The following is a 72,089-nucleotide window of genomic DNA, read 5'->3' as shown; positions in this document are numbered from 1 at the left end:
ATGCTTGTTGAATTAATTGGACAGAGTTGAACAGAGAATGGAAGGTGGGAAGACTCCCTCGTCACACAACTCTGGTGGCACCCTTCACATAGTAGTTCATGTGATGGCATCTCCTGGAATTGTGTAACTGCACAGGCTTCACAGCTGTGTGGCAACCCCAACAGCAACTATGGAAGTACTTTGTCAAAGAGTATGAATTATTAAATAAAAATATTTTTTCTAGTAATGAAAAATATATAAAAAAAGGAAAACAATCATCTCAAATTCTCCAACCTAGTAATAATACCTTCATCAATATTTGCTGAACATCCTTTTAGACACTTCTGTACTGATATGTACACATACCAATCTTCATTTTTCATGTGACATCATACCATAAATGCCATATTAATATCTGCTTTTGTTTTTACCCAATAGTATATTACAATTGGCTCTCTGTGTCAGTAAATACAAATCTGTATCATCTCTGTATAACAGGGGTCTGCAAATTAAGGCTCATATGCTAAATTCACCTGGGTTTGTATTTTTTTGTAAATAAAAAATTTTGTAAACAATAAGATTTTTTTGTAAATAAAATTTTATTGGAAGACTACCATGCTGATTCCTTTATGTACTATGTATGGCCATTTCTGTGCTACAATAGCAGAATTGATTATTTCTTACAGAAACCATATGGCCCACGAATCTACAATACTTACTATTCTTTTCCAGAAAAGTCTGTCAGCCCTGCTTCATAGCTGAGTATTAAATGGTATCAAAATACTCTATTTGAATTATTCCTCTATTAGAAAATATTTAGCTTGTTCCAATTTTTGTAGATGAATGCGTGGTATACACATCTTTCTACTCATGTCCAGTATATCACCTTAAGATAACTTCCTAGGAGTGGACTGGCAGGGCCAGACATGAACTCTATAAAGATTATTGATACACGTGATTAAAACGCCCACAACATGGAACCTTCATCTATCTCTGTGCTTTTGTATTTTCTTTGTGTATTTCAGTTTTGTTTAGTTGGCTCGAGTAAAATTACTTCCTTTTGGAAAAGTTCAGCTTGTATGAACTCAACTAAGGGTATCAGGAATTTCCACCCACAATCCAGCTAGGAGTTTGCTAGAGGCCAGGAGAGCTCCTGTCCGGGCAGCTCCAAAGAGGCCAGGGGTCTGGTGAGGAATGGAGAAGAGCAAGGTTGAAAACTTACAAGAGAGCAGCCAGGGACTGATGCAGGATCCTTTGACCCTGCCAAAATAACTGAACTCTGGCCCACTTCTGTCCTTTTGACCCCCATCAAGTTACTGAGAGTTTAGCCATCCATGCTCCACACAACTGTAGTTTTTCTTCTTCTGTGCACCTGCAGCTCTGTCTCATTAGATTGCTCTGAATTTTGTTATTTATTATCTAGGAAAGAAACACAACCAACTTTTTGCCTATTTCCCAATTGTTATAGCTGGTAGAAATAATCAGCATAAAATAAAACTGACAACAGATGCATACCACATATGGCAACATTGCTATTAATTAAAAATGGAAAGAAGACTTGCATCCTTTTAATAAAATTTGTTCAAATTTTATTTTTTGTTTTTATTTTTTATTTCAATAGCTTTAGGGGTATACGTGGTTTTCTGTTATATGGATGAATTGTATAGTGGTGAAGTCTGAAGTTTTAGTGCACCCATCACCTGAGTGGTGTATATTGTGCACAATATGTAGATTTTTAGCTCTCATGCCTCATGCACCTTCTCCTCGTCTTGATTCTCTGATGTCCATTGTATAACTCTGAATGCCTTTGTGTTCTTATAGGTTAGCTCTCACTTATAACTGAGAACACATGGTTTTTGGATCTCCATTCTTAAGTTACTTCATTTAGAATAATGGCATCCAGTTCTATCCAAGTTGCTGCAAAAGACATTTTCTTGGCAACATTTAGACTTGCAAAATTTGATGTCAGGGAGTTTTGGATTTGGAAAACAAAAGTAAAAATTGCAGTGGCTGAAACTAAATAGAGAAAATTTAATGTGACACAAAAAACTGATCTATGAATATAATTTGTGTAAAAATAATGAAAATAAGGACAGAATGGCAGTGAAAAGAAATTTCAATGAAATAAAAATAATAATAGTAAACATGGAAACTGGCTTTGCTGCATGGCACAGAATACAATCAAGGGATTAAATCGGCTTGATACTGTGCTGGAAAATATTTTCTTGACGAAAAGTTACCTATGTTGGGGATGAAAGGTCTTTAAACCAAGAGCTAGACAAATAACTTTCTACTCATTATTAGACTTTTCTTATTAGTCAATTTTTCACAAGAATGTTGGGGTCTCTGAAATCACTAAAGCCCCAGTAGAAAGGAAAATGGAATCTCCTATCAGTTGCTGTATGCAGAACCTTTTTTGTAAGCAAGTGGTAGCCAATATTAACACTTCTCACACTGACCTTACCAATTCTTAGGATATTAAAAAAATTCTGCACAGAAATTAAGTATTATGTACTTATTTCTAACAATTCCAAGGAGGTAAACATTATTGTACAATTTCAAAGTCTTTTTATAGTGTATGTTTAATAGCAAATAAGAGAATATTTTACAATTTGATTACATAATTTTACATATGAGTTTTGTTGGATTTGTAGGCAATATTATTTTTTACTCATCTACTATATTTCTTTAATAGGCTTCTGGTGAGGATTTTATAATGTTACACTGGTTTGTCTTATTTTTATTAGAATATGCTTTTTATTGAAGATTTCCTATATCAAAGAAACAAACAAAGGAGAAAAATAAAATACAAAAATTAGAAATCAGCCTCAGCCTCTATCGAGTGCAGTCACCAATGTGCCAATTCCAGAGGCAAAGTTTTTTTATTTTTATTTTTATGACTCATGTGGTGACTTCATTTAAAGACACTGTTCCCAAAGCTGAATTATGTATGAAAGCAAATACAGGAGACAGGAAGCAGGGAAGGAAAAGAGTAAAATCAAGCAAGCAACATCTCAAATACCATGAATGATCCTGTTATTTTTTCCCCCTCATCAGGACTGACTCAAGGCCAGGTCTGCAAAATACAGAGAAAGACCAATTAAAAACTAAACTATCTGAAATGACTGTGGTCACACAGGTGAAACTTTGTTTTCTTAAGAGCAAAAAGAAACTTGTCAGCTTCTTGAGGGCAGAAATATTGTTATAGCATCTCTATATTGCCAATACTTATTCCCACTCATATATGGGAGCCAAAATAGTTGACCTCATGGAGGTAAAGTGTAGAACAGTAGTTAACAGAGGCTATAGAGAGTGAATGTTGGGGTTGGGGAATGGGAATTAAGGGAGGTTGTTTACTGGATACAAAAATATAGTTAGAAGGCATAAGTTCTAGTGTTTGACAGCACAGAAGGGTGACTATAGTTAACAATAATTTATTGTGTCATTCCAAATAGGTAGAAAATTAGGAATGCTCCTGCCACAAACAAATGGTAAGTGTTTGAGGTAATGGATGTCCCAATTACCCTGTTTTGATCACTACACATTGTATGGAAGTATCAAATTGTCACACATATCCCATAAATATGTATAATTATTATGTATTAGTAAAAATAATTCTGTATTTTGATTTGGAAAGTCTGCTATCTATGAGATAATATAAAAAGCAATAGCCCAGATGTAAAGTCTCAGTTTCTTATTTATCTGAATCCCAGGGTGTGTAAATTTAACAAAACCACACCTAAAACCTAGACATGTCTAGCACTTCAAAGGAGTTGATGAAGACCAAATGAAATTATCTATGTGAAGTAGCTCTGAAAACCCTAAAATCCTATACAAATATTAGGGAGTATGCATGTGATGAGAAGAATGGGATGTGAAATCCTGCCTTGCCACTTCCAGCATTTTACGAATGAAAAACAGATATTGTGCTTAGGGAATGCTGGCCTATGTACAATTATTTCACTCATTTATTGTTCTACTCATTCAAAGTTCAAAAAAAGGGAACTATTCTAGAAAATATCCCAAAGAGCCTAGCATAATGGGCTGCTTCCTACTACCAAAGAAGGCATGTAAAAGACTGCATTTCAGGATGTAGTCATTCACCAAACCATGGCTGCTCTGTAAACAGACAACATATGAAGTTCTATTTACTGAAATGTAAAGGCTAGAGAAAACTTTGGTGGGTTTGAGTGGGAGGCAGGTGGGTAGATTGGTGGATGGGAAGCTAACTGTATTGATGTGATGCCCAATTTAATGTCATACTAACATTGTAAAGTAGATATTAGTATCATTGTTTTACAAAGGAGGAAACTGAGGCTCAGTGAGAAGCTCATCTAGGCTTACTCAGGAAGAATTTGGGACTGGAATTTAAGGTTCACTCTTTTTTATGACATTCTAGTACCAAAGTGTTCGGAGGCATTTAAGAATGTTCATAGTAGCATAGTTTGTAACAGCAATTAACCAACCAACACAATTTAAACAATTAAAATTAAAAAAAAAATCCAATTGTCCCCCAGCAAGGGAAATAATAAACCACAAAATATTCAACTGATACAACTAAAAAGTAGTGAAAATAAACGCAATCTCCCAGTCAACACAGATGAGTCTAGCAATGTGCCAAAAAAAAAAAAAAAAGTTTCAGTGTCATGTTCTCTTAAAGTTCAAAATCATGTGAAAAGAAATCTTTTAAACAGCAGATAATTAAACCAAAATTCAATTTAGTGGTTTCTTCTTGGGGAGGAAGAGGTTGTGATCAGGGAGCGAACATTTTTTAATTAATGAAATGTCCTATTTCTCAAGCTAACTTGGGTATTTATTATTCTTTAAATAATTATTTTTATACTTTTGAGTGAATTAAATGTGAAATTTTAAAACGCAAACACACATACAAAAAATAATATGGATATCAAATGCCTAAGGCTGTCTCTGTAACTTGATCTCAACATGTTTTTTGATATTGATTTATTATCATTCTTGCTTAACGATGTAAGAGGTATTAGTTAATTCCACAGCAGGGAAAGGAACAATGACAGACCAAACTTTTCTAAAAACCATGGATAATACCATTTGTAAAGTTGGTCAAGTGGGTCAAAGACATAGTTCTTCACTCCAGGAGGCAAGCACAACGTCTCTGTCTCCACCATATCCACTCTGCCCCTTCCCGCTCGAGCCTAGTCCCTCACCCTTGGCTTCCCTGCTCTTGGCCCTGGAATCCAGCTTTACCTCTGTAGTCACTCCCTCCTGTCACTGATTTCTGGCCACAAGTCTTGGTTTTCAAACCTTTTATGCAACCTATTTCAGCCCATTCATGAGTCACCCTTGCCCGTGGAAAGCTGACATTCCCAGGCACAGGCTTGACAGGGAAAGATGAATTTGGTGAATTAAGCCAATGAAATCCTTTATGAAAGTCGTAATGGACCTGACAGGGCTGTTTCTACCCTAAATCCAGGGGTATTTTGAGATGATATAATGAGAGCTCCCCAACTGAGGCCATATTTCTCAGAGTATGTGTTACAATCATCAGAATCACCTGGGGCACATGTTAAAAATACAGATTACTGGATCCATCCAGGGCATTAGAATAGGAGCATCTGCGAATGGGGCCTAGGATTTGGTCTCTCTGTAACACACTCCTGATGATAGTTCTGATGCTCTTTGATTTCCCTGTAAAATTGGTATCAGTGAAGTAACCTGCCCTATCAAGTATTGGGTTGATCTAATCATGGACACAACATTGGATGGTGAGCATATGGGTTTGTCAATGGAAGACGTATCACCAACAAGAATGATGAGCAGCAACCCAGTCATGTTTGGGGGGGTCGGGGGGTGGGAAGTGCAGGTCACGCTTTTCTCGTATAGCAGGTTTACTGCTTAAACCCTGTTGAGATTTTACTCACACAGTGATGCTGTTCCAACAGTAGGTAGGGTATCAGCATAGAGAGGCCAAAACAAAGAGAAAATGTCCTCTGCCTTTTAAATTACCTCTCTCCATTCTTATTGGCCCAGTCAGATTTATGGAGTGTGTGGAGGTGGTGGGAAGACTCAACAAAATTATTAAACAAATGTAGAAGGGCAGAGGGGACATGTCCACTTCAACACCGGGCCTGGCTGTATCAGTATCAACTACCTTTCTTCTATAGTAAAGTTTCATTTAAGATTGAGCCAGAATGGAGTGTCTCTATCCATTTTATTTTGGGCAAAGATAACAGATGTGATTAGAACCTTATTTTTGCTAGCTCTCTGTATAGAAAGCTAATTAAGGATTATAAAACCTCCAACTTTCCAAAGTGCTTAAAATGTTACTATTGCTTCAAATTTATAAAGAGCATTCATGACCTCAATATCCCAGTCATGCACGCATTTGTTCTATTGTTAAAGACCCAGTGAACTGGTATCTGGAAATTTTATGTGGATAAATGCACATTCCTGGCGTGCAGCATTAACAAGGGTGCACATAAGATAAAAAGCCTTGTCTTGGGAAAATGAACTGCAGACTTAACTAGAAAACTGTTTCAGACCAGTTAAAAATGTAAAATATAGCTACCGTAGAGTTTAATTGTACAGCGGTAGTTTCAATTTCTGTATCGAGACAATTTTTTTTTTTTTTTTTTGCATTTTCTTGGGATTGGACCACAGCTACAGCCATATTGGACAGATGTTTTTAACTATAAATGCAATGTTGAATTACCTATTATTTCTTTGCTATGCAGATTGGATATTTTGCATGAGCATTTAAAAACACCTGTTTATAGTTTCAACTACTTATGTCTATTGTTTTCTACTACAAAATGTACTGCCTACAGATGGAAAATTCTGTCTTTGATGACTGGTAAGGAACTGCTCACAACAATCAGTTACATACAGAGACATACTACACATATTGGGAAGGAACAGATTAGTTATCAAAACAAGTACAGGAACAATCCTCATCTAGGGATTCCAAATGATCATACTCAATAGCTGGCCCATTCGCAAGACTTGGTCAATGGAAAATACTGCTCCTTTTCTCTCCCGTATGTTTCCCCACATTCTGTATTGCCATCTTTGTGAAAGCAGAATGGTATGCTGCCTTATTGTTGCTGCTCCTTTTTAACCTCAACTGACAGCAATGAAAGCAGGCAAGGCGATTAAGCAATGTGGCAGCCCATTTTTATCAGTTTACTTTTAAAGCCAAGAACATTGTAGTGAAGGATTAGAGGTGCTTTATAACGAGAGGGAAGTGCTGTGGAGTATTTAAGAGTCAATTACTTCCTTACAAGACAGGTACTATCAATTTTGAAGTTGTTTCCAATTAAAGGTAATCTGATTTTAGAAAAACAAAAAAACAATATGCAGAATACACTTACGGAGGTGACCAACATTTTTAGAGTTCTTTGATTTTGCCATAACTTGAGCTTTTTACAAAAAAGTGCAGAACTGTGTATTTCAATTCCAAAGATTTGATTTTGTGTTGATAATACAAAACTACAAACATGCTTGAAGTAACAAGCTGGTATACAAAGCAACTATCTATATGTAGTTTAGTTTTGGGATCTGAAAATGCTATATGCAGCTTGATCAGCTAGAACCAAATATTCTGGATAATGGTTAGTGTACATGTACCCACAGATATATGCATATGCAGACACACATATGTATACACATATTCACATAAAAGAATTACTAATTTTTAGCCTACTATTGGACACTAAACATCACAATTTAATCTTTGGTGATGCCGAAAGCACTGTTTGGTATCCTGTAGATCCTTGGAGTCAACTTTATAGTTATGAATCAGTAAGCTTACTAACTAATGAAATACAAGAGTGTCAGGAATTTCCTCTCCACTGGACTCAAGCTTATACAACTGAGTACTAGAGCTAGTACTAGAGCTGAGTACTAGAGCTAGAAGAGGTGGTATTGATTTTTTTTATTGTATCCACAGGAAGTACATGCAATATAAAAAATTTAAGCTCTATTAGGCAACTACAATACCCCAAAATAAATGATCTAGAGACTAGGCCCAAAGTGTACAATAGACAAAATGTTTCATAGCGTCCAAAATGTGAGGGACCTTAGCCGTGAGATAGCAGAGTCAGATGTGTTCACCAGCATTGACTCCACACTGCTGTTGATGCTCCTCTTAAATTTCTTTGTACCTACATTTTCTTGTATGGGTTAGCTCTTGCCACATTAGTAAAATGAACTTTATACTTCTGCATTTTAAGAATCTAAACCTTGTTACACGAATCTAAACCCTGTTACACAGTTCCCACCCAACTCCCAACCATTTTAGATTACATCAGAAAGCCAAACACACTTTTGAAGAAAAAAAGTTTTTATTCATTTATGTAAAAATAATATCAGCAAAAGGTAGTAGAAACAGATTTCTAAGTTTAGAATTAATTTTCCATTTTGAAAGGTTCAGGACTGTATCTCTTTTACGTTACTATTTTAAATACTTCAACAAAGACAAAAATTTATTCTCTTACTTCTTAAGGACATATCGGAATAATTAGAATTAGTTCTTTAGAATACAGGTATCGTTTATAGAAATCTGGAGATTTAATCACAGAATGATGTGTCAGAATCTTAAAGCACTAAAATAACTACAGATAATTTTTTAACAGACAAATTCCTGGTGCTTTCAGTTTCTGAGGTGTAATAAAGCCCTCTTGGGAATTCTAAAGTTAAAAGACTTTTTCCTTCGGATTCAGAACAAAAATTCTGAGAAATCATAGACCCCAGTGGACATTAGTAATGTCGCCCATAGTAATTACATTAAGTTAAGAGTCTCCACATTTTAGGGAAGAAGCCACTGAAAGAAGGGCCAGAAAGCCACTTTAAATTCATGTTCATGGCAGATCAAATTATACTGATTCAAATGTTTTCCTTAGAAAGGCATTATATATAACATTGCTACCATTCCAGGGCTTGGCCCTTGAACTGCTCTTATACCTAATTCCATTCTTTACATCATCAATTCTAAGAGCAAACCTCCTGAAAGACTAGTAAAAGAGGCTAGGAAAGACTGTGCATATAGCAAAAGAACTCTGGTGCTCTAGTTGTGTGTCACAATGTACAATGAGGACACCAGCTAATCTAGAAACAACGTTAACTTTAACTCTAGCAGATTCTTAAGATAAACTTACTAAACAACTTTAGTGGATTAGAAATATCAGAACTACCTATTTTGACTCTTCTGGACGTGTTTTATTTTACAAAAGGAAATATAACCGGCTAAAAAACAAAAATAAAGATCTACTTATAGTAAGTTAACTAATACTTCAATGTTTTTATATAAACAATTCCTTTCAGACACTCTGATTAACCTTTGAGTGACATAAAAAACGCTGCAGCATTAATACCAGTATTTTGCACAATTTGACACACAGCCATTAAGTTTGGCATTTTAAGAAAAATGAATAGTATTACAAAAAAGAATGGTAACTCATTGAGAAGGTTATATACCTAGTAAATAGTAAAGTTTAGTCTGTCTTCTATTCTTTAAAAAATTAGGCCCAGAATTTTAGTTACCCTAATTACCATCCCAATCAAATTTGATATGTATGTGTGGACTCTAGATAAAAGATACAATATTTTGAATAAACGTATGACTCACTGATTGGACTGTTTGCTTAAAATCTGCTTTACTGGGTTTAGATAAGAAGACTGTAATAAAGCTAACTATATATTGAGTTCCACTGATTAAAAATGTAGTTTTAAAAATTCTGCTTTTGTGGTAAATTTCTAGATAAATTATAAATGCAAAGCTCAATATTATAAACACTGTACTGTTCACAGGTACTTTTGGAGAAGTGAAATGCTTGTGTTCAGACTACCAAAATTCTTACCCTTCAAATTAGGTTTTAAAAACTTTTTTTGAAAATCAGTACTTGCTTTTAAAAACTCTTAAAATGCAAGTTTCAATTTTTAAAAAATACTTGCAGATACATCTTAATGTTCTTTCAATCTCAATTATTTTTTACTTTCAATCATATTAAACACAGAACCAGGTTCTGAATAAACATCTAATGAAGAATAGTCTCAATGTAAAATAAAACTAGAGAGTCTACAACTTATGCAGAAAGTTTCAGTGTGATTTACCAAAATTCCGAATTTCGGTAACTGTGGAAAACTTTTAGCTTAATATTCAAAACCAGCAACTTCGCATGAAACTAGATAGCTGGGAGGATCAAAAAGATTTAAATACTGCCCAACTTCTTCTGAAGTGATGCACTCTTTTATCCTGGAAAAGACGGAAATAGTCCTTTTATTTTACCGAAAATTTCTGATGACTACTATGGATCTGAAAGTTGTCAAAATTTAAACTACTTGTTTAAGATTTGTTTAGGATTTAAACGTTATAAATAATCAGAAAAAAGATGATTCTTTTCAAGGAGCATATTTGAACACTAGGATAACAAATGTACCAAGATGGCTAGTTTTATTACATAGTTTAGTTGAAAAAGAAATCGATAATAAAAAAATAATCCCAGTAAACTCATAAATAACAGGACTTAAAACTCAGTATCATTTCATGTACTTCTTAGTTAATAATTTTGCAGGAATGTCCCAAAGACAGCTGGTAGAAAATGTAATTGTAAAAAATACTGTTTACACTAACTGAACTGCACTTAATAGGAACCACAGCTTGAGAACAGCTCTCCAAACTGAAATGTCATGCTTTTAGGTTAAAATATGTAAGGTTTGGCATTTAAAGACATACCATTAACCTGTGAAGATATATCATTCTTGAGAAAGGAAGGTAAAAATGTAAAATACATGCAAAACTTTCTTTTCACTCTTATCTTGCCTACAGATGTGCAGAGAGAAGTGAGAGGCCTTAGAAGGAGGAATGGGAAAGAGTGAATGAGTAATAACATAATAGTATTTCCTTTCCTACAAAGCTAACTATGCCCTTTTTTAAGAACTTCCGTTTCATTTTCATATAAATAAAAGTGGCTTCTGAAAGTTATCTGTCAAAAGAGTGATATCCTATTTAGGTTAAAATCTAGAAAACTGGTCACTGACATGTATCTTCACAGGTCATGTAGGAAACAAGATTGTGAAGGGGCTAGAGAATTAAGACAATGAAGAATGAAATTAGCTATGGAAATTGTAAATACATTCAAAAATACCTCAGGCATTCTAATTCAGTGTAACAACATACAGTCAACCAGAATAGGTCTAGATGTCAGATAACTGCAGGATGCCAACTTTTGATTCCTCTCCCAAATGAGCAGAAAACTCTCTAAGTTTTAAAGGGAGTTTTTTGTCTAACACCAGGTTAGAATTCAAGTTTAAAAAAATATTTTCTGGGCTGCACACGGTGGCTCACGACTGTAATCCTAGCACTTAGGGAGGTTGAGGCAGGGAGATCACTTGAGTCCAGGAGTTCAAGACAAGCCAGAATAATATAGTAAGATTCTTTAAAAAAACAAAAATTCTTTTGACTGGGCACAGTGGCTCATGCCTGTAATCCCAGCACTTTGGGAGGCCAAGGAGGGCAGATCACAAGGTCAGAAGATCGAGACCATCTGGCTAACACGATGAAATCCTGTCTTTACTAAAAATACAAAAAGTTAACCAAAAAGCATGGTGGCGGGTGCCTGTAGTCCCAGCTACTTGGGAGGATGAGGCAGAGGAATGGCATGAACCTGAGAAGTGGAGCTGGCACTAAGCGGAGATCACCTCACCACACTCCAGCCTGGGTGACAGAGCAAGACTGTCTCAAAAAAAAAAAAAAAAAAAAAAAAATCTTTTTAACTAGTCAAGTGTGGTAGTGCATGTCTGTAGTCCTAACTATTTGGGAGGCTGAGGTAGAAGGATCCCTTGAATGCAGGAGTTTTAGGTTGTAGTAAGCTGTGATTGTGACACTGCACTTCAGGCTAGATGACCAAATGAGGTCACCTCAAAAAAAAAACAAAAAACAAAAAAACACACACACACGACTATCTTCTGCTTTGCAAATCATTTAAGTACTACTGCAGACACCAATGTAATCATCAGGACTTTGGGTAAGATAAGCTGATGTACAATTCCAGTTCTTTCTTTTCTAAATTACACTATGTAGAACGAATCAACAAGAGAACAAATGTCAATTTTAAATATGTTTACTCTCTGTTGCAAAGATGTTAAGAACTTAATTCTGCTATTTGGCTCTATTCTTCTATATTATACAGGAGATCCATAATATAACCCTGTAAAAAGGCTTAGGCTTCATCTTATATACATTCACAGATGAAAAAACAAAGCTAGTTCTAAGACACAAAGTGATGGTTAAACATTTCCTTTTGAATGTAAAGTGTGTAGCCAGTTTTTACAAATCTGGCAGTTCCACTAAAAGTTAAATATGACTTAGCAATTCCATTCCCAAGTATATACACTAGAGAAATAAGAACATGCCCACACAATAACTTGTACATGAACGTTCACAGCATTATTTAAACAGCTAAAAAAAGGAAATAATCCAAATGTCTTTAGCAGATGAATGGATAAACAGAATGAGGTAATATCTATAAATAAAAAGAAATGAAGTTCTGATACGTGCTAGAAAATTGATGAACCTTAAAAGCATTATGCTGAGTGAAAAAATCCAGTCACTAAAGGCCACATTGTATGATTCCATATACATGAAATGTCCAGGACAGGAAAATCCTTAGAAAAAGAAAGTAAATTACTGGTTGCCTAGGGATACACAAGTTCTAAGAAAAAAGCAGGTGACTGCTAAGGTAGGGGAGTGATTTAAATATTCTAAAATTGTGGACATGGTTGCAAAACTGAATATATGAAAAGTTGCAAAACTGAATATATGAAAAAACAGTGAAGTGCACACTTTAAATACATAAATTGTATTACTAGTATTATTTCAATAAAACTATCATTTAAAAAAAGCCTTCCCTTTATTAACCATACTATTTCTCTCCCATTGGACTGTTAGTTCTTTTTCATATTTATAGACAAGTTCTTTTTCATATTTATAGACTTAGAACCACAGGGACCCAGAAACCTTTAGTCCTGTACCTTCTCATTTTACACTTGTAAAAACTGAAGCCTTAAGATTTATCTATCCAACATGGATAGAAAGTGGGATAAGAAATCAGATCTTTCTGGAATTCAACTAGTCACATTCTCTTCCACTTGACCAACTCTGAATCAACCTTTCTTTCTACTCAACTTTTTACTGCTTCACTTTACCCCTTTTCTCCCTTCACACTGTTCAGGTGTATCATCTGAATAAACCATTTCTTTTCTTCTCTTTAGTCCAATATGCATGTATTAAGTTCTACTTTTTTTTCTCTTTTTTTTCAGACAAGGTCTCCCACTGTTGCCCAGGCTGGCGTACAATAGCACGATCGTGGCTCAGTGCAGTCTAACTTCCCAGGCTCAAGTGATCCTCCTACTTTAGCCTCCTCTGGAGTAGCTGGGACTACAAACAGAAATGATCACAACTGGCTGATTTTTGTAGAGATATGGCTTTGCCACGTTACCCAGGGTGGTCTTGAACTCCTGAGCTGAAGCAATCCACCCACCTCAGCCCCCAAGTGTTGGAATTACAGGCATGAGCCACAACACCTGGCCAAGATCTGCTTTCTGTATCTAAAATTTTCTTTTACTATTTGGTCAAGGTAGTCAACTAACTCTCTTCTCTGGTAAACCCTTTCACAAATTTCTGCTGCAGGATCCTTCCCTAAATGTAACTACATTATATATCAAGGTTCGGCAGCAGAAAATATACTGCCAGGTAAAACCTATTCTGGTTTACTGGGTTACAATCATATGCCAACCATTCAATTAAATGCTCTAGACTGGGCGCAGTGGCTCACGCCTGTAATCCCAGCACTTTGGGAGGCAGAGGCGGGTGGATCACGAGGTCACGAGATCGAGACCATCCTGGCTAACACAGTGAAACCCCATCTCTACTAAAAATACAAAAAAATTAGCTGGGCATGGTGTCAGGCACCTGTAGTCCTAGCTACTCAGGTGGCTGAGGTAGGAGAATGGCATTAAGTAAACATAGGAGGTGGAGCTTGCAGTAAGCCTAGATGGCACCACTGCACTCCAGCCTGGGCAACAGAGCGAGACTCTGTGTCTCAAAAAAATAAAAAATGCTCTAAGAAATCTCAAAATACATATACCACAAGGAAAACACCTAACTTGAAAACTAAGAACTGTGCTTTTTAATTATGATAGTGTTCCTTTCATACCTTGAAGTAGTCATGTTGAGTAACAACAGAATTTCTCAGTCTGTTTTCTGGGTTAAACAGACAAGATACCACTGTTTGCATGCTTCGGTCCACAGATTTCTGAAACATAGAAGTGTTCAGTAATGTAAAGAGAATTCTTTCACTCACTTTTAATATGGGTGTTTTTTTTTTTATTGTTTAGTGAACATATTAGTTTACTTCTAAAGAAATGCAAAAGAGCCTGGGAGCGGTGGCTCACACCTGTAATCCCAGCACTTTGGGAGGCCGAGGTGGGCGGATCACCTGAGATCAGCAGTTCAAGACCATCCTGGCCAACATGATGAAATTCCTTCTCTACTAAAAAATACAAAAATTAGCTGGGTGTGGTGGCGGGAGCCTGTAATCCCACCTACTCAGGAGGCTGAGGCAGGGAGAACTGCCTGAACCTAGGAGACGGAAGCTGTAGTGAGCCGAGATCACACCACTGCACTTCCAACCTAGGTGACACCGTTAAGACCCCGACTCAAAAAAAAAAAAAATCATAAAAATGCGATTCGTAATTCTTAACCACGTATCACTCAGTAAGTTTTCTGACAAATCAAATTATTTTAGAACCTTAGTGACAGAATACTGGTTTAAAAAGCTGAATTTGTTAAATCGTTAAGTGAACTCCAATATTTCAAGAAAAAATACTCAGACAAAACCTGACAGTTATATTGTAAGATTATGTTTTAATATTTGCATTTTAAAATCGGGTATCAAATCAAGGAATTTACACTCCAACGGGACCTCTTTGGTATTATACATATTACCAGCACATCAACTACTTCCACACACCCACCTATTTAACAGAACATATGTGACATAAAAATGACAATATTATTTGCATTAACGATAAAAAGAAACAACCCTGTTTCAGTATCTGAAAAATTACTACTGACTTCACCACTGTTGGGAACTTCTGCCACATACAATGTTATGGAGAAGGCCATAAACAATATTTTTCACTGCTTAAGACTGATGCTGTTGTAAAAGAAAAGAGACATATAATTCATACTAATTCTTCTTTTGAGGAGGATTCTAGAGGAAACCCTCCCATAGCATTCTGCCAAATCATATTAATACAGTATTTATTAAAGAATGTTTTTTTAAAATTAGTGGAACAGAAATATAGAAAAGGATGGCTGAATTAGAAACTTTATGTATATATTGAAAATTGGGAGTATCTGAAATTTCAACAACGGTTACATTGAGTATCAGTTCATTATTTAAGCTCTGTGATTTATGGCTAACATTTAAATTTGGGCAAAAATATTTGCTTCTCAAAAAATCATTATTAAAACTAGAAAAAAATATGAAATACATATTAAGAAAAAAGGAAAAAAAACTAGATGTTTGCCTTTTGTGGGCAATTTCCAGAGGGTGGGGCAACTCCATGAACTGAGCATTCATTTGGCACATCACCTCCTGTATCAACTTCACTACAGTGGTAGTTAAGAGCTGAATAAGCCTATGTTTAAAATAATGAAAGTGTAATTAAACAGATACACACATATGTTTAAAAGCCACTTATTTATTCCTCAAAAAAGGTGGTATTGAAAGTTTCAACATAGGTTGTACTGAAATTCAATTGTATTACTTCAGAAAGTTTGTTTTAAACGAAAAGTTGAAATACATTAAGGCAGTCTTTTGTTTTAAAACGTCTTCCAGGCATCAATATAACCAGAAGTAGAAGGACTTTAAGAAACGAACGTAGTAAGGGAGTGTTTGAGAATTTTAACACTTACATCTTTCAAAAATCCAGTGTGATGCAAGACAGCAGCTCTGGTGTATCAGACGCAATACTCTTGTTTTATTCCTATTCTTATTTAAGAGTAACAGTAAAACATTTCTGTTTCTCTTCAATAAATGTTTTTATGGCTGGTAAAGCCAGAGGTATTCTAGGAAGATACATTCTAATTCTAAAATCACGTTAATACTACCCCATTCCTGGATTAGATCATTTATCAACAAGTAACTGAACACTTATCATTATGTGGACCAGCCACTGTTTCAGCACACAAAAACCTGAGAGACAAAAAGGCACTGCGGCTTCCATGGGAGTTTGTAACTGAGTTAAAAATAAAGTAACAAAATGTAAAACATTAATATAAAGACCATTTAAAAATATCTACAGACATATATGGCATAGAAAAAAGTCAAGAAAAATGAAAGTATATGTAAAGCTAATTCACTTTATCCCATAACCCCTTTTGCTCCCCAACAGGCCACTGTGGTGGCATCTTAAAAAAAAAAAAAAAGAAAACCAAAACTATTAAAATATTCCCACACATTTTCAAAAACACATGAGATATACAATATTGAAGCACTTATCATGCTGGCTCCTTTGTTATTAAAATGAAAGCAGAAGAGTAGAAAAAAGAAGCACTTTATGTTTCTAACCCCTGACATTCTTGTTACTTCTATATATAAAAACCTCATCGTTTTCCCAATTTTCTGGAGTTGGAATTGCGGAAATCTCAAAGATACTAGTGACGTTTTTGTTACTTCTATATATAAAACCTCACCATTTTCCCAATTTTCTAGAGTTGGCATTGTGGAAATCTCAAAGATAATAGTACTTACAATTTATTATTTATTATCAAAGATAAGATTATGGGTTATAGATACAGTCATATTTATGAAAAGAGGCTGAGAAAACTACTATCATGAAGCAGCAAACTAAAATAAAAATATAATTGGAATTCTGTGTTCTAAGAATGGGATACTTTTATTTCACTCTATCTCCCTTAAAAAAAGATGAAAGTCAGTCTGGATGTTTCAGCTATTTGACAGCAAAGATGAAAAAAATACATGCTGAAATATAAAAGGGGACAACAAACCTCAGAAAATGGTTCTACAGAAAAGTTATTGCTAAGTATATTCCTGTCAAAATGTTAATCCATTACTTCTAAATAATACAGAGGGCTTCATTCTAGACCAACTGTGTTTTCTTAAATTTCAGGTACATTTCATTAGTTTAAAATGACTATTCAGGCTATTTGTATAAACAAGTTAAAGGCCTCAATAATATCTGAAAATAAATCATTTTACTCCCCCTTCAATTACCTGGTAATTATATACAGGCAACTGATACCCAGTGGTGACCTGACCTGGTGAATTTGGATAAGTAGGATATGTCTGAAAGTAAGTTTACAGAAAGAATGAATGAATACGGTAAAACATTTTCTTAAATTAGAAAGAAACATTATTCCCAATATAAAAATATGAAAATCTTTAAAATATTTATTACTTTTCTATATACAATAAATGCAGAGTTCTAAATGAATGAAGGAAGGAAGAAAGAAATATTATCTGCCAAGTGCTAAGCCCCTTTGGGGAGGGCGGGGAAATAGACGAATGACAAAGTAGTGACTATTTCACCAAAGTTTCCCTTACTTAAACTGTGTACTTATTCCCACCCAGAAGTTATTTCTTACACTGCTGATAAGGCTCCATTAAGACTGATTTCAATGTAAGTTAATACATTTTCTATTTCTTTGTCGATATATTTCCAGACAGTTTTGTGTTTGAAAATAATAGGGCAATATGTAGTTCTTCTACAGATGTTAAGATTTTTTCTGTATTTTATTTCAATAAACTAAGGGCAGTATATAATCCAATACTGGAAGACAGTACATGTCTTGTATGTTTCAATAAATCCTTCTGTTTGAAACATATAGGAAGCAGCATACATGAATACACCCAGATTCAGTAACAGCTTACAGCAAATGTTAGAAACACGTAGGGCTTTTTTTCTAGCCATTGTCCAGAGGAGGAAAAATAAGAAGAGGTATACTCTACACATTTCAAGTACATGGAAAATATCAATAAATGAGAGACACTGAAAAACGATTTCACTACTATTTTGTTACTTTATTTTCCATCGAATAAAATGTCTTTTAAACTAAGACATTAAATAAAATGGACTATCACCAGTAAGTGACACAGTATGTCAAATCCTGCTTTAAATACCAAAGTAACCAAGATCAGAGAAATTAGATGCCAGAAATTCATAGGATTTTTAGGTATAGTAAAACACATCAGAAATCTACCCATTCCAGAAACAGAATATATCCAGAAGTCAGCAGTTTATATGAGGAGTCATCTGGAAATCATTGCAAGTAAAGAAGAGCAAGATTAATTGCTAACCTTAGAGAAGAAAAAACTAGGCAGAAACATAAGAACAGTTGTTTTCAAATATTTTCAGAACTAGTTGTAAGGGAGGGAAAGAAGCTCAGGTGTTTTAGAGGTAATACACCTTTTTATTCTTATTTTTATTTAAGAGTTATTAACAGCAATACATTTGTGTTTCTCTTCAAAAAAAATTTTGTGGCTGGTAAAGCCAGCAGCAGACTCTAGGCAGATACATGCTAATTCTAAATTAACATTAATACTACCTTTCTTAGATTACACAGTCTATCAACAAGGAACTGAACACTTATTATGTGGACCAGCCACTAAGAGAGAAAAGGGCACTGTTGTGCCCATGGGAGATTATAATTGGGTTAAAAATAAAGTAACAAAATGTAACACATTAATATAAAAAACCATTTAAAAATATTTACAGGCATATATGATATGGAAAATAACCCAGAAAGAACAGAGAGGACATGGTAGGTTAATTCACTTTACCCGAGGTACAACCTACCTCCTTTGCTCCCCAACAGGCCACTGCAGTGGCATCTTAAAAAAAAAAAAAAAAAAAAGGAAACCAAAATTATTCAAATATTTCTAAACATTTTTAAAAACACATAAGATATATAATATTGAAGTACTTATGCTGACTCCTTTGTTATAATAATAAAACAATGGATAAAACTACTTCATAGTTCCAATCCCTGACATTCTTATGGTTACTTCCACAGATAAAACCTCACGTTTTCCCCAGTTTTTTGGATTTGGCATTGTGGAAATCTCAAAGATGTTACTTCTTTGAATTTATTATGATAGATATGATTATTGGTCACAGATACAGTCATATCTATGAAGAGAGAACCAGAGAACAACTCTTGTGAAGCAGCTTGCTATAATGAAAATTTAAATTCTGTGCTCTAAGAATTGGGTAATTATTTTACTCACACTATATCCCTAAACAATTCATGAAAGTCACTCTGGATGTTTCATTTAGCTATTTGACAGCAAAGATGAAAACTACATCCTGAAATATAGAAGGGCCAAATCTCAGAAAACTGTTCTACAGAAAAGTTATTGCCAAGTATATTCCAATCAAATTATTATTCCATTACTTCTAAGTAATACAGACGTCTTCATTCTAGACTAATCCTAGTGTTTTCTTAAATTGTAGGTAGAATTCACTAGTTTAAAATGACCAACTATTCACACAATTTGTATACAAAACTTAAAGGCCTCGATAATATGTGAAAGCAAATCATTTTACTCCTTTTTACGTTACCAGATAATTACATACAGGCAACTGATATCCAGTAGTGACCTGAACTGGTGAATTTGGATAAACAGGAAATGCCTGAAAATAAAGGATACAGAAAAAAAGAAAATGGTAAACCATTTTTTAAAATTAGAAAGAAATATCATTCCCAACTAACAAAAATATAAAAAACTTTTAAATACTGTTTTTCTATATAAAACAATGCAGAATTCTAAATGAATGACTATGAAGAAAGAAATATTCTCTGTCAAGTGCTACATTTTGGGTATGAGGGGGGAACAAATGACAAAATAATTGACTATTTCACCAAAGTTTACCTTCCTTATACTGTGTACTTATTCACACTCAGAAGTTATTTCTTACATAACTTTCTTACATAAGGTTCCATTAACACAGATTTCACTGTAAGTTAAATTAATACATTTGCTATCTCTCTGTGAAAATACTTCTAGACTGTTTTTTATTAGACAATATTATAGGGTAATATGTAGTTGTACAGATGTTATGGCTTCTTCTGTGATGTTATGGCTTTTTCTGTACTTCATTCTGAAAAACTAAGTGCAGTATATAATCCAATATTGGAGAAGAGAAAGTATAATGTCTTATATGTTTCAATAAATACCTACTGTCTGAAAACATACAGGTAGCAGCATACACGAATACCTCCAGATTCAGTAATGGCTCACATTCCTGAATCAGTAAATGACTCACAGTAATGTCAGAAACAAGTGGGGTTTTTTTCCTAGCCATTGTACAGAGAAGGAAAAAGAAGAGGTATACCCTTCATGTTTCAAGTACATAGAAAACGTCAACAAATGAGACACACTGAAGAACTATATCATTACTATTTGGTTACTTTATTTTCCATCAAAGAAAATGTCTTTTAAACTGAGACATAAATAAAATGAACTAAGAAGAATATAGACGTTTTTTATCACCAATAAGTGATAGAGTATGTCAAATCCTAATTTAAATATCAATGTAACCGGGATCAGAGATGTTAGATGCAAGTTAAATGAGGCGGCATCTGGAAATCACTGCAAATAAAGAATAGCTAGATGAACTGCTAAACTTAGAGAATAATAAAGTAGACAGATACATAGAGCTGCTTTCATTCTCTTTAGCAAGTTGCTATATGGTGAGGGGGGCGGAAAGCAGCTTGGGTGTTTTAGAGGCAATACCCTTTCTTCTTCCTGTTCTTATTTAAGAGTAATTAACAGCAAAACATTTCTGTTTCTCTTCAACAAATTTTCTATTGCTGGTAAAGCCAGATGCAGATTCTAGGCAGATACATGCTAATTCTAAAGCCACACTAACTACCTTTCTTTAATTATATAGTCTATCATTATGTGGACCGGCCACTGCTTAAGCACACAAATACCTGAGAAAAAAAGGCACTGTCGCTCCCATTGGAGTTTATTATTGGGTTAACAAGAAAGTAAAAAAAAAAAAAAAAAAAACTATAAAGAACCATTTAAAAACATTTATAGGCATAATAACTTGGGGGAAAAAAAAAACGAACAGGAAGTATATGTTAGGCTAATTTACTTAACCTCAAGTATGGTATAACCCCTTTGTTCCCCAATGGTCCACTATGGTGGCATCTTCAAAAAAAAAAAAAAACAAAACAAAAAGAAAAAACGGAACCAAAACTATTAAAATATTCCTCCACATTTTCAAAAACACACGAGAAACACAATATTGAGGTACTTATCCTGCTGTGTCCTTTTTTACTATATTAAAAGTAACAGAATCGAAAACGTAACTACTTTATGTTTCTAGTTTCAGATGTTATCATAACTTTTATATATAAAACTTCACCTTTTTCCACATTTTCTGGATTTGGCATTGTGCAAATCTCAAAGTTACTATCTCTTTCAGTTTATTACCATAGATATAATTATGGGTCACAGATGTCACATATATGAAAAGGGATCCAGAGAACTACTATCATGAAACAGCCAGCTAAAATAAAAATATAATTGGAATTCTGTGCTCTAAAAAGTGGGTAATAATTTGATTTCACTCTACCTCCCTAAAAAAATTATGAAAATCAGTGTGGATGTTTCTTTCAGCTATTTGACAGCAAAGATAAAAACTACATCCTGAAATACAGAAGGGAACACTAAATCTCAGAAAACTGTTCTACAGAAATGTTATTGCCAAGTATATTGCCGTCAAAATATTACTCCATTACTTCTAAATAATACAGAGGTCTTCATTCTAGACTAATTCTAAATGTTTTCCTAAATTTTAGGTACACTTCACTAGTTTAAAATGATCAACTATTTGGGCAATTTGTATAAACACGTTAAAGGTCTCGATAATATGTGAAAGCAAAAGTAAATCATTTTACTCCTTCTTACATTACCTGATAATTACATACAGGCAACTGATATCCAGTAGTGACCTGAACTGGTGAATTTGGATAAACAGGAAATGCCTGAAAATAAAGCGTACAGAGAAAAAGAAAATGGTAAACCATTTTTTTTTAAATTAGAAAGAAATATCATTCCCAATATAACAAAAATGTAAAAACCTTTTAAATATTGTTTTTCTATATAAAATAATGCAGAATTCTAAATGAATGACTTTAAGAAGAAAGAAATATTCTCTGTCAAGTGCTACATTTTGGGTGTGAATGGGGAACAAATGACAAAAGAATTGACTATTTCACCAGGAAAAGCTTACCTTACTTTCACTGTGTACTTACTCACACCCAAAAGTTATTTCCTACACTGCTGATAAGGCTCCATTAACACAGATTTCACTGTAAGTTAAATTAACACATTTGCTATTTCTTCGTAAAAATCCTTCTAGACCGTTTTGTATTAGACAATATTATAGGGTAATATGTAGTTGTACAGATGTTATGGCTTCTTCTGTACTTCATTCTGAAAATCTAAGTGCAGTATATAATCCAATACTGGAGAAGAGAAAATACAATGTCTTATATGTTTCAATAACTACTTATTGTTTGAAAACATATAGGTAGCAGCATTCATGAATACACCCAGATTCAGTAATGGCTCACAGTAATTGTTAGAACCAAGTAGGACTTTTTTCTAGCCATTGTTCAGAAAGGAAAAAGAAGAGGTATACCTACACGTTTCAAGTACATGGAAAAATGTCAACAAAGGAGAGCCAGTGAAGAAATATTTCATCACTATTTTGTTACTTTATTTTCCATCAAAGAAAATATCTTTTAAACTAAGACATAAATTGAACTAAGAAGAATATAGACGTTATTTATCACCAATAAGTGATAGAGTGTGTCAAATCCTACTTTAAATATCAAAGTAACCGGGATGAGACATTAGATGTCAGAAACTCACAGGATTTATATATATATAGTGAAACACACCAGAAATCTACCCATTCCAGAACCAGAATACATCCAGAAGTCAGCAAGTTATATGAGGAGGCATCTGGAAATCATTGCAAATAAAGAATAGCTAGATGAATTGCTAAACTTAGAGAAGAATAAAGTAGACAGACACATAAGGAGAGCTGCTTTCATTCTTTTAGCAACTGGTTATATGGGGAAGGGGGTAGAAAGCAGCTTGGGTTTTTTACAGGCAATACTCTTTCTTCTTCCTATTCTTATTTAAGAGTAATTAACAGCAAAACATTTCTGTTTCTCTTCAACAAATTTTCTATTGCTGGTAAAGCCAGATGCAGATTGTAGGCAGATACACGCTAATTCTAAAGCCACACTAACACTATCTTTCTTTGATTATATAGTCTATCATTAGGTGGACCAGCCATTGCTTAACTACACAAAAAACTGAGAGAGAAAAAGGTACTATTGCTCCCACTGGAGTTTATAATTGGGTTAACAAGAAAGTAAAAAAAAATTAAATAAAATATTAAGAACCGTTTAAAAATATATAGGGATATATGACTTGGAAAAATATCAAGAATGAACAGGAAGTATATGTGTGGCTATTTCACTTAACCTGAAGGACAACATAATCCCTTTGTTCCCCAACAGGCCACTATGGTGGCATCTTCGGAAAAAAAAAAAAAAAAAAACACACACGATTATTCCTACACATTTTCAAAAACACATGAGAAACACAAAATTACTTACTCTGCTGTGTCCTTTTTTATTATAATAAAAGTAACAGAATCAAAAATGTAACTACTTTCTGTTTCTAGTCTCAGATGTTGTCGTAACTTTTATATACAAAACATCTTTTACCAAATTTTCTGGAGTTGGCATTGTGCAAATCTCAAAGTTACTCTCTCTTTCAGTTTATTACCATAGATATAATTATGGGTCACAGATATAGTCATATATATGAAAAGGGATCCAGAGAACTACTATCGTGAAACAGCCAGCTAAAATAAAAATATAATTGGAATTCTGTGCTCTAAAAAGTGGGTAATAATTTGATTTCACTCTACCTCCCTAAATAAATTTATGAAAATCAGGGTGGATGTTTCTTTCAGCTATTTGACAGCAAAGATGAAAAGTACATTCTGAAATACAGAAGGTGACACCAAATCTCAGAAAACTGTTCTACAGAAATGTTATTGCCAAGTATATTGCTGTCAAAATATTACTCCATTACTTCTAAAACAGAGGTCTTCATTCTAGACTGATTCTAAGTGTTTTCTTAAATTTTAGGTACACTTCACTAGTTTAAAATGACCAACTATTCGGGCAATTTGTATAAACAAGTTAAAGGTCTCCATAATATGTGAAAGCAAAGGCAAATTATTTCATTCTTTCTTACTAGGGATGTAAAGGACCTCTTCAAGGAGAACTACAAACCACTGCTCAGTGAATTAAAAGAGGACACAAACAAATGGAAGAACACACCATGCTCATGGATAGGAAGAATCAATATCGTGAAAATGGCCATACTGCCCAAGGTAATTTGTAGATTCAATGCCATCCCCATCAACCTACCAATGAGTTTCTTCACAGAATTTGAAAAAACTGCTTTAAAGTTCTTATGGAACCAAAAAAGAGCCCGCATTGCCAAGACAATACTAAGTCAAAAGACAAAGCTGGAGGCATCGCACTACCTGACTTTAAACTATACTACAAGGCTACAGAAACCAAAACAGCATGGTACAGGTACCAAAACAGAGATATAGACCAACGGAACAGAACAGAGTCCTCAGAAATAATACCACACATCTACAGCCATCTGATCTTTGACAAACCTGAGAGAAACAAGAAATGGGGAAAGGATTCCCTATTTAATAAATGGTGCTGGGAAAATTGGCTAGCCATAAGTAGAAAGCTGAAACTGGATCCTTATTCCTTGTACGAAAATTAATTCAAGATGGATCAGAGACTTAAATGTTAGACCTAATACCATAAAAACCCTAGAAGAATATCTAGGTAATACCATTCAGAACATAGGCATGGGCAAGGACTTCATGTCTAAATCACCAAAAGCAACAGCAACAAAAGCCAAAATTGACAAATGGGATCTAATTAAACTAAAGAGCTTCTGCACAGCAAAAGAAACTACCATCAGAGTGAACAGGCAACCTACTGAATGGGAGAAAATTTTTGCAATCTACTCATCTGACAAAGGGCTAATATCCAGAACCTACAAAGAACTCAAACAAATTTACAAGGAAAAAACAAACAACCCCATCGAAAAGTGGGCAAATTGTATAAACAAGTTAAAGGTCTCTATAATATGTGAAAGCAAAGGCAAATTATTTCATTCCTTCTTACTAGGGATGTAAAGGACCTCTTCAAGGAGAACTACAAACCACTGCTCAGTGAATTAAAAGAGGACACAAACAAATGGAAGAACACGCCATGCTCATAAGAACACAGACAGTTCTCAAAAGAAGACATTCATACAGCCAACAGACACATGAAAAAATGCTCATCATCACTGGCCATCAGAGAAATGCAAATCAAAACCACAATGAGATACTATCTCACACCAATTAGAATGGCAATCATTAAAAACTCAGGAAACAACAGGTGCTGGAGAGGTTGTGGAGAAATAGGAACACTTTTACACTGTTGGTGGGATTGTAAACTAGTTCAACCATTATAGAAAACAGTATGGCGATTCCTCAAGGATCTAGAACTAGAAGTACCATTTGACCCAGCCATCCCATTACTGGGGATATACCCAAAGGATTATAAATCATGCTGCTATAAAGACACATGCACACGTATGTTTATTGCGGCACTATTCACAATAGCAAAGACTTGGAATCAACCCAAATGTCCATCAGTGACAGACTGGATTAAGAAAATGTGGCACATATATACCACGGAATACTATGCAGCCATAAAAAAGGATGAGTTTGTGTCCTTGGTAGGGACATGGATGCAGCTGGAAACCATCATTCTCAGCAAACTATCGCAAGAACAGAAAACCAAACACTGCATGTTCTCACTCATAGGTGGGAACTGAAAAATGAGATCACTTGGACTCGGGAAGGGGAACATCATACACGGGGGCCTATTATGGGGAGCGGGAAGGGGGGAGGGATTGCATTGGGAGTTATAACTGATGTAAATGATGAGATGATGGGTGCAGCACGCCAACACGGCACAAGTATACATATGTAACAAACCTGCACGTTATCCACACGTACCCTAGAATTTAAAGTATAATAAATAAATAAATAAAATAAATAAATAAATGAATACATTACCTGATAATTATATATCGGCAACTGAACTGGTAAATTTGGATAAACAGGAAATGTCTGAAAATAAAGAGCACAGAAAAAAAGAAAATGTTAAACTATTTTTTAAAATTAGAAAGAAATATCATTCCCAATATAACAAAAATGTAAAAACCTTTTAAATATTGTTTTTCTATATAAAACAATGCAGAATTCTAAATGAATGACTGACTTTATGAAGAAAGAAATATTCTGTCAAGTGCTACATTTTGGGTGTGAAGGGTGAACAAATGACAAAAGAATTGACTATTTCACCAGGCAAAGCTTACCTTTCTTACACCGTGTGCTTATTCACACTCGGAAGTTATTTCCTAAGCTGCTGATTTCACTGTAAGTTAAATTAACACATTTGCTATTTCCTCATAAAAATACTTCTAGACTGTTTTGTATTAGACAGTATTATAGTGTAATATGTAGTTGTACAGATGTTATGGCTTCTTCTATGACGTAATGGCTTTTTCTGTACTTCATTCTGAAAATCTAAGTGCAGTATATAATCCAATACTGGAGAAGAGAAAATACAATGTCTTATATGTTTCAATAACTACTTACTGTTTGAAAACATATAGGTAGCAGCATACATGAATACACCCAGATTCAGTAATGGCTCACAGTAAATGTTAGAACCAAGTAGGGCTTTTTTTCTAGCATTGTTCAGAGAAGGAAAAACAAGAAGAGGTATACCCTACACGACGTTTCAAGTACATGGAAATATGTCAACAAAGGAGAGCCACTGAAGAAATATTTCATTGCTATTTTGTTACTTTATTTTCCATCAAAGAAAGTATCTTTTAAACTAAGACATCAATAAAATGAACTAAGAAGAATATAGACGTTATTCATCACCAATAAGTGATACAGTATTCAAATCCTACTTTAAATTTCAATGTAAACGGGATGAGAGACATTAGATGTCAGAAACTCGTGGGATTTATATACATATAGTAAAACACATCAGGTATCCACCCATTCCAGAACCAGAATACTTCCAGAAGTCAGCAAGTTATATGGGGAGGAATCTGGAAATCATTGCAAATAAAGAATAGCTAGACGAAATGATAAACTTAGAAAAAAATAAAGTAGACAGACACATAAGGAGAGCTGCTTTCATTCTCTTTAGCAACTTGTTATATGAGGATGGGGGCGGAAAGCAGCTTGGGTGTTTCAGAGGCAATACTCTTTCTTCTTCCTGTTCTTATTTAAGAGAAATTAACAGCAAAACATTTCTGTATCTCTTCAACAAATTTTCTATTGCTGGTAAATCCAGAAGCAGATTCTAGAAAGATATATGCTAATTCTAAAGCCTCACTAACATTACCTTTCTTTGACTATATAGTCTATCATTAGGTGGACCAGCCATTACTTAAGAACACAAAAAAATGAGAGAGAAAAAGGCACTGTTGTTCTCATTGGAGTTTACAATTGGGTTAAAGAGAAAGTAAAAAAAAAAATAAATAAAATATTAATATAAAGAACCACTTAAAAATATTTATGGGCATATATGACTTGGAAAAAAAATCAAGAATGAACAGCAAGTATATGTGTGGCTATTTCACTTAACCTGAAGGACAACATAACCCCTTTGTTCCTCAACAGGACACTATGGTGGCATCTTAAAAAAAAGAAACAAGAAACCAAAACTATTCAAATATTCCTACACACTTTCAAAAACACATGAGAAACAAAATATTAAAGTACTTATCCTGCTATGTCCTTTTGTATTATAATAAAAGTAACAGAATGGAAAACGTAAGTACTTTATGTTTCTAGTCTCAGATGTTGTCATAATTTTTATGTATAAACCTTCGCCTTTTTCCAAATTTTCTGGAGTTGGCATCGTGGAAATCTCAAAGATACTATCTCTTTCAGTTTATTACCATAGATACAATTATGGGTCACAGATATAGTCATATATATGAAAAGGGATCCAGAGAACTACTATCATGAAACAGCCAGCTAAAATAAAAATATAATTGGAATTCTGTGCTCTAAAAAGTGAATAATTTGATTTCACTCTACCTCCCTAAATAAATTTATGAAAATCAATGTGGATGTTTCTTTCAGCTATTTGACAGCAAAGATAAAAACTACATTCTGAAATACAGAAGGGGACACCAAATCTCAGAAAACCGTTCTACAGAAATATTATTGCCAAGTATATTGCCGTCAAAATATTACTCCATTACTTCTAAATAATACAGAGGTCTTCATTCTAGACTAATTCTAAGTGTTTTCTTAAATTTTAGGTACACTTCACTAGTTTAAAATGATCAACTATTTGGGCAATTTGTATAAACAAGTTAAAGGTCTCGATAATATGTGAAAGCAAAGGCAAAGCATTTCATTCCTTCTTACATTACCTGATAATTACATACAGGCAACTGATATCCAGTAGTGACCTGAACTGGTGAATTTGGATAAACAGGAAATGCCTGAAAATAAAGGGTACAGAAAAAAAGAAAATGGTAAACCATTTTTTAAAATTAGAAACAAACATCATTCTCAATATAACAAAAATGTAAAAACCTTTTAAATACTGTTTTTCTATATAAAAAATGCAGAATTCTAATTGAATGACTGACTTTATGAAGAAAGAAATATTCTCTGTCAAATGCTACATTTTGGGTGTGAATGGGGAACAAATGACAAAAGAATTGACTATTTCACCAGGCAAAGCTTACCTTACTTACACTGTGTGCTTATTCACACCCGGAAGTTATTTCCTACACTGCTGATAAGGCTCCATTAACACAGATTTCACTGTAAGTTAAATTAACACATTTGCTATTTGACTGTAAAAATACTTCTAGACTGTTTTGTATTAGACAATATTATAGGGTAATATGTAGCCGTACAGATGTATGGCTTCTTCTGTGATGTTATGTCTTTTCCTTTACTTCCTTCTGAAAAACTAAGTGCAGTATATAATCCAATAGTGGAAAAGAGAAAATACAATGTCTTACATGTTTCAATAACTACTTATTGTTTGAAAACATATAGGTAGCAGCATTCATGAATACACCCAGATTCAGAAACGGCTCACAATAAATGTTAGAACCAAGTAGGGCTTTTTTTTAAGCCATTGTTCAGAGAAAGTAAAAGAAGTAAAGGTATATCTACATGTTTCAAGTACATGGAAAAATGTAAACAAAGCAGAGCCACTGAAGAAACATTTCATGACTATTTTGTTACTTTATTTTCCATCAAAGAAAATATCTTTTAAACTAATATATAAATAAAATGAACTAAGAAGAATGCAGATGTTATTTATCACCAGTAAGTGACAGAGTGTGTCCAATCCTACTTTAAATATCAATGTAACCGAGATGAGAGACATTAGACGTCAGAAATTCACAGGATTTATATACATATAGTAAAATACATCAGAAATCTACCAATTCCAGAACCAGAATACATCCAGAAGTCACCATGTTATATGAGAAGGCATCTGGAAATCAATGCAAATAAAGAATAGCTAGATGAACTCCTAAACTTAGAGAAGAATAAAGTAGATAGACACATAAGGAAAGCTGCTTTCATTCTCTTTAGCAACTGGTTATATGGGGAGGGGGGCGGAAAGTAGCTTGGGTGTTTTACAGGCAATACTCTTTCTTCTTCCTATTCTTATTTAAGAGTAATTAACAGCAAAACATGTCTGTTACTCTTCAACAAATTTTCTGTTGCTGGTAAATCCAGATGCAGATTGTAGTCAGATACATGCTAATTCTAAAGCCACACTAACATTACCTTTCTTTGATTATATAGTCTATCATCATGTGAATCAGCCATTACTTAAGAACACAAAAAAATGAGAGAGAAAAAGGTACTGTTGCTCCCATTAGAGTTTACAACTGGGTTAACAACAAAGTAAAAAAAAAAAGAAAAGAAAATACTAATATAAAGAACCATTTGGAAATATTTATGTGCATATATGACTGTGAAAAAAATTCAAGAATGAACAGCAAGTATATGTGTGGCTATTTCACTTAACCTGAAAGACAACATAACCCCTTTGTTCCCCAACAGGCCACTATGGTGGCATCTTAAAAAAAAAAACAGGAAACCAAAACTAATAAAATATTCCCACACATTTTCAAAAACACATGAGAAACACAATATTAAAGTACTTATCCTGCTATGTCCTTTTGTATTATAATAAAGGTAACAGAATAGAAAACGTAAGTACTTTATGTTTCTAGTCTCAGACGTTGTCGTAACTTTTATGTATAAACCTTCACCTTTTTCCAAATTTTCTGGAGTTAGCATCGTGGAAATCTCAAAGATACTATCTCCTTCAGTTTATTACCATAGATATAACTATGGGTCACAGATATAGTCATATATATGAAAAGGGATCCAGAGAACTACTATCGTGAAACAGCCAGCTAAAATAAAAATATAATTGGAATTGTGTGCTCTAAAAAGTAGGTAATAATTTGATTTCACTCTACCTCCCTAAATAAATTTATGAAAATCAGTGTGGATGTTTCTTTCAGCTATTTGACAACAAAGATAAAAACTACATTCTGAAATACAGAAGGAGACACCAAATCTCAGAAAACCATTCTACAGAAATGTTATTGCCAAGTATATTGCTGTCAAAATATTACTCCATTACTTCTAAATAATACAGAGGTCTTCATTCTAGACTGATTCTAAGTGTTTTCTTAAATTTTAGGTACACTTCACTAGTTTAAAATGACCAACTATTCGGGCAATTAATGTAAACAAGTTTAAAGGTCTCGATAATATGTGAAAGCAAATCATTTTACTCCTTCTTACATTACCTGACAATTATATACAGGCAACTGATATCCAGTAGTGACCTGAACTGGTGAATTTGGATAAACAGGAAATGCCTGAAAATAAAGAGCACAGAAAAAAGGAAAATGGTAAACCATTTTTTAAAATTAAAAGAAATATCATTCCCAATATAACAAAAATATAAAAACATTTTAAATATTTTTTCTATATAAAGCAATGCAGAATTTTAAATGAATGGCTGACTTTATGAAGAAAGAAATATTCTCTGTCAAATGCTACATTTGGGGTGTGAAGGGGGAACAAAAGACAAAAGAATTGACTATATCACCAGGCAAAGTTTACTTTACTTATACTGTGCACTTATTCACACCCGGAAGTTATTTCCTACACTGCTGATAAGGCTCCACTAACACAGATTTCACTCTAAGTTAAATGAATACATTTGCTATTTCCTCGTAAAAATCATTCTAGCCTGTTTTGTATTAGACAATATTATAGGATAATATGTAGCTGTACAGATGTTATGGCTTCTTCTGTGATGTTATGGCTTTTCCTGTACTTCCTTCTGAAAAACTAAGTGCAGTATATAATCAAATACTGGAGAAGAGAAAATACAAGGTCTTATATGTTTCAATAACTACTTATTGTTTGAAAACATATAGATAGCAGCATATCTGAATACACCCAGATTCAGAAATGGCTCACAGTAAATGTCACCAAGTAGGGCTTTTTTTACAGCCATTGTTCAGAGAAGGAAAAAGAAGAAGAGGTATACCCTACATATTTCAAGTACAGGGAAATATGTCAACAAAGGAGAGCCACTGAAGAAATATTTCATCGCTATTTTGTTACTTTATTTTCCATCAAAGAAAGTATCTTTTAAACTAAGACATCAATAAAATGAACTAAGAAGAATATAGACGTTATTCATCACCAATAAGTGATACAGTATTCAAATCTTACTTTAAATTTCAATGTAACCATGATCAGAGAGGATAGATGTCAGAAACTCATGGGATTTATGTACATACAGTAAAACACCTCAGAAATCTACCTATTCCAGAACGAGAATACATCCAGAAGTCAGCATGTTATAAGAGAAGGCATGTGGAAATCACTGCAAATAAAGAATAGCTAGATAAACTGCTAAACTGAAAGAATAAAGTAGACACATAAAGAGAGCTGCTTTCTTTCTCTTTAGCAATTGGTTATATGGGGAGGAGTGTGGAAAGCAGCTTGGGTGTGTTAGAGGCAACACTCTTTCTTCTTCCTATTCTTATTTAAGAGTAATTAACAGCAAAACATTTCTGTTTCTCTTCAACAAATTTTCTATTGCTGGTAAAGCCAGATGCAGATTGTAGTCAGATACACGCTAATTCTAAAGCCACACTAACATTACCTTTCTTTGATTATACAGTCTATCATTATATGGACCAGCCATTATTTAAGAACACAAAAAAACTGAGAGAGAAAAAGGCATTATTGCTCCCATTGCAGTTTATAATTGGGTTAACAAGAAAGTAAAAAAAAGTAAATAAAATATTAATATAAAGAACTATTTAAAAATATTTAAAGGCATATATGACTTGGAAAAATATCAAGAATGAACAGGAAGTATATGTGTGGCTATTTCACTTAACCTGAAGGACAACATACCCCTTTGTTCCCCAACAGGACACTATAGTGGCATCTTAAAAAAAAACCAGGAAACTAAAACTAATAAAATATTCCTACACATTTTCAAAAACACATGAGAAACACAATATTAAAATATATATCCTGCTGTGTCCTTTTGTATTATAATAAAATAGAATGGAAAACGTAAGTACTTTATGTTTCTAGTCTCAGATGTTGTCGTAACTTTTATGTATAAACCTTCACCTTTTTCCAAATTTTCTGGAGTTGGCATCGTGGAAATCTCAAAGATACTATCTCTTTCAGTTTATTACCATAGATATAACTATAGGTCACAGATATAGTCATATATATGAAAAGGGATCCAGAGAACTACTATCGTGAAACAGCCAGCTAAAATAAAAATATAATTGGAATTCTGTGCTCTAAAATGTGGGTAATAATTTGATTTCACTCTACCTCCCTAAATAAATTTAAGAAAATCAATGTGGTGTTTCTTTCAGCTATTTGACAGCAAAGATGAAAACTACATCCTGAAATACAGAAGGGGACACCAAATCTCAGAAAACTGTTCTACAGAAATGTTACTGCCAAGTATATTGCTGTAAAAATATTACTCCATTACTTCTAAATAATACAGAGGTCTTCATTCTAGATTGATTCTAAGTGTTTTCTTAAATTTTAGGTACACTTCACTAGTTTAAAATGACCAACTATTCGGGCAATTAGTGTAAACAAGTTAAAGGCCTCGATAATATGTGAAAGCAAATCATTTTACACCTTCTTACATTACCTGATAATTACATACAGGCAACTGATATCCAGTAGTGACCTGAACTGGTGAATTTGGATAAACAGGAAATGCCTGAGAAGAAAGGGTACAGAAAAAAAGATAATGGTAAACCATTTTTTAAAATTAGAAAGAAATATCATTCCCAATATAACAAAAATATAAAAACATTTTAAATATTGTTTTTCTATATAAAACAATGCAGAATTCTAAATGAATGACTGACTTTATGAAGAGAGAAATATTCTCTGTCAAATGCTACATTCGAGGTGTGAAGGGGGAACAAATGACAAAAGAATTGACTATTTCACTAGGCAAAGTTTACCTTACTTATACTGTGCACTTATTCACACCCAGAAGTTATTTCTTACACTGCTGATAAGGCTCCACTAACACAGATTTCACTGTAAGTTAAATGAATACATTTGCTATTTCCTCGTAAAAATCCTTTAGACCGTTTTGTATTAGACAATATTATAGGGTAATATATAGTTGTACAGATGTTATGGCTTCTTCTTTGATGTTATGGCTTTTTCTGTACTTCATTCTGAAAAACTAAGTGCAGTATATAATCCAATACTAGAGAAGAGAAAGTATAATGTCTTTTATGTTTCAATAAGTAGCTATTGTTTGAAAACGTATAGGTAGCAGCATACACGAATATACCCAGATTCAGTAATGGCGCACAGTAAATATTAGAACCAAGTAGGGCATTTTTTTCTAGCCATTGTTCAGAAAGGAAAAACAAGAAGTATACCCTACACATTTCAAGTACATGGAAATATGTCAATAAAGGAGAAATACTGAAGAACTATTTCACTACTATTTTGTTACTTTATTTTCCATCAAAGAAAATATCTTTTAAACTAAGACATAAATAAAATGAACTAAGAAGAATATAGATTTTTTATCACCAATAAGTTATAGAGTATGTCAAATCCTACTTTTAGTATCAATGTAACCCTTATCAGAGACGTTAGATGCCAGAAACTCAGGGGATAGTAAAACACATCAGAAATCTACTTATTCCAGAACCAGAATACATCCAGAAGTCAGCAAGTTACATGAGGATGCATCTGGAAATCATTGCAAATAAAGAATAGCTAGACGAACTGCTAAACTTAGAGAATAATAAATAGACAGACACATAAGGAGAGCTTTCATTCTCTTTAGCAACTGGTAATAGGGGGGCGGGGTGAAGAAGCTTGGGTGTTTTAGAGGCAATACTCTTTCTTCTTCCTATTCTTATTTAAGGGTAATTAACAGCATAACATTTGTTTCTCTTCAACAAATTTTCTATTGCTGGTAAAGCCAGATGCAGACTGTAGTCAGATACACGCTAATTCTAAAGCCACACTAACACTACCTTTCTTTGATTATATAGTCTATCATTATGTGGACCGGCCATTGCTTAAGCACACCAATACCTGAGAAAAAAAAGGCACTGTTGCTCCCACTGGAGTTTATAATTGGGTTAACAAGAAAGTAAAAAAAAAAAAAAAAGTAACAAAACATTAATATAAGAACCATTTAAAAATATTTAAAGGCATATATGAGTTGGAAAAAAATCAAGAATGAACAGGAGGCATATGTTTGGCTATTGCACTTAACCTGAATGACAACATAACACCATTGTTCCCCTACAGGTCACTATGGTGGCATCTCAAAAAAAAAAAAAAAAAAAAAGACAACGAAAACTATTAAAATATTCCTAGACATTTTCAAAAATACATGAGAAATACAATATTGAAGTACTTATCCTGTTGTGTCCTTTTTTATTATCATAAAAATAACAGAATGGAAAACGTAAGTACTTGATGTTTCCAGTCTCCGATGTTATCATTATTTTATATATAAAACTTCATCTTTTTCCAAATTTTCTAGAGTTGGCACTGTGGAAACCTCAAAGATACTAGCTCTTAGAATTTATTACCATACATATAATTATAGGTCACTGATACAGTCCTGTCTATGAAAAGATATCCAGAGAACTACTATCATGAAACAGTCAGCTAAAATAAAAATATAATTGGAATTCTGTACTCTATAAACTGGGTAATAATTTGATTTCATTCTATCTCCCTAAAAAATTTATGAAAGTCAGTTTGGATGTTTCTTTCAGCTATTTGACAACAAAGATGAAAACTACATCCTGAAATACAGAAGGGACACCAAACCTCAGAAAACTGTTCTACAGAAACGTTATTGCCAAGTATATTGTTGTCAAAATATTACTCCATTACTTCTAAATAATACAGAGGTCTTCATTCTAGATTGATTCTAAGTGTTTTCTTAAATTTTAGGTACACTTCACTAGTTTAAAATGACCAACTATTCGGGCAATTAGTGTAAACACGTTAAAGGCCTTGATAATATGTGAAAGTAAATCATTTTACACCTTCTTACATTACCTGATTATTATATACAGGCAACTGATATCCAGTAGTGACCTGAACTGGTGAATTTGGATAAACAGGAAATGCCTGAAAATAAAGAGCACAGAAAAAAAGAAAATGGTAAACCATTTTTTAAAATTAGAAAGAAATATCATTCCCAATATAACAAAAATATAAAAACATTTTAAATATTGTTTTTCTATATAAAACAATGCAGAATTCTAAATGAATGACTGACTTTATGAAGAGAGAAATATTCTCTGTCAAATGCTACATTTGAGGTGTGAAGGGGGAACAAATGACAAAAGAATTGACTATTTCACCAGGCAAAGTTTACCTTACTTATACTGTGCACTTATTCACACCCAGAAGTTATTTCTTACACTGCTGATAAGGCTCCATTAACACAGATTTCACTGTAAGTTAAATGAATACATTTGCTATTTCCTCGTAAAAATCCTTCTAGCCTGTTTTGTATTAGACAATATTATAGGGTAAATTGTAGTTGTACAGATGTTATGGCTTCTTCTGTGATGTTATGGCTTTTCCTGTACTTCCTTCTGAAAAGCTAAGTGCAGTATATAATCCAATACTAGAGAAGAGAAAGTATAATGTCTTATATGTTTCAGTAAGTAGCTATTGTTTGAAAACGTATAGGTAGCAACATACATGAATATACCCAGATTCAGAAATGGCCCACAGTAAATGTTAGAATCAAGTAGGATATTTTCTTCTAGCCATTGTTCAGAAAGGAAAAAGAAGAAGAGGTATACCCTACACATTTCAAGTACATGGGAATATGTCAATAAAGGAGAAATACTGAAGAACTATTTCACTACTATTTTGTTACTTTATTTTCCATCAAAGAAAATATCTTTTAAACTAAGACATAAATAAAAGGAACTAAGAAGAATATAGACATTTTTTATCACCAATAAAAGTACTCCATTACTTCTAAATAATACAGAGGTCTTCATTCTAGACTAATTCTAAGTGTTTTCTTAAATTTTAGGTACACTTCACTAGCTTGAAATGACCAACTATTCAGGCAATTTGTATAAACAGGTTAAAGGCCTCGATAATACGTGAAAGCAAATCATTTTAGTCATTCTTACATTACCTGATAATTATGTACAGGCAACTGATATCCAGTAGTGACCTGAACTGTTGAATTTGGATAAATAGGAAATGCCTGAAAATAAAGGGTACAGAAAAAAGGAAAATGATAATTCAATTTTTAATATTAGAAAGAAATATCATTCCCAATATAAAAAAAATAAAAACTTTTAAATATTGCTTTTCTATATAAAACTGCAGATTTCTAAATGAATGACTGACGTTATGAAGAAAGAATTATTCTCTGTCAAGTGCTACATTTTGGGTATGAAGGGGGAACAAACGACAAAAGAATTGACTATTTCACCAGGCAAATTTTACCTTACTTATATTGTGTACTTAGGCCCACCCAGATGCTATGTCTTACACTGGTGATAAGGCTGCATTAAGACAGATTTCAATGTAAGTTAAATTAATACATTTGCTATTTCCCTGTAGAAACACTTCTAGACTGATTTGTATTTGACAATAAGGTAATATGGTAGTTTTACAGATGTTATGGATTTTTCTGTACTTCACATTGGAATAACTAATACAGTATATAATCCACAACTGGAAAAGCGACAGTATAATGACTGTTATGTTTCAATAAATACTTATTCTTTGAAAACATATAGATAGCAGCATACATGAACACACCCAGATTGAAGTCATGGCTCACAGTAAATGCTAGTTAACAAGTCAGGATTTTTTCTAGCTATTCCCCAGAGAAGGAAAAAAAGAAGACAGGTATACCTTACATGTTTCAAGTACATGGAAAATGTCAACAAATGAGAGGCACTGAAGAACTATTTCACTACTATTTTGTTACTTTATTTTCCATTCGAGAAAAATGTGTCTTTTAAACACATAAATAGAACGAATGAAGAAGAAAATAAACATTATTTATCACCAATAAGTGAAGAGTATATCAAATCCGACTTTAAATATCAAAGCAATCAGCATCAGAGAAATTACATGCCAGAAACTCACAAGATTTATAGGTAGAGTAAAACAAATCAGAAATCTACCCATTTCAGAACCAGAATATATCCAGAAGTTAGTAATTTATACGAGGCGGCAACTGGAAATCATTTCAAATAAAGAATAGTTAGATAAATTGCTAAACTCACAGAAGAATAAAGTAGGCAGACACATAAGGAGAGCTCTTTTCACATATTTTAGGAACTAGTTAAATGGGGGAAAGCAGCTCAGGGGTTATAGCGGTAATACTCTTTTTAATCCTATTCTTATTTAAGAGCAATTAAGAGCAAAACATTTCTGTTTCTCTTTGTCAAATATTTTATGGCTGGTAAATCCAGATGCAGAGTCTAATCAGATACATGTTATTCTAAAGCAAAATTAATACTACCTTTCTTAGATAAAGCCACATTAGGATGATCTTTCTCAGATTAAATAGTCTATTAACAAGTAACTAAACACTTATCATTATGTGGATAAGCAATTGCTTAAGCATACAAAAACCTGAGAGACAATAAGGCACTGTTGCTCCCATGGGAGATTATAATTGGCTTAAAAAGACAGTAACAAAATGTAACATAGTAATATAAAGAACCTTCTAAATTTTTTATAGGCATACATGACATGTAAAAATCAAGAAAGAAGAGGAAGTATATGTTTCCCTAATTCGCTTTACCAGCGGTACAACATAACTCCTTTGCTCCCCAAAAGGCCAGTGTAGTGGAATCTTTAAAAAAAAAAAAAAAAAAGAAAAGGTAACCAAAATTACTCAAATATTCCAACGCATTTTCAAAAACAAGAGATGCGTAATACTGAAGTATTTATCATGATGGTTCCTTTGTTATAATAAAATAAACAGAATAAACAGAATAAAATAAAATAACAGAATAAAATAAACAGAATAAATAAAATAAACAGAATAGAAAAAAGACGTACTTCCCTGAAGTTCTTGTTGTTACTTCTATACATATAACCTCATTTTTTCCCGAATTTTCTGGAGATGGCATTGTGGAACTCTCAGTGTTCCTTGAATTTATTACCAAAGATATGATTATGAGTCACAGATACAGTCATATAGTTGAAAAAAGACCCCGAGAACTACTACCGTGAAGTAGGCAAACTAAAATAAAATTATAATTGGAATTCTGTGCTACAAGAATTAGCTAATAATTTTATTTTACTCTATCTCCCTTAAAAACTGGAGAAAGTCACGATGAATATTTCAGCTCTTTAACAGCAAAGATAAAAAATACATGCTGAAACAAAGAAGGGAACACCAAATCTCAGAAAACTATTCAACAGGAAAGTTATTCCTAATTATATTGCTGTAAAAATATTATTTCATCACTTCTAAGTAATACAGAGGTCTTCATTACACTAATTTAAGTGTTTTCTTAAATTTTAGGTACATTTTACTAGTTTAAAATGAAAATTATTCAGGCAATTTGTATAAACAAGTTGAAGGCCTCAACAGTATCTGAAAGTAAATCATTTGACTTCCTAGTCAATTACCTGATAATTATATACAGCCAACTGATTCCCAGTGATGACTGCACCTGGTGGATTTGGACAAGTAGGATATGCCTGAAAATAAAGTTTACAGAAATAATGGATTAATATGGTAAAACATTTTTTTAAATTAGAATTATCATTCCCAATATAACAAAAATATGAAAAACTTTAAAATATTATTTTTCTATACACAGCAATACAGAATTCTAAATGAAGAACTGACTTTATTAAGAAAGAAATATTCTCTGTCAAGTGCCACCATTTAGGTGGCAAGGGGGAACAGACAAATGACAAAAGAAGTGATTATTTCACCAGGCAAAGTTTACCTTATTTATACTGTGTACATATGCCCACCCAGAAATTATTTCTTATACTGCTGCTAAGGCTCTATTAAGATAGATTTCAACCTAAGTTAAATTAATACATTTACTATTTATTTGGCAAAATACTTTGACTGATTTGTAATTGCATAATATTATAGGGTAATATTGTAGTTCTTCTATAGATGTTATGGCTATCTCTGTACTTCGTTTCCAAAAACTAAGGGCAGTAGATAATCCACAACTGGAAAAGAGACAGTATAAAGTCTTCAATGTTTCAATAAATACTTACCAGTTGAAAACATACAAGCAGCAGCATGCATGAATACACCCAGATTCAGTAATGGCTCACAATAAATGTCAGAAACAAGTAGACCTTTTTTTTCCAGCCATTGTTCAGCGAAGGAAAAAGAAGAGGTATAACTCACAGGTTTAAAATACATGGAAAATAAGAAACTGAAGAACTATTTCACTATTATTTGGTTACCTTATTTTCCATCAAAGAAAATGTCTTTTAACTAAGACATGAAAAAAATGGACTAAGAAGAAAATAAACATTATTGATCACCAAAAAGTGACATAGTATGTCAAATCCTACGGTAAATATCAAAGCAACCAGCATCAGAGATATTACATGCCAGAAATTCACAAGATTTACAGATAGACTAAAACAGATCAGAAATCTACCCCATTTCAGAACCAGAATATATCCAGAAGTCACCAATTTATATGAGGAGGCATCTGGAAATCACTGCAACTAAACAGTAGCTAGATTAACTGCTAAGCTTAGAGAAAAACAAACTAGGCAGACAAGTAAAGAGAGCTGTCTCCAAATACTTTAGGAAAAAGCTATATGGGGTGAAAATGGAAGACACAGGAAGAGATTTGTTCATATATCTACAGAGGTCATTTCTAAGAGAAAGACTTACAAAGTATATTAAAGATTTCTAGCTCATATAACGAACGCTAAGAATAAGAAATTTCTAACAACAGTAGTAAATTTCCCATCACCCAGAGTACTCAAACAGGGATTCTATTGCCACTTACTAGGGAAAGTGTAGATACAATTCCACAGAGGGTACAATGACTACGATAAACAAGAGAACAGGAACGTAAGCAGTTCTCACCTGAACATACTGAGTTACAGCATTCAGTGTTATTGGGGGCTGCAGGTAATTTTCAGCGTTTGGATTACTCCAGACATTCTGAAACTGTGGTGGAGGAGGAGGATTAAATACCAAAGGACGTGGCTGCACATGACGAGCACCTTATAAAAAGCAAGAATAAAAAGCATAGTTTTAGTTATTTGAAAAGCTACACGTGTCAAAAAATAACAATTACTTTTCCTACTCACATAATTTTTGTTTCCTGATTGCAGGGCCCAGCTTCAGCTTTTTACCATGGAAATGTATCTGTGACTGAAAATAAAACAATAACAAAATGAGAATCAATTTTCAAGTCTTATTTCCAAGACCTGGGTAAATACCTAAAGCCTTCTAAAGTTGCTATTAACAGAGAAGATCAGTGACAACTACACACCAAATTAAAGTTGGTCACCCTGAAGCTACCTTATTTACCCTTACTACTCTAATCAGTATCAAGAAGCATTAAGTGAAAGTCAATCAGAAACCTTTCATCACCCTATCTCCAACCCTTCCTGTCTGTAGTTCATGAACCTAGGTGACCAGTCAAAAATAAACACGATCTAACAAGTTATGTGAGGTTACTCTAAGTTTCGGTTTTGAATAGAAAGTGTATCATATCATTCTCCAAATTTTACACAACACTGAGTATATCACTAAGTCTAAATGTCGTATCAATAAAATAAACAAGAGATTTTTTATTAGATTACTCACTTCTATTATCTTCTGGACATTCACGTCATTAAAAAAGGAAACAAATCCATAGCTATAAAGGCAGAGAAAAGGTGAAGTATAAAATAATTAGCATACAGTACATGGTCCAGAACTTCTACTATTCTATATACAGAAGGGATTATGACAAAAGATGAGTAATACATCATGATAAGTATTTGTTAAGATGTACACGACAGATCCTCTGCAAATACTACCTTTTCTTAAGCGGTACTATGTTAAAGTGTGCTAAGATTAGGGCAGTGTGAAAACTCTACTGATTAACAAAAAATTCATTATCTGTGAACCTGAATTTCACTTACTATCTAAGATAAGGTGGTTAAAATTTAAGATACTGTGCAGCGTATGAAGAAAACAATTATTTGAGAAAAATGATTAATTCATTTGTACAAAATAAAAATTGGGGATATTTAAAAACAAACATTAGAAAAATGATGAAATAAAAGAGCTGGTAATAACATGTTATCTCCTACATGAAAGAAATCAACAACGTAAAAAATTTCATTTACACCAGTGTCAGAATATCAGTTTTGAAGTCGTCTCTGATACCTATAGGTGACTAGAGTTCAGATATTTTTGATAAAATTACTCACCCTTTGGACACACCCGTTCGATCTGTGATTATCTTCACTTCTTTCACTGAACCGTATCTACCAAAGTAGCTTCTAATCTCAGTTTCATCCATCTATGGAAAAGAATTGAACGTCAAGAGTAAGAAGAGCATTCAAAAATTTCTACTTCACCACAACTTTACTACCATAAGGTGAAAATTTCTCCCCACATTTATCCCCAAACGATGAGTGGTTCTTTGTCAAAGATATTTTTAGGGCCAGGCACAGTGGTTCAAGACTGTAATCCCAGCACTTTGGGAGGCCAAGACGGGTGGATCACGAGGTCAGGAGATCGAGACCATCCTGGCTAACCCGGTGAAACCCCATCTCTATTTAAAAAAAAACAAAAAGCTACCCGGGCAAGGTGGCGGGCACCTGTAGTCCCAGCTACTCGGGAGGCTGAGGGAGAAGAACGGCATAAACCCGGGAGGCGGAGCTTGCAGTGAACTGAGATCCGGCCACTGCACTCCAGCCTAGGAGACAGAACAAGACTGCGTCTCAAAAAAAAAAAAAAAAAAGAAAAGATATTTTTAGTACCAATGGGTCAAATGTAAAACCAATTCTAAACCTCCATGAAATACACACACACAAAAAATTACATCAGTAACAAGGCCCAAATCCCATTGTTCATAATGTATTTTAAGATAAAAATGAAGTATGAATACAATACCCTATCATCAATTCCACCAACAAAAACAGTGTTTGGCATGATTTTGCCTTCTGGTAAAACATGGCCGTGGCTAGCTGCAGCTGATGCAGACTGGGTGCTGGTCTCTCTGGAGATGGTTGAGTTTGGAGTCTCAGGATTTGCAGCAGACTGTAATTTGGAAAGTAAACATCATAATTACATACATAGGCAAAACCCAAACATGATGTGAAATACAATTTTTGTATTTTAAGTATAAAATATTTTATATAGATTACTTTCACTGTAAATTAGTCACCAGTGCCGTTTAGTTCAGGCTCCGGATTTAAACTAATCAGAGTACATCAGCATGGAATTTTAACCAAAGCATATAGCACTTTCTTAAACCCAGTGCCACTCATCACCGAGTTTTGTACAATGCTGTGGAAGAATACTCATTTGGTATTTGTGAAAATACTATGTGAATTAGTTAAAATAACTAGAAAGTTCAGATTTTTAAAACTTAGTTACTAAAATCATCCTGTTCTGTAAACATAAACTACTTTCTACTTTACTGACTAGACTAAGGATAAATCTGAAAACAAAAAAGCCACACCGAAAAGAAAGTAAGCCTCAAAGTTTTAAACCAATTTGTCTTGCTTTGCCTTTTTCACCAAAATTAACATGAGTTTTTATAATGTTAACACTCCGTGTATTCGTATGCCTGCTTTACTTTGGAAATGGATCACAGAAACATTACTTGCTCAGATGTCACAGCTCCTTCTAAAAAAAGGGTTATAATCCTCCTCCCTAACGCTAGGGTGTTCAAAGCACCTTTGAAATCACGTTTTTCTTCCTAAGTAACACCAAATTGTCCAATGGTAATTCTAATTTTCACAATGGACTGACGGATATAAATGATACCATCTTTATTTTCAGATAAAAAAACCACATACATATAACTCATTAATTTTCTAGGTTCTGATCAGAGCTGTCTTTATACTTTCCACAGCAGACTCTAACGTCAATGAAAAATTTTCTGAAGTAGTATTCATAAGTACTATACATGTTGGAGAAACAATATGGCATAGTGAAACAAAAATTAACTTAGCCAGGAGATCTAAGTTTATGTCCCTTACAGGTAAGTGGTTATAAGCCGCTGACTTGCCAGCTGTGTATCTCTGGGAAAACTGCTTTGAGAATGAAACGAGGTAACTTCTGTAAATTCATTTTGTACATATAAAGTGGTAAAAGTGGTATGTCAGTGTAGGTTAGTGTCCTGTTATTTGAATTTATTTTCAGTAGATTATTTTTCAAGTGTCTTTTTAGGCTTTACTATTTTAGCTGACTTATTTTGAAGAAATTTTAATTAAGAACTAATGGAAACATCAGGAAATTGTGACACATCATTAATTTAAAATCATTGGTGAAGTGCCTGTTGACTATAAAAAGTACAAAAGGCTGTAAAGAGTAAGTTATTACACATATACCTGTTTGAAAGAAAACAAAAGAAACTGTGTATCCTTTTAAAAAGCACAGTGATGTTACAGAAGTTAATAAGAAAGTAAGAGTTCCTGCTTTGTTAATTAGATGCTAGAAGTTACTGATTCTACGCAGCTTTACTAGTGATGAAATCTAGGTTGTCAAATCAACGAAAGCCGAGTTTACTGCTTTTCTCTATTCTTTTGGGCTTGTACTTGCTATTCAGGGTTTGTAACTAATTCCTTATTCTTTCCTTTAATAGGGCCATTTCATGACAATGATGTGGAAGAAAAATTTAAAAAACGATTTCTAAAAATCTTCCTTTTCTAAAAACGTCTTACCTTACTGTTTTTCTAAATGGTATTAAGCTGCATTATCTTGGACTGCTGGGAACCTGATTAGATTTCCCTTCCCTACAATTTACCAATCTCTTCTCAGTTCATTCAGAAATCCCAAACAGAATTAAAAAAAAAAAAGAAATTCTGAAGTTCTTGTAGTTTCTTTTTCTCCTTTTCAATTCCCCCTTCATTTGTGGATGAATTTTGGATATGTTTGCCTTTGATAAACAAGCTATATTACAGTAGTGTCTCTGCACCATAGTGTCTGGATGTATTTTAATTGAGAAGTGTAACATCTGGCACAAAACTGTGTCAGATTATGAGAGGATATGGAAATGTACTGATTCTCAACTGGGGAAGATTTTTGAGTCCCAGGGGCAATTAGCGATGTTCAGAGATTGGCTGTCACAACTGAGATGTATTCCTGGAATCTGCTGGGCTGAAGGGCCAGGGATACTACTGCACATCCTATAACGTAAGGACAGCCTCCTACAATAAGGAATTATTTGGTCCAAAATTTGAAAAGGGTGTGGTTAAGAGACCTTGTGACAGTACCACAGGAATTGTAGAGGAAAATTGTTGTTTGGGAAGGACCTGATTTCCACTGTTCAGTAAAGTAAATCTTTTCATGACCTAAGTTTCAGCTTCCTTGCTTGAAAATGAACGGTTGGGAAAAGATCTGGGGTCTCTTCTGATTCTCATACTCTACACAATTGTAAAATGGATACTGGAAACAACAGTGGTTTGGTAAAGAGGAAAAAGGGCATTTGATATTGTAAGAAATTTGACTTTAGCTTGGATCTTGCAAACTGGCTGCCTGCTTAACTGGAATCCTACACACAAAATTCACCGAATCACTTTAAAAGCACCGTAACATTTTAAATTAAGGAAGTTACCATCATGTCCTAGTACTCAGCCAGCAGGCTGCACTCAAAGCTAGCAAAGTAAGCAATGTACTTCAATTTTTGCTTCATTTTTACCATGGCTTGATTAGCATGAACTGTTCAATTCCTACTGTGTGTGTATTAATACATACTTACATAATATACAATAAAAAATCTACAATCAATAGACTAGCTTTGGTTAGTTTTAAACTATGATCAAAAATATAAATGAATGCTTAGGAAAAGCAAAAGTTTCATTTTAAAGACAGTATTATCGCAACCGTCAATAGCATCCTGAAAACAAACTGCATTAAAGACATAATTCTCTTAATCATATCTTCAAGTGAGTTGGCAAATTTTGAAATGAGAAATGTTGGATTAGTAAACGGCGTGAGCTTCAAGACTATCATATACAGAACTCTCATTGCTCTTAGAGCAAATATATTCCTTGTTATATGTGGACAACAAAGTGACAAAATGGCTAAAAGCTGGAAAAAAATTATCATTATTTAAACTCCTAGGATGTCAGCTCCTTTGCCAGTATTACCTAATTCAATTACTATGTGAACATGGAAGCGAACTGATATTTAGACAAACTGACCAGGAAAAAGTCTGTCATTAGTAGTCATCAAAGTTACACTCACAGCAACAGGAAGAGGAGCAAATAAAGAGCATGCTAAAGTTAAGAAAACATGACGTGAAAATCAGAATCAAAACTTTCTGTAAATCCAAAAGCAGATTCTCGGGGAGCGGGGGTGTGGAGGATGAAATTCAAGCAATAAACAATCCTGGCAAAACTAAGCAAGAAAAAGAAAGAAAGCAAAAGTATATACGAGACCTGCAAAATGGGTTGTGGCCACAGATAACAAAAGAATACTATGCATGAACTCTATATTCAAAGAGGAAAAAAGTATTTCTCAACACATTTTACAAAGCTAAAAGCATATAAGTAACAAAGCCTCATCCAGATGATCCATCCCTGCCCTCAACACAAATGCGAATTTCCAGCAGCACATAAAGAGTTTAAGTTTATATTGGGAATGCAAGAATACTCCATTCGCAGGATACGTTACTTTATCACTGAGTATCATCTGATAAAATACAGCATTCATTTTTAAATTATTTAAAAACCCAAGTGAAACAGAAATAGAGGAATCTTATTTTCTAGCAATCTAATTCTACCGTATCATGAAACTTGCAAGTGAAATAGTTGAGTCAACTCAACTGAAATTAGGAATAAGATAAGGGTACCAGGGTACCTCCTTATTACTATTACATATTTGTTCCACTATGTATGACAAAAGTCAATACTAATACAAAGCTTTTATCAATAAAAACAAAATTAAAAAGGTGATTTAAAAAGCTAACAATCAATGGTCAACTTCACTGATGATTTTAAAAAGTGCACATCAACATAATGTAATATTTTCCAGCCATTAGGCTGACAATTTAATAAATCCTAATAACTTTCACTGGAATGGGTGTGGAAAAGACAGCACTCTAAACACCATCAGTGAGAAAATACTACTACATGATTTACCAAGAGTTCCATGGAAAAGGTATATTATAATTTGATAGGCAGGGATACTCACCAGTATAATAACGAGCAGAATTTGTTATAAAGTTGTCATAAAAGGGCAAAGTGCTTTCACCTAGCAATTCCACTCATAGCAATTAATCTCAAGTAATTCATAGGACAAGGGTGCCAACATATTTACACAAAGATATTCATAGCATTTGTTATTTTTTTTGAGACTGAGTCTCCCTTTGTTGCCTAGGCTGGAGTGCAGTGGCAGGATCTCAGCTCATGGCAATCTGCTTCCCAGGATCAAGTGATTCTGCTGCCTCAGCCCCCCGAGTAGTTGGGATTATAAGTGTGCACCACCCCACCTGGCTAAGTATTATAGTTTTTAGTAGACACAGAAAACAAAAATCATTCAAATACTCCTTCACGTTTTAAAAAACACATGAGATACACAATATTTCTGAAGTACATATTCTGGTTCCTTTCATTTGTTATTATAACAAAAGAAACAGAACAGGAAAAAAAACTACTTTAGGTTTCCAATCCCTGACGTTCTTGTTACTTCGATATGCAAAACCTCACCTCTTACCCAATTTTCTGGGGTTGGTATCATGGAATCTCCAAGATATTTGTTATTTGAATTTATTACCATAGATACGATTATGGGTCATATATATAGTCGTACCTATAAAAACAGACCCAGAGAACTACTATCATGAAGCAGCCAGCTAAAATAAAAATGTAATTCAAATTCTGTGCTCTAAAAATCAGGTAGTAATTTTATTTCACTCCGTCTCTCTAAAAAATTGATAAAAGTCAGTCTGGATGTTTTAGCTATTTGACAGCAAAGATGAAAATATACCATGCTACAATATAGAAGGGGACACCAAGTCTCAAAAAAACTATTCTATAGTAAAGTTATTGCTAAGTGCATTCCTGTCAAAATATTAGTCAATTACTTCTAAGTAATACAGAGGTCTTCATTCTAGACTAATTCTAAGTGTTTTCTTAAATTTTAGGTACCTTTCACTAATTTAAAATAGCAAACTATTCAAGCAATTTGTATAAACAAAGGCCTCAATAATACCTGAAAGTAAATCATTTTACTCCCTCTTAAACTACCTGATAATTATATACAGGTAAATGATATCTACTGATGACCTGAACTGCTGAATGTGGATAAGGAGGATATGCCTAAAAATAAAAGTTTTCCAGTAAGAACAAATGAATACAGTAAAATATTTTGTTAATTAGAAATACCATTCCCAAAATAAAAAAATATGAAAAACTTTAAAACATTGTTTTCTATATACAGCATTGCAGAATTCTAAATGAGTGACTGATTTTATGAAGAAAGAAATATTCTGTGAATTGCTACCCTTTGGGTGGGGAGGGGGAACAGACAAATGACAAAAGAGACTATTTCACCAGACAAGTTGTCCTTATTTATCCTGTGTACTTTTATGCCCACCCAGAAGTTATTTCTTATGCTGGTGATGAGCCTCTATTTAAGACAAATTTCAATGTAAGTCAAATTAACACATTTGCTATCTCTTGGTTAAAATATTTGTAAGGAGTTTTGTATTTGACAATACTATAGGGTAATATGAAGTTCTCTTACAAATATTATTATTTTTTCTGTACTTCACTTCGAAAAACTAAGGGGAGAATATACCTCAAAACTGGAAAAGAGACAGTATAATGTCTTCTATCTTTCAATAAATACTTACTGATTGAAAACGTATAGGCAGCAGCACACATGAACACATCCAGATTAAGTAATGGCTCACAGTAAATGTTAGAAACAAGGAAGGCTTTTTTTCTAGCCATCGTTCAGAGAAAAAAAAGAAGCAGAGATATACCCTACATGTTTAAAGTACACGGAAAATGTCAACAAATGGGAGACACTGAAGAACTATTTCATTACTATTTTGTGACTTCATTTTCCATTGAAGAAAGTGTCTTTTAAACTAAGACATAAATAAAACAAGCTAAAAAGAAAATAAACATTACTTATCACCAATAAGTGACAAGAGTATGTCAAATCCTACTTTACATATCAAAGTGACCAGGATCAGAGAAATTAGAGGCCAGGAACTCACAGGATTTATAAATACAGTAAAACACATGAGAAATCTACCCATTCCACAACCAGAATATATCCAGAAGTCAGCAATCTATATGAGGAAGCATCTGGAAATCACTGCAAGAACAGAACAGCTGGATGTACTGCTAACCTTAGAGAAGAATAAACTAGACAGACACATGAAGACAGCTGCTTTCAAATATTTTCAGAACTAGTTCCTATGGGGGGAAAGCAGCTCAGGTGTTTTAGAAGTAATACATTTTTCTTCCTGTCCTTATTTAAGAGTAATTAACAGCAAAACATTTGTTTCTCTTCAACAATTTTTTTTTTTTTTTTTTTTTTTTTTTTTACGGATGGTAAACCCAGAGACAGATTCCAGGAAGATACACGCTCATTTTAAGGTCATATTAATACCACCTTTCATGGCTTATATAGTCTATCAAGTAACTGAACTCTTATCATTATGTGGAACAGCCATTGCTTAAGCATGCAAAATCCTAAGAGAGAAAAAGGCACTGTTGCTCCCATAGGAGTTTATCATTGGGTGAAAACGAAAGTAACAGAACATACCACACTAATATAAAGAACGATTCAAAAATATTTATAGGCATATGTGACATAGAAAAAAATCCAGAAAAAACAGGGAGTGTATGTTTGGCACATTCACTTTACTGGAGGTATAGCATAACTCCTTTGCTCCCCAACAGGCCACTGTGGAAGCATCTTAAAAAAACAAAAAGGAAACCAAAATTATTCAGGTATTAGTTTTCAATATCTACACATTTTCAAAAACACATGAGATAGACAATATTGAAGTACTTCTCATGATGGCTCTTTGGTTAATAAAAAAAAAATATGTAAGAAAAAAGTAGTACTTTAGGTTTCTCATCCCTGAAATTCTTGTTGTTATTTCTACATATAAAACCTCATCTCTTCCCTGAGTTTCTGCAGATGGCATTGTGGAACTCGCAAAGATATTAATTCTTTGATTTGTTACCAGAGATATGATTGTGGGCCATAGATACAGTTGTATCATTGGAAAGAGACCCAGAGAACTACTATCATGAAGCAGCAAGCTAAAATAAAAATACGATCGGAATTGTGTGCTCCAAGAATTGGGTAATGGTTTTAGTTCACTCCCTGTCTCTACAAAATTCATGAAAGTCAGTCTGGATGTTTCAGCTCTTTGACAGCAAAGATTAAAAAAAAAAAAAATACATGCTGAAAGAAAGAGGGGAACACCAAATCTCAGAAAACTGTTCTACAGAAAAGTTAATGCTAAGTATATTGTAAAAATATTTATTTCATCACTTCTAAATAATACAGTGGACTTCATTACACGAATTCTAAGTGTTTTCTTAAATTTTAGGTACATTTCACTAGCTTAAAATGACGAATCATTCAAGCAATTTGTATAAGCAAGTTGAAGGCCTCAATAGTATCTGACAGTAAATCATTTTCCTCCCTCTTCAATTGCCCGATAATTTTACACAGGCAACTGATATCCAGTGATGACCACACCTGGTGAATTTGGATAAGTAGGCTATGCCTGAAAATAAAGTTGACAGAAAGAATGGGTTAATATGGTAAAACTTTTTAAAATTAGAAATAAATATCATTCCCAACATAACAAAAATATGAAAAGCTTTATCATTTTTCTAGGTAGAGCAATGCAGAATTCTAAATCAAGGACTGACTTTACGCAGGAAAAAATATTCTCGGTCAAATGCTACCCTTTGGGTCGGGAGGGAGAACAGACAAATGACAAAAGAAGTGACTATTTCACCAGGCAAAGTTTACCTTATTTATACTATGTACTTATGCCCACACAGAAGTTATTTCTTACACTGGTGATTAGGCTCCATTAGTATAGATTTCAACTTAAGCTGAATTAATACATTTGCTATTTCTTTGGCAAAATACTTCTAGATCTTGTGTATTTGACAATAGTATAGGGTAATATTGCAGTTCTTCTACAGATATTATGGCTTTCTCTGTACTTTATTACCAAAAACTAATGGCAGTAGATAATCCACAACTGGAAAAGACACAGTATAATGTCTTCTATTTTTCAATAAACACCTACTAATTGAAAACATACAGATAACAGCACACATGAATACACCCAGATTCAATAATGGCTCATAGTACATGTTAGAAACAAGTAGAGCTTTTTTTCTAGTCATTGTTCAGAGAAGGAAAAAGAAGAAGTGGTATACCCTACACGTTTCAAGACAATGGAAAATTTTCAAAAAATGAGAGACTCCGAAAAACTATTTCACTACTATTTTGTTACATTATTTTCCATCAATGAAAATATCTTTTAAACTAATGCATAAACAGAACGAAAGAAGAAGAAAATAAACGTTACTGATCACCAATGAGTGATAGAGTATGTCAAATCCTACTTTACATATCAAAGCAACCAGCATCAGAAAAATTACATGCCAGAAACTCATGAGATTTACAGAGAGAGTAAAATAGGTCAGAAATCTAACCATTTCAAAACCAGAATATATCCAGTCACCAATTTATATGAGAAGGGCATCTGGAAATCACTCTAAGTACAGACTAGCTAGATTAATTGCTAAACTTAGAAAACAATAAACTATGTAGACATATAAGGAGAGCTGCTTCCAAATTCTACTTTAGGTTTAATTATATGGGGTGAAAAAGGAAGACATAAAAAGAGATTTGTTCATGTGTCTACAGAGGTCATTTCTAAGAGAACGACTTACAAAGCATATTGAAGGTTTTTAGCTCATATAACAAACACTAAGAATAAGAAATTTCTAACAACAGTAGTAAATTTCCCATCACCCAGAGTACTCAAACAGGGATTCTATTGCCACTTACTAGGGAAAGTGTAGATACAATTCCACAGAGGGTACAATGACTACGATAAACAAGAGAACAGGAACGTAAGCAGTTCTCACCTGAACATACTGAGTTACAGGATTCAGCGTTATTGGGGGCTGCAGGTAATTTTCAGCGTTTGGATTACTCCAGACATTCTGAAACTGTGGTGGAGGAGGAGGATTAAATACCAAAGGACGTCGCTGCACATGACGAGCACCTTATAAAAAGCAAGAATAAAAAGCCTAGTTTCAGTTATTTGAAAAGCTACACGTGTCAAAAAATAACAATTTCTTTTCCTACTCACATAATTTTTGTTTCCTGATTGCAGGGCCCAGCTTCAGCTTTTTACCATGGAAATGTATCTGTGACTGAAAATAAAACAGTAACAAAATGAGAATCAATTTTCAAGTCTTGACTTCCGAGACTTGGGTAAATACCTAAAGCCTTCCAAAGTTCCTATTATCAAAGAAGATCGGTGACAATTACACACCAAATTAAAGTTGGTCACCCTGAAGCTACCTTATTTACCCTTACTACTCTAATCAGTATCAACACGCATCAAGTGAAAGTCGATCAGTAACTTTTCATCACCCTATCTCCAACCCTTCCTGTCTGTAGTTCATGAACCTAGGTGACCAGTCAAAAATAAACAGGATCTAACAAGTTATGTGAGGTTACTCTAAGTTTCGGTTTTGAACAGAGAGTGTATCATATCATTCTCCAATTTTACACAACACTGAGTATATCATTAAAACTAAATATCATATCAGTAAAATAAAAAAGAGATTTTCCTATTAGATTACTTACTTCTACTATCTTTTGGACATCCACGTCATTAAAAAAGGAAACAAATCCATAGCTATAAAGGCAGAGAAAAGGTGAAGTATAAATACACCATCATAGAGTACATGATCCAGAAATTCTACTATTCCATATACATAAGGGATCATAACAAAAGATGAGTAATATACCACGATAAGTATTTGTTAAGATGTACATGACAGATCCTCTATAAATATTACTTTTTCTTAATTGGAACTATGTCAAAGTGTGCTAAGATTAGGGCAGTGTGAAAACTTCATTGATTAACAAAAAATTTATTATCTTTGAACATGAATTTCACTATCTAAGACAACGTGGTTAAAATTTAAGATACTGTGCAGCGTATGATGAAAACAATTATTTGAAAAAACTGATTATACACTTGTATGAAATAAAAATTGGAGACATTTAAAAACAAACAATAGAAAAATGACAAAATAAAAGAGCTGGTAATAACATTTTATCCCCTACATGAAAGAAATTAATGAGGCAAAAAATTTCATTTACACAAGTTTCAGAATATCAGTTTTGAAGTCTTCTCTGATACCTGTAGGTGACTAGACTTCAGATATTTTTGATAAAATTACTCACCCTTTGGACACACCAGTTCGATCCGTGATTATCTTCACTTTTTTCACTGAACCGTATCTACCAAAGTAGCTTCTAATCTCAGTTTCATCCATCTATGGAAAAGAATTGAACTTTAAGAGTAAAAATAGAGCATTCAAAAATTTCACTTTCACCATAACTTCAATACCATAAGGCAAAAATTTCTCCGCACATTTATCCCCAAATGAGTGGCTTTTTTTCAAAGATATTTTTAGTACCTATGGATCAAACGTAAAACCAATTCTAAACCTCCATGAAATACAAAAAACATTAAATCAATAACAGGGCTCAAATCCCATTGTTCATAATGTATTTTAAGATAAAAATGAAGTATGAATACAATACCCTATCATCAATTCCACCAACAAAAACAGTGTTTGGCATGATTTTGCCTTCTGGTAAAACATGGCCGTGGCTAGCTGCAGCTGATGCAGACTGGGTGCTGGTCTCTCTGGAGATGGTTGAGTTTGGAGTCTCAGGATTTGCAGCAGACTGTAATTTGGAAAGTAAACATCATAATTACATACATAGGCAAAACCCAAACATGATGTGAAATACAATTTTTGTATTTTAAGTATAAAATATTTTATATAGATTACTTTCACTGTAAATTAGTCACCAGTGCCGTTTAGTTCAGGCTCCGGATTTAAACTAATCAGAGTACATCAGCATGGAATTTTAACCAAAGCATATAGCACTTTCTTAAACCCAGTGCCACTCATCACCGAGTTTTGTACAATGCTGTGGAAGAATACTCATTTGGTATTTGTGAAAATACTATGTGAATTAGTTAAAATAACTAGAAAGTTCAGATTTTTAAAACTTAGTTACTAAAATCATCCTGTTCTGTAAACATAAACTACTTTCTACTTTACTGACTAGACTAAGGATAAATCTGAAAACAAAAAAGCCACACCGAAAAGAAAGTAAGCCTCAAAGTTTTAAACCAATTTGTCTTGCTTTGCCTTTTTCACCAAAATTAACATGAGTTTTTATAATGTTAACACTCCGTGTATTCGTATGCCTGCTTTACTTTGGAAATGGATCACAGAAACATTACTTGCTCAGATGTCACAGCTCCTTCTAAAAAAAGGGTTATAATCCTCCTCCCTAACGCTAGGGTGTTCAAAGCACCTTTGAAATCACGTTTTTCTTCCTAAGTAACACCAAATTGTCCAATGGTAATTCTAATTTTCACAATGGACTGACGGATATAAATGATACCATCTTTATTTTCAGATAAAAAAACCACATACATATAACTCATTAATTTTCTAGGTTCTGATCAGAGCTGTCTTTATACTTTCCACAGCAGACTCTAACGTCAATGAAAAATTTTCTGAAGTAGTATTCATAAGTACTATACATGTTGGAGAAACAATATGGCATAGTGAAACAAAAATTAACTTAGCCAGGAGATCTAAGTTTATGTCCCTTACAGGTAAGTGGTTATAAGCCGCTGACTTGCCAGCTGTGTATCTCTGGGAAAACTGCTTTGAGAATGAAACGAGGTAACTTCTGTAAATTCATTTTGTACATATAAAGTGGTAAAAGTGGTATGTCAGTGTAGGTTAGTGTCCTGTTATTTGAATTTATTTTCAGTAGATTATTTTTCAAGTGTCTTTTTAGGCTTTACTATTTTAGCTGACTTATTTTGAAGAAATTTTAATTAAGAACTAATGGAAACATCAGGAAATTGTGACACATCATTAATTTAAAATCATTGGTGAAGTGCCTGTTGACTATAAAAAGTACAAAAGGCTGTAAAGAGTAAGTTATTACACATATACCTGTTTGAAAGAAAACAAAAGAAACTGTGTATCCTTTTAAAAAGCACAGTGATGTTACAGAAGTTAATAAGAAAGTAAGAGTTCCTGCTTTGTTAATTAGATGCTAGAAGTTACTGATTCTACGCAGCTTTACTAGTGATGAAATCTAGGTTGTCAAATCAACGAAAGCCGAGTTTACTGCTTTTCTCTATTCTTTTGGGCTTGTACTTGCTATTCAGGGTTTGTAACTAATTCCTTATTCTTTCCTTTAATAGGGCCATTTCATGACAATGATGTGGAAGAAAAATTTAAAAAACGATTTCTAAAAATCTTCCTTTTCTAAAAACGTCTTACCTTACTGTTTTTCTAAATGGTATTAAGCTGCATTATCTTGGACTGCTGGGAACCTGATTAGATTTCCCTTCCCTACAATTTACCAATCTCTTCTCAGTTCATTCAGAAATCCCAAACAGAATTAAAAAAAAAAAAGAAATTCTGAAGTTCTTGTAGTTTCTTTTACTCCTTTTCAATTCCCCCTTCATTTGTGGATGAATTTTGGATATGTTTGCCTTTGATAAACAAGCTATATTACAGTAGTGTCTCTGCACCATAGTGTCTGGATGTATTTTAATTGAGAAGTGTAACATCTGGCACAAAACTGTGTCAGATTATGAGAGGATATGGAAATGTACTGATTCTCAACTGGGGAAGATTTTTGAGTCCCAGGGGCAATTAGCGATGTTCAGAGATTGGCTGTCACAACTGAGATGTATTCCTGGAATCTGCTGGGCTGAAGGGCCAGGGATACTACTGCACATCCTATAACGTAAGGACAGCCTCCTACAATAAGGAATTATTTGGTCCAAAATTTGAAAAGGGTGTGGTTAAGAGACCTTGTGACAGTACCACAGGAATTGTAGAGGAAAATTGTTGTTTGGGAAGGACCTGATTTCCACTGTTCAGTAAAGTAAATCTTTTCATGACCTAAGTTTCAGCTTCCTTGCTTGAAAATGAATGGTTGGGAAAAGATCTGGGGTCTCTTCTGATTCTCATACTCTACACAATTGTAAAATGGATACTGGAAACAACAGTGGTTTGGTAAAGAGGAAAAAGGGCATTTGATATTGTAAGAAATTTGACTTTAGCTTGGATCTTGCAAACTGGCTGCCTGCTTAACTGGAATCCTACACACAAAATTCACCGAATCACTTTAAAAGCACCGTAACATTTTAAATTAAGGAAGTTACCATCATGTCCTAGTACTCAGCCAGCAGGCTGCACTCAAAGCTAGCAAAGTAAGCAATGTACTTCAATTTTTGCTTCATTTTTACCATGGCTTGATTAGCATGAACTGTTCAATTCCTACTGTGTGTGTATTAATACATACTTACATAATATACAATAAAAAATCTACAATCAATAGACTAGCTTTGGTTAGTTTTAAACTATGATCAAAAATATAAATGAATGCTTAGGAAAAGCAAAAGTTTCATTTTAAAGACAGTATTATCGCAACCGTCAATAGCATCCTGAAAACAAACTGCATTAAAGAAATAATTCTCTTAATCATATCTTCAAGTGAGTTGGCAAATTTTGAAATGAGAAATGTTGGATTAGTAAACGGCGTGAGCTTCAAGACTATCATATACAGAACTCTCATTGCTCTTAGAGCAAATATATTCCTTGTTATATGTGGACAACAAAGTGACAAAATGGCTAAAAGCTGGAAAAAAATTATCATTATTTAAACTCCTAGGATGTCAGCTCCTTTGCCAGTATTACCTAATTCAATTACTATGTGAACATGGAAGCGAACTGATATTTAGACAAACTGACCAGGAAAAAGTCTGTCATTAGTAGTCATCAAAGTTACACTCACAGCAACAGGAAGAGGAGCAAATAAAGAGCATGCTAAAGTTAAGAAAACATGACGTGAAAATCAGAATCAAAACTTTCTGTAAATCCAAAAGCAGATTCTCGGGGAGCGGGGGTGTGGAGGATGAAATTCAAGCAATAAACAATCCTGGCAAAACTAAGCAAGAAAAAGAAAGAAAGCAAAAGTATATACGAGACCTGCAAAATGGGTTGTGGCCACAGATAACAAAAGAATACTATGCATGAACTCTATATTCAAAGAGGAAAAAAGTATTTCTCAACACATTTTACAAAGCTAAAAGCATATAAGTAACAAAGCCTCATCCAGATGATCCATCCCTGCCCTCAACACAAATGCGAATTTCCAGCAGCACATAAAGAGTTTAAGTTTATATTGGGAATGCAAGAATACTCCATTCGCAGGATACGTTACTTTATCACTGAGTATCATCTGATAAAATACAGCATTCATTTTTAAATTATTTAAAAACCCAAGTGAAACAGAAATAGAGGAATCTTATTTTCTAGCAATCTAATTCTACCGTATCATGAAACTTGCAAGTGAAATAGTTGAGTCAACTCAACTGAAATTAGGAATAAGATAAGGGTACCAGGGTACCTCCTTATTACTATTACATATTTGTTCCACTATGTATGACAAAAGTCAATACTAATACAAAGCTTTTATCAATAAAAACAAAATTAAAAAGGTGATTTAAAAAGCTAACAATCAATGGTCAACTTCACTGATGATTTTAAAAAGTGCACATCAACATAATGTAATATTTTCCAGCCATTAGGCTGACAATTTAATAAATCCTAATAACTTTCACTGAAATGGGTGTGGAAAAGACAGCACTCTAAACACCATCAGTGAGAAAATACTACTACATGATTTACCAAGAGTTCCATGGAAAAGGTATATTATAATTTGATAGGCAGGGATACTCACCAGTATAATAACGAGCAGAATTTGTTATAAAGTTGTCATAAAAGGGCAAAGTGCTTTCACCTAGCAATTCCACTCATAGCAATTAATCTCAAGTAATTCATAGGACAAGGGTGCCAACATATTTACACAAAGATATTCATAGCATTTGTTATTTTTTTTGAGACTGAGTCTCCCTTTGTTGCCTAGGCTGGAGTGCAGTGGCAGGATCTCAGCTCATGGCAATCTGCTTCCCAGGATCAAGTGATTCTGCTGCCTCAGCCCCCCGAGTAGTTGGGATTATAAGTGTGCACCACCCCACCTGGCTAAGTATTATAGTTTTTAGTAGACACAGAAAACAAAAATCATTCAAATACTCCTTCACGTTTTAAAAAACACATGAGATACACAATATTTCTGAAGTACATATTCTGGTTCCTTTCATTTGTTATTATAACAAAAGAAACAGAACAGGAAAAAAAACTACTTTAGGTGTCCAATTCCTGACGTTCTTGTTGTTACTTCGATATGAAAAACCACACCTCTTCTCCAGTTTTCTGGGGTTGGCATTGGGAAAATCTCAAAGATATTTATTTGAATTTATTACCATAGATACGATTATGGGTCATATATACAATCATACTTATGAAAACAGACCCAGAGAACTACTATCATGAAGCAGCAAGCTAAAATAAAAATACATTTGGAACTGTGTGCTCCAAGAATTGGGTTAACGGTTTTATTTCACTCTCTGTCTATACAAAATTCCTGAAAGTCAGTCTGGATGTTTCAGCTCTTTGACAGCAAAGATAAAAAAAAAAAATACATGCTGAAACAAAGAAGGGAACACCAAATCTCAGAAAACTGTTCTAGAGGAAAGTTAATGCTAGGTATATTGTTGTAAAAATGTAATTTCATCACTTCTAAACAATACAGAGGTCTTCACTACACTAATTCTAAGTATTTTCTTAAATTTTAGGTACATTTCACTAGCTTAAAATGACGAATCATTCAAGCAATTTGTATAATCAAGTTGAAGGCCTCAATAGTATCTGACAGTAAATCATTTTCCTCCCTTTTCAAGTGCCCGATAATTATACACAGGCAACTGATATCCAATGATGACCGCGCCTGGTGAAATTAGATAAGTAGGATATGCCTGAAAATAAAGTTGACAGAAAGAATGGGTTAATGTGGTAAAACATTTTTTTAAATTAGAAAGAAACCTCATTCCCAACAGAACAAAAATATGAAAAACTTTAAACTATTATTTTTCTATATACAGCAATGCAGAATTCTAAATGGACTGACGTATGAAGAAAGAAATATTCTCGGTCAAATGCTACCCTTTGAGTCATGAGGTAGAACAGACAAATGACAAAAGAAGTGACTATTTCACCAGGCAAAGTTTACCTTATTTATACCGTGTGCATATGCCCACCCAGAAGTTATTTCTTACACTGTTAATAAGGCTCCCTTAGGATAGATTTCAACTTAAGCTAAATTAATACATTTGCTATTTCTTTGGCAAAATACTTCTAGATGTTGTGTATTTGATAATAGTATAGGGTAACACTGCAGTTCTTCTACAGATATTATGGCTTTCTCTGTACTTCATTACCAAAAACTAATGGCAGTAGATAATCCACAACTGGAAAAGAGACAGTAAAATGTCTTCTATTTTTCAATAAACATTCACTAATTGAAAACATACAGGTAGCAGCAATAGTGAATACACCCAGATTCAGTGATGGCTCACATTACATGTTAGAAACAAGTAGAGCTTTTTTTCTAGCCATTGTTCAGAGAAGGAAAAAGAAGTGGTATGCCCTACACATTTCAAGTACATGGAAAATTTTCAACAAATGAGAGACTCCGAAAAACTATTTCACTACTATTTTGTTACCATATTTTCCATCAATGAAAATGTAATCCCAGCACTTTGGGAGGCCGAGACGGGCAGATCACGAGGTCAGGAGATCGAGACCATGCTGGCTAACATTGTGAAACCCCGTCTCTACTAAAAAATCCAAAAAAAAAAAAAAAAAAAATTAACCAGGCGAGGTGGCGGGCGCCTGTAGTCCCAGCTACTCGGAGGCTGAGGCAAGAGAATGGCGTGAACCCAGGAGGCGGAGCTTGCAGCTCCAGCCTGGGCGACACAGTGAGACTCCATCTCAAAAAAAAAAAAAAAAAAAGAAAATGTCTTTTAAACTAACGCATAAATAGAATGAAGAAGAAAATAAACGTTACTGATCACCAATGAGTGATAGAGTATGTCAAATCCTACTTTACATATCAAAGCAACCAGCATCAGAAAAATTACATGCCAGAAACTCATGAGATTTACCGAGAGAGTAAAATAGGTCAGAAATCTAACCATTCCAGAACCAGAATATATCCAGAAGTCACTAATGTATATGAGGAGGCATCTAGAATCACTGTAGGTACAGACTAGCTAGATTAATTGCTAAACTTAGAGAACAATAAACTATGTAGACATATAAGGAGAGCTGCTTCCAAATTCTACTTTAGGTTTAATTATATGGGGTGAAAAAGGAAGACATAAAAAGAGATTTGTTCATGTGTCTACAGAGGTCATTTCTAAGAGAACGACTTACAAAGCATATTGAAGGTTTTTAGCTCATATAACAAACACTAAGAATAAGAAATTTCTAACAACAGTAGTAAATTTCCCATCACCCAGAGTACTCAAACAGGGATTCTATTGCCACTTACTAGGGAAAGTGTAGATACAATTCCACAGAGGGTACAATGACTACGATAAACAAGAGAACAGGAACGTAAGCAGTTCTCACCTGAACATACTGAGTTACAGGATTCAGCGTTATTGGGGGCTGCAGGTAATTTTCAGCGTTTGGATTACTCCAGACATTCTGAAACTGTGGTGGAGGAGGAGGATTAAATACCAAAGGACGTCGCTGCACATGACGAGCACCTTATAAAAAGCAAGAATAAAAAGCCTAGTTTCAGTTATTTGAAAAGCTACACGTGTCAAAAAATAACAATTTCTTTTCCTACTCACATAATTTTTGTTTCCTGATTGCAGGGCCCAGCTTCAGCTTTTTACCATGGAAATGTATCTGTGACTGAAAATAAAACAGTAACAAAATGAGAATCAATTTTCAAGTCTTGACTTCCGAGACTTGGGTAAATACCTAAAGCCTTCCAAAGTTCCTATTATCAAAGAAGATCGGTGACAATTACACACCAAATTAAAGTTGGTCACCCTGAAGCTACCTTACTTACCCTTACTACTCTAATCAGTATCAACACGCATCAAGTGAAAGTCGATCAGAAACTTTTCATCACTCTATCTCCAACCCTTCCTGTCTGTAGTCCATGAACCTAGGTGACCAGTCAAAAATAAACAGGATCTAACAAGTTATGTGAGGTTACTCTAAGTTTCGGTTTTGAACACAGAGTGTATCATATCGTTCTCCAATTTTACACAACACTGAGTATATCACTAAGACTAAATGTCGTATCAGTAAAATAAAAAAGAGATTTTCCTGTTAGATTACTTACTTCTACTATCTTCTGGACATCCACGTCATTAAAAAAGGAAACAAATCCATAGCTATAAAGGCAGAAGACAGATGAAGTATAAAATCACCATCATACAGCACATAGTCCAGAACTTCTACTATTCTATATACAGAAGGGATCATGACAAAAGATGAGTAATATACCACGATAGTGTTTGTTAAGATGTACATGACAAATCCTCCACAAATATTACTTTTCCTTAAGCGGAACTATGTCAAAGTGTGCTAAGATTAGGGCAGTGTGAAAACTTGATTGATTAACAAAAAATTCATTATCTGTGAACCTGAATTTCACTTACTATCTAAGACAAGGTTGCTAAAATTTGAGATACTGTGCAGCGTATGAAGAAAACAATTATTTGGAAAACTGATTAACTCATTTATATGAAATAAAAATTGGAGACATTTAAAAACAAACATTAGAAAAATGATGAAATAAAAAGAGCTGGCAATAACATTTCATCCCTTATATGAATGAAATCAACAATGCAAAAAATTTCATTTACACAAGTGTCAGAATATCAGTTAAAAGACATTTAAAAGCAAACATTAGAAAAATGATGAAATAGGCTGGGCACAGTGGCTCACACGTGTAATTCCAGCACTCTGGGAACAGCAGGCGGGCGGATCATGATGTCAGGAGATTGAGACCATTGTGGCTAACACGGTGAAACCCCATGCCTACTAAAAATACAAAAATTTAGCAAAAGCGTGGTGGCTGGTGTTTCTAATCCCAGCTACTTGGGAGGCTAAGGCAGAAGAATGGGGTGAACCCATGAGGGGGAGCTTGAAGTAAGCCGAAATGGTGTCACTGCAGTCCAGCCTGGGCAACAGAGGGGGATTCTGTCTCAAAAAAAAAAAAAAAAAAAATGAAAAAGAAAAATGATGAAAGAAAAGAGTTGGCAATATCCTTTTATCCCCTACATGAAAGAAATCAACAATGCAAAAAATTTCATTTATACGAATGTAGAATATCAGTTTTCAAGTCGTCTCTGATACCTATAGGTGACTAGAGTTCAGATATTTGTGATAAAATTACTCACCCTTTGGACACACCAGTTCTATCCATGATTATCTTCACTTCTTTCACTGAACCATATCTACCAAAGCAGCTTCGAACCTCAGTTTCATCCATCTATGGAAAAGAAATGAACTCCAAGAGTAAAAATGCAGCATTCAAAAATTTCATATTTACCACAACTTTACTACCATAAGGTGAAATTTCTCCCCCCACTCATCCCCAAATGACCAGTAGCTCTTCATCAAAGATATTTTTAGTACCTATGGGTCAAACATAAAACCAACTGTAAACCTCTGTGAAATACAAAAAAAATATTAAGTTTGTAACAGGGTCCAAATCTCTTTGTTTTTAATGTATTTTAAGGTAAAAATGAGGTATCAATACAATACCCTATCATTAATTCCACCAACAAAAACAGTGTTTGGCATGATTTTGCCTTCTGGTAAAACACAGCCTTGGCTAGCTGCAGCTGATGCAGATTCGGTGCTGGCCTCCCTGGAGATGGTTGAGTTTGGAGTCTCAGGATTTGCAGCAGACTGTAATTTGGAAAGCAGACATCATAATTACATATACAGGCAAAACCCATACATCAGGTGTAACATAATTTTTGCATTTTAAGTATAAAATATTTTATATAAATTACTTTCATTGTCATTTAGTCAACAGTGAGGCTAAGTTCAGGTTCAGGATTTAAACTAATCAGAGTACACTGGCATGGAATTTTAACCAAAGCATATAGTACTTTCTTAAACCCAGTGCCGCTCATCACCAAGCCTTGTACAAAGATGTGGAAGAATACTCATTTGGTATTTGTGAAAATACCATGTGAATTAGTTAAAAAAAAAAAAAAAAAAAAAAAAAAAAAAAAAAACTAGAAAGTTCAGATTTTTAAAAATAAAATTTATTAAAATCATCCTGTTTTGTACTCATAAACAACCTTTAACTTTACAGAGTAGACTAAGGATAAATTTTTAAAAAAGAAAAAAAAAAAAAAAAGCTGCACCAAAAAGAAAATAAACCTCAAAGTTTTAAAGCAATGTCTTGCTTTGCCTTTTTCACCAAAATTAACATGAGTTTTTTACAACGTTAACACTCCCTGTATTCGTATGCCTGTTTTACTTTGGAAATGGATCATGGATATCCTACTTGCTCACACGTCACAGCTCCTTCTAAAAAAAGGGTTATAATCCTTTTCCCTAACGCTAGTGTGTTCAAAGCATCTTTGAAATCACGTTTTTCTTCCTAATACCAAATCAGTCTAACTGATAATTCTAATTTTCACAATGGGCTGATAGATATAAATGATACCATCTTTATATTCAGATAAAAAAACCACATATATATAACTCATTAATTTTCTAGGTTCTGATCAGAACTGTCTTTATACTTTCCACAGTAGATTCTAGGGTTAACATAAAATTTTCTGAAGTAGTATTCACAAGTAATATATATATTGGAGAAACACAGCATAGTGAAACAAAAATTAATTTAGTCAGGAGATCTAAGTTTATGTCCCTTACAGGTAAGTGGTTATAACCCACTGACTTGCCAGCTGTGTATCTCTGGGGAAACTGCTTTGAGGATGAAATCAGATAACATCTGTGTTGTCATTCATTTTGTACATACGAAGTGGTAAAAGTGATATGCCAATGTAAGTTAGTGTTGTGTTATTTGAGTTTATTTTCAGTAGACTTTTTCAAGTTTCTTTTTAGGCTTTACTATTTTAGCTGACTTATTTTAAAGAAATTTTAATTAAGAACTAATTGAAAGATCAGGAAACTATGACACATCGTTAATTTAAAAATCATTGGTGAAATGCCTGTTGATTATAAAAGGTAAGTACAAAAGGCTGAAAAAGAGAAAGCTATTACACATATACCTGTTTGAAAGAAAACAAAAGACAAAAGAAATTGTATATCTTTTTGAAAAACACAGTGATGTTACAGAAGTTAATAAGAAAGTAGAGTTCCTGTTTTATTAATTAGATGCTAGAAGTTACTGATTCTACACAGCTTTTCTAGAGATGAAATTTAAATTGTCAAATCAATGAAAGCCGAGTTTACTGCTTTTCTCTATTCTTTTGTGCTTGTACTTGTTATTTTGGGGTTGTAACTAATTCCTAATTCTTTCCTTTAATAGGAAAGAATGACAATGATGTGGAAGAAACATTTTAAAAAACTATTTCTGAAGTTCTTCCTTTCTAAAAATGTCTTACCTTATTTTTTTCTAAATGACGTTAAGCTGCATTATGTTGAACTGTTGGGAACCTGAGTGGATTTCCCTTCCCTACAGACAATTTACCAATCTCTTTTCAGTTCATTCAGAAATCCCAAACAGAATAATATTGGAAAATAAGCTGAAATTCTGAGGTTCTTGTAGTTTCTTTTTCTCCTTTTCAATTCCCCCTTGATTGGGGGATGAACTTTGGAAATGTTTGTCTTTGATAAACAAGCTATATTACAGTATTGTATTTGCACCATAGTGTTGGGTTGTATGTTAATTTAGAAGTGTAACATCTGGCAGAAAACTGTGTCAGATTATGAGAGGTTACGGAAATGCACTGATTCCGTATTTTAGGGATTTAGGGTTGTTTAGATGACTCGTCACAACTGAGATGTATTCCTGGAACCTGATGGGCTGAAGACCAGGTATGATACTACTGCACATCCTACAATGTCAAGACAGGCTCCTACAATAAGGAATCACTTGGTCCAAAATTTGAAAAGCGTGTGGTTGGCCGGGCGCGGTGGCTCAAGCCTGTAATCCCAGCACTTTGGGAGGCCGAGGCGGGCGGATCACGAGGTCAGGAGATCGAGACCATCCTGGCTAACACGGTGAAACCCCGTCTCTACTAAAAATACAAAAAAAAAAAAAAACTAGCCAGGCGCGGTGGCGGGCGCCTGTAGTCCCAGCTACTCGGGAGGCTGAGGCAGGAGAATGGCGTAAACCCGGGAGGCGGAGCTTGCAGTGAGCTGAGATCCGGCCACTGCACTCCAGCCTGGGTGACAGAGCAAGACTCCGTCTCAAAAAAAAAAAAAAAAAAAGAAAAGCGTGTGGTTAAGAAACCTTGTAACCGTGGCACAAGAATTGAAGAGGAAAATTATTGTTTTGGAAGAACCTGATTTCCATTGCTCAGTAAAGTAAATCTTTCATGACCTCACTTTCAGTTTCCTTGCTTGAATATGAATGATTGGAAAAGATCTCTGGGTCTCTTCCGATTCTCACACTCTATACAATTGTAAAATGGATACTGGAAACAACAGTAGTTTGGTAAAGAAGAAAAAGGGCATTTGATATTGTCAGAAGTTTGACTTTAGCTTGAATATTGCCAATTGGCTGCCTGCTTAACTGGAATCCTACATACAAAATTCACCGAATCACTTTAATAGCGCCATAACGTTTTAAATTAAGGAAGTCATCATCATGTCCTAGTACTCAGCCAGCAGGTGGCTCTCAAAGCCAACAAAGCAGGCAATGTACTTCACTTTTTGCAATGTACTTCATTCTTACCATGGTTTGATTAGCTGGAATTGTTCAATTTCTACCGTGTGTGTATTTATACATACTTATGTAATGTACATATAAAAATCCACAATCAATAGACAACCTTGGGTTAGTTTCAAACTATGACCAAAAATATAAATGAGTGCTCAGGATAAGCAAAAGTTTAATTTTAAAGAAAGTACCATCATAACCATCAATAGCATTCTGCAAACAAACTGCATTAAAGAAGTAACTTTCTCAATCACACCTTCAAGTGAGTTGGTGAATTTTGAAATGAGAAATGAAGACCTTCATATACAAAACTCTCATTGCTACTTATAGCAAATATATTCTTTGTTATATGCAGACAACCAAGTGACAAATACAGCTAAAAGCTCGAAAAAATATTATTTAAACTCCTGGTATGTCAGCTCCTTTTCTAGTACTGTCTAATTCCATTACTATGTGAACATGTAAGCAAACTGATATTCAGAAAAACCGACCAGGAAAAAGCCAGTCATCTGCAGTCATCAAAGTTACATTCACAGTAGCAGGAAGAGGAACAAAAAAAGATAATGCTAAAATTAAGAAAACATGACGTGAAAATCAGAATCAAAACTTTAAGTAAATCCAAGAGCAGATTATCGGGGAGTGGTGGGTGTGGAGGATGAAATTCAAGCAATACATCATCCTGGCAAAACTAAGCAAGAAAAAGCGAAGAAAGAAAAAGTATTTATAAGACCTGAAAAATGGGTTGTGGCCAGAGGTCATAAAAAAATGTCATGCACAAACTCTACAGGAATAAATTTGGAAATCCAGTACATGGTAAACTTGTAGAGAAATTTTTATTTTTACTAAACAATCTTGAAAAAGAACACCGAACGATATCTGACTCAGTTTCCCTGGGATTTGTTTCAACTTGAAAGGAAACAGGTGACTTGAGTGTATGTGTTGTGTTACACAGAAGTGCACACACATACCAGAAACCTGAAATAAAGTTAGAATACGCAAGGGATTAAGATATTTAAACACTTTTCTTCAATTTTCAAAGAGGAAAAAAGTACTTTTCAATGCATCTTACAAAGTTAAAAAGCATATAAGCAACAAAGCCTCAAGATCCCCTCAACACAAATGCAAAATTCCAGCAGTAAAGAATCTAGTTTATACTGGCAATGAAAGGATACTCCATTCGCAGGATATGCTACTTTAATTCACCATTGAAGAAGTGTTTAATAAAATACAGCATTCATTTTTAAATTTTTTAAAAACCTAAGTAAAATAGAAATAGAGGAACCTTATTTTCTATCCATCTAATGCTACCCTATCATTAAGCTTAAAGTGAAATACTAGAGTCATCTCCATTGAAAATAGGAATAAGGTAATGGCACTAGGGCACCTCATCATTACTACTATATATATTTTTCCACTATTAATGTTCACAAATGTGAACATTAATACAGAGTTTTTACAAGCGAATAAGAAAAATAAAATTATAAAGGAAATTTAAAAAGTTAATGATCAATGATCAACTTCACTGATGATTTTAAAAAGTGCACATCAACATAGTGTAACATTGTCCAGCTATTAATTTGACAATTTAAAAAATCCTACTACCTTTCATTAGAAAGGGTATGAAACAGAGATCACTCTACACACCATCAGTGGGAAAATACTGATACATGCTTTACCAAGAGTACCTTGGAAAAGGAGTATCATAATTTGATAGGTGAGGATACTCACCACCACACTAATGAGGAGAATTAGTTATAAAATTGCTATAAAAAGGCAAAGCGCTTTTACCCAGCAATGCCACTTACGGCAATTTATCTCAAGGAATAGTACAAGCATGCTAAGATATTTACACAAGGATATTCACAGCACTTTTTCTTTTGAGACTGAGTCTCCCTTTGCTGCCTAGGCTGGAGTCCAGTGGCACCATCTCAGCTCACTGCAATCTGCTTCCCAGGTTCATGTGTTTCTCCTGCCTCAGCCTCCCAAGTAACTGGGATTACAAGTGCACACCACCATGCCTGGCTAATTTTTTGTATTTTTAGTAGAGATGAGGTTTCACCATGTTAACCATGCTGTTCTCAAACTCCTGACCTCAAGTAATCCGCCTGCCTCAGTCTCCCAAAGTGTTGGGATTTCAAGCATGAGCCACTGAGCCCAGCCGTGATAGTTTTAATACTGAAAAAGTATTCATAATAAAGGAATTTAGTAAAATAATAGTATAATTTTTAACATGATATACTGAAAACTAAAGTTATGTTCAGAATAATACCCACATTAATTGAAAGCTGCAAGCTGTAAAACAGTATTAAGTAGTACAATGTAACTTTTGTAAAAGTTGGCCTATCTATACGCAATTGCAACTGCATAAAAATAAGCTGGAAAGGCATTCATGTATCAAAATTTAACTGTGGTTATGTGTGTTGGTATTAAGATGGATCGCTATTTTTTTACTGTGACTGTTTTCAAATGAGTAAATATACTACTTTTTTAATCAGAAAAAAACCTAATGAAACTATTAGCATTACTTCCCTTTACCTCTAAAAATGAAAAGTATTATTGTAAATAATTATTACTTACAACTCAAAGTGATTTTTATACTAGCATGGATAACTACATGTTATACACTTTACACATAATAGTTGCTCAATTATATATATTTTAATGTTTGTACATGGTCATATAAACTGTGTATAAATCTTTTACTTCTAAAAATTTAAAGACTGAGAATTATCAATGCAGAAACACACACATCATGTAACACGCATGTTTGTGACTCAGTGTTTGGTTGCGTATTCAGAGCCACATGTGTTGTTGCTCTCAATCAACGCTGGGCATTTACCAAACTCACAGAAACGCACACCCAACATTATCTACCAAAGAGACAGTTTGTCAAAGATTCCTGGTTTATCTAGAGGGGAAAAACCGTGCCTGGCGTTCAAAAATTCTAAAATTCTCCATGGCAACTACTGAAGCCGACCTCATGCCACAAAAATGGCGTCAGGCGAGCTTTTGGGCCTGTCGCCACAGCATGAGGGAGCTGCCATCAGCTAGTTCCCGCAGCTGGCAGGCGCGAAAAGGCCAGAGGCACTTCCTGCCCAGCCCCCTCAGCTAGCAGGCCAAGCCTTCAGGGCTTCCCCACACACCACATTCAGGCCCCCACAAACCCCACCCGGTACATGGACCAGAAGGGAACCACTTCCGGAAGAAGTTCCGGCCCTCCCAGTCCAAGGAGACAAGTCCCTCAGCCGGCCTGCCGCCATCTTGCGGAGCCACCTGGAGAGCGTCAGAAGTGAAGTTGGCGGGGTGGGGATGCTTGGGCATGGGGAAGGGGGAAACGAAAAAGGGTGCCTCGGAGTAGGGGGGGGGTGTAGCGGGGAGGGGTGGAACCCGCACCCCAAACCGCTACCAGGAGAGAACCCAGGGCAGGAAATGGGTGCCGCACCAAGGCTGTGGCCCTTGCAAGTGGCCTATGAGGCAGTGCTTCTCCGGGGCCCACCATCACGCCACGCTCGGTGTCCCGCCACTTCCGTGCCGGCCTCTCTGTAGGCCGCACCACTGCGAGGCTGCCTCTTCCCACCCTGCCGGACACGACTCATAGTGCGTCTAGGCGGGTGTCCCCAGAATGGGAAATCTGAGAGTGAGGCGGGGCCTGGTTTCGCCCACCGGTGAAGACCCCACAGGCGTTGGCCCTCAGGCCTCTCCCTCAACTCACCATGATGGCGGCAGGCAGCAGTTCCTGACAGGCTCAAGGAGGAACAGACGCTTGCTTCACCCACCACTTCTGGGTCTGCTGGTGAAGTCCGCGGGAACTGGCTGCGGGGCTTCGAGCAGTCAAAGGAGCCAAAGGCGAAGGTGTAAGTTAAATCAAGGGCAGGCGACAAAGCTAAAGAGCCTCTAAAAGCGGACCCGCCAGGCTGAGGAGCGCAGGCGGACTGAGGCGTGGGCCGCGGGATTCTGGGAGGTGCCTCCAGTGCCGGGTATCGGGGCGCGTGGTATCGGCCTCAGCCAATGGGTGGCAGCGCCCCCGCCCCCTGCTGGCGTTAGGTGGGGGCCTGCGGGGGACGACGGCGTCCCACACGCTGTGGTTGTGTACGATACGCAGGGTACGCCGTGCATGGGTGCAGGGCCAGTGCCTGGGGTCCCGCCCTCACATGGACCGAGAGACACACACATCACCTCCAAAACTTCCTTGAAATAAGTATGCATACTGAAATATGTGGTATAGTTTTGATAATCTAATGGGACTAGGCAGTAGTTTCAAAATGACTTCTGGAATGCACAGGGTTAGCACAATCACTGTTAGCTTCACACCCACCCCAAAATCTTTTTAAATGCCTACGGAAATAAAAAGAAGCAAGTCTGGAAAACGGAAGGAGACAGACGGGCCAGAAGCTTGGACTACTTTCTGTCAAGTTTGAGATAGAAGGGGTTGGATGGAAGAATATGCCAGTTTTGACATTCAGGATGTTTATTCTTTTTTTTTTTTTTTTTTTTTTTTTTTGAGACGGAGTCTCGCTCTGTCGCCCAGGCTGGAGTGCAGTGGCCGGATCTCAGCTCACTGCAAGCTCCGCCTCCCGGGTTCCCGCCATTCTCCTGCCTCAGCCTCCCGAGTAGCTGGGACTACAGGCGCCGCCACCTCGCCCGGCTAGTTTTTTTGTATTTTTTAGTAGAGACGGGGTTTCACCGTGTTAGCCAGGATGGTCTCGATCTCCTGACCTCGTGATCCGCCCGTCTCGGCCTCCCATAGTGCTGGGATTACAGGCTTGAGCCACCGTGCCCGGCCAGGATGTTTATTCTTTCAAGAAACAGTTACTGAGTGCCTGTGATTACAAGGTACTGCAGATGCAGGCGTGAACAGAATAAAAGAATCTCTCTTTGCTCAGGGATTTTACATTTTAAAATCTAGGCCTTACAGGAAGATGCTAGGCCTTCCTAGAGAATTCTGAAACATTCTCAAGGTTGGCGCCAGGGCCTAGAGCAGCATCAAGCTGTGGGGCAGTTGGTGGAGCCAATCACATAACTTTGGGGACCACTGCAGCACCTTGTTATACACACAGGGCTGAGTGGCTGTCACCTTTATCCTCAGACTTCACTTCTGTACTGACTGAAAGCATTAAAATGTTACTTTTTGAACTGGCAAAATGGTGGAGTTCTATAACGTGAGAAGTGTCTCATACTATCACCTACTAATGCGGGATAAAAAAAAGTTTTTATTCAATAGGCAGCTAAACCCATAAAAAAAGAAGGGAAATTCCAAGTACCAAAAATAAACTGAAAACAAGAGCAATGACTTGTTCAACTGATTTTTCTTCCACCCTGGATATGGGGGCTGGGTTGTAGGGCAACCAGTCATGCTAGTTTGCCCAGAACTTACAGGTTTTAGCATTGAGAAATTACAACGTCCCTAAGGAAACCAGGAAGATTGGTCCCCCCAGATGTGGGCAAAATGTAGTTACTCTCTCTAACTTGAGGTGTGGATGTTTAGGAGCAGGAGGTAAGGGCTCGAGGTGGCAACTGGAAATGAGTACTCTGCAAAAAGCCATTGTCCCTAAAATCCTTAGGAAAAGGATGGAGTAGGAAAAATGCAAATCACCCATGAACGAGCATATGAGGAAGCTTGTCCCATCTCTGGATGAAGAAAATACGTATTTAACTCTGATTAAATTTTGAAACCCTAGACCTGCATGTCATCAAAGTTCATGGTTTAAATCTATAACAAATTATTGGAATCCGCAAGCCAAGAAATTGATCCTCCTACACCATCACCCTGTCTCCTGCCTGAAGAGATCCTAGACATGGGGCATCAAGAATTCCTGGCAGAAGCAAACATAAAACCAACTTGGATGAATGCTTCTACAACCTAGGCTGAAAGCGATTCTCATGAGAAAATGATTATTTAAGGATACGCTCACAATAAGAAATTATACACACTACTTACCTTGTATAAGAA

The 72,089-nt window shown here is 34.6% G+C and overlaps 1 protein-coding gene across 1 annotated transcript; it reads right to left on the bottom strand.

Annotated features, from left to right (window-relative positions):
- Positions 1-14,203: 14,203 nt before the first annotated feature.
- Positions 14,204-70,046, bottom strand: LOC141409531 (deleted in azoospermia protein 1-like). The gene is made up of 28 exons (XM_074030528.1): positions 69,852-70,046; positions 63,034-63,180; positions 62,667-62,758; positions 61,604-61,655; positions 61,101-61,164; positions 60,874-61,013; positions 53,831-53,977; positions 53,468-53,559; positions 52,862-52,913; positions 52,359-52,422; positions 52,132-52,271; positions 42,926-43,072; positions 42,238-42,329; positions 41,627-41,678; positions 41,125-41,188; positions 40,898-41,037; positions 39,451-39,522; positions 36,983-37,054; positions 35,878-35,949; positions 33,470-33,541; positions 31,065-31,136; positions 28,638-28,709; positions 26,245-26,298; positions 21,968-22,039; positions 19,603-19,674; positions 17,256-17,327; positions 16,395-16,429; positions 14,204-14,267 (listed from the first exon to the last, which is right to left on the bottom strand). The coding sequence occupies exons 1-28, from the start codon at positions 69,852-69,854 to the stop codon at positions 14,204-14,206; spliced, it is 2,289 nt and encodes a 762-aa protein (XP_073886629.1). The 5' UTR covers positions 69,855-70,046.
- Positions 70,047-72,089: the final 2,043 nt, after the last annotated feature.

This window comes from Macaca fascicularis, chromosome Y (assembly GCF_037993035.2).
Source record: "Macaca fascicularis isolate 582-1 chromosome Y, T2T-MFA8v1.1".
Classification (NCBI taxonomy): domain Eukaryota; kingdom Metazoa; phylum Chordata; class Mammalia; order Primates; family Cercopithecidae; genus Macaca; species Macaca fascicularis.
Note: the sequence above shows the minus strand (reverse complement) of the source record. Positions and strands in the feature narration are given on the sequence as shown.

Coding starts and splice junctions, on each gene's coding strand:
- LOC141409531 (XM_074030528.1), bottom strand. Junction 61,014..61,100: donor AATCAGGAAACAAAAATTAT/GTGAGTAGGAAA, acceptor GCTTTTTATAAG/GTGCTCGTCATGTGCAGCGA. Junction 41,189..41,626: donor ATGTCCAGAAGATAATAGAA/GTGAGTAATCTA, acceptor TTTTATTTTCAG/TCACAGATACATTTCCATGG.